The sequence below is a fragment of the Triturus cristatus genome, chromosome 12 (genome assembly GCF_964204655.1).
Source record: "Triturus cristatus chromosome 12, aTriCri1.1, whole genome shotgun sequence".
NCBI lineage: Eukaryota > Metazoa > Chordata > Amphibia > Caudata > Salamandridae > Triturus > Triturus cristatus.
The window spans coordinates 450,326,241-450,398,329 of NC_140595.1; positions in this window are offsets into that span (position 1 = coordinate 450,326,241).

The window sequence follows — 72,089 nt, forward strand, 5'->3', positions numbered from 1 at the left end:
AGAGGGAGGGAGAAAGGGAGACGGACAGAGGGAGGAGGCTGACAGAGGGAGGGAGAAAGGGAGACAGAGGGAGACCAAATCACCCTTGGGTGGTGGGGCCATGTCCGCTCGTCAGCAGGTGGACTGTGTGCATGTAGACAAGGTTTCGCAGTGCATGAACCCCCCCTTCAACCTTTGATGAACACTAGGCCATGTGTCAATCTGTGCACGAGTACATCCGTGCTGCAGGCCCAAACAGAACCTTACACCCAGTATACCCACCCACTGTGTTTGTCAGAACCCTGTCACAAATTGTTAAGTTACCTACCTGCATTCTCAAATAGCATGGAAAAAACAACATTTGGCCACGTACAGTGCAACACGTAAGGCGGCTCTGCATGGCTTGCTACGCCCGCTCACTACACTGCTGACTGCGTTCCTAAAAGATGCATCAACTAAGATTGTGTCACACATAGGTAAAGTGTCGAAAGCTGTGGCCAAGGGAAATACCCATGCACAAGTGCACTGTGAGAGGAATGCTAGCCAAATCCAACCACCCAGAGGAACTGTGCCAAATCAAAAATGAATGAAACATGGATGTCGCATGTAACACAATTAACACTGTCTCTCTCACACACAGGTCAACGTCGTCAATCTCCCCCCAAAACTGGGGGGGAAGACTCACAGGACCAGGCTCTGCATGAAGAGGACCCCACCGGCAGCGACGACTCTCACCACTCCGTGGATGACCCAGACCAACCTGGCCCCTCTGGTGTCCAACCACCTGCAGCACCTGCGTCAGGTACAACTGTGCCAACCACCACCCCCATTCCTGCCACATCCCCGGAGACACCCAGGAGCCCTGCCCACACACAACAACGCAGCCAGTCTTTCCAGGAGGGACAAGGTTCTCCGGGCACCCAGGAGGAGGCAGGCGACACCGCAAATGCCATCCCTCAGGGGTCCCGGAGACCCGATGTGCCCACAACGGCAGGCCAGGCGCAAGTGGGCAGGGGTGGTGGGAGTGGAGGACGGCGGAGGCGCGAGCCTGCCCAGTTGGCTCAGGACCCGGCTATGTCACACGTCAGAAACATCCTGGACGCATACCGGCGTGACTCCAGAGGCATCGACCCGGTAGTGGGGACCCTCAATGAGATGAAGACCATGCAGGTCGAGCATCATGCCAGGATGGAGGCAAGACTGGCAGAGCTCCTGGCGGTGCACAGGGACGTGAGCCAATCACTCCGTCAGATCACCCAAAGCCTGGCAAACCCTCCCTGTGCCACCAGGCGTAGAGCAGCACCAGAAACAGGGAGGGAGGAGGAGGAGGATTCATCTGACGGAGTGTCCCTGGCATCGTCAAGGCCTGCTTCTGAGGGTCCCCGCAGGAAGGTGGGTCGTCCACGAAAAAGACCGTGAGAGTCAGCGGAACATCACCATCTCCCAGGTCACCTGGCCTGGCACCTGGCCCTTTGGCCCAACAGCAGCACAGCAGCAAAGGACATTCTCTGCCACATGGCCTTGCTGGTCACTGTCTGACCAATGTTGACAAAGACTGTGGCACAGACTCTGATGACTTTCAATGGCAAGGACACAAACTCCCCCTGTGAACTTTGGATTCTACACTCCCGCCAAGCACCTCTTGTCACCCCCCCAAACACGTACCCCAGCACTAATAAAATTCATCACAATCACAAGATGATGCCGTCATTTTGCATTATTCCACTACATGTGTGTGTTGTAAAGTCAAACCATGCCTGATTTCTGAAGTAACTCCAAACATCCATACCATGGGGTCTGAGTCTGGCACAGGACACACATGGGTCACAATGTACCATCCAAGACAGACATGGAGCACCATACTCACCCGTGATGGGCCCAACCAGCTGAGGGGGTGCCCGCACAACTGTGCCGACAGACCTATTTAGAAGAGCAAGAGTCATGCGCAGAGGTCAGGGATCATGTGGAGTGTCCTGAGGTGGGAGTCCCAGGTATGTGTAGACACGTGGCAGAACCATGTCCTGCATGCTTGAGTAAGGTGGATGTGGAGAATGGTGGGCCAGCCAAGGTTGGATGCATGGAGATGGCACAATTGGGTGTTGGATCACAGTGCCACAAGGTTGTGTTGTGGTTGTGGGCTGCATCCTGAGTGTGTGCGTAGATTGAGAAGGTCATCCTGCAGCTGGCAGTGATCCACTCCCCCATCTCTGTTTGAAGTTGATGTGGCCTGGTCGCCGGATGTAGTAGCAGAGCTGTGCAGATGCACCCTGGATGTGGACAAGTATCATGGGATTTCTAACGCACATGTCCGTAGAGTGCAGGGTAGGATTAGACACGGATGTCGTAGTTGACCTGGGGGATGGTCTCCCTCTTGCCTTGAGGTGGATGGAACTGGGGATCTTGTGCATAATGCAGAGTGTGCTGCCGCATGAGGCACAGATGCTGCTGATCAGCATAGCACATGTCAGCAAGCAATCCATGATGAACACCAGCTCGTTTGCGTGGACACTGGGTGCCCTTGCTGCAGGGCCTGCAGCAGCATGCGCCATGTCAAGGAAACAATGCCACAAGTAGCACACAAAGGCAAGGATCTCAGGAAGGAACTATGCAAAAGGTGTTTGTCAAGGAAGGAATGTCTGGTTCAACATGGCACACAATCACACAATGGATTCACATGCAGCACAGTGGCCGTCGTGGAGACTGACATGCCACAATACCTACACAGCCATGGACATCATGCACAATACAGAATCTAATCCCTGACAAACAGCTTGCATCTTGCTACTCTACACATAGACTCATATGCACCATCTCTGAGAACAATGCCAGACATGCCGCATGCACAGTGGCAACAGACCACCATTGACAGAGATGAGGCACCCTGGAGGCAGAGGGATACCTTTATTACTCATGTGTGTCGGAATGCTAATGCAACTCTGTCAACACATAGACAGGTCATGTGGATGAACACGTGGGACCAACACTGGCACCCCCCTTACCACCACAGATGCTGGAAATCCATGGCACTGGCACACAAGTGACGGGTTACAGCTAAACACTCCCTGCTGCTCACGGAGAGGCTGCTATACACCATTGAGCCCCTAATGGGGAATTCACACACCATGTCAACCCGGTGCAACCCGTATGTTTCCGAGGGCAGTGTTACACACATTGATGGCTCCATCACAATCCACAATCCCATTACAGATGACTGTCACCAAGTCTGACCATCAATTCAGGTGAATTCTGCTCCATGTCATGTGCCCCATGGTGATTCTACATGTATGTAAAGTATCCAAACATGAACAGGAGCAGTGCACACACATTCAAAACAAATACCACTCCCAAAAAGCCGTGCTGCATCCCTTACCCGAAGGAGATTTTCGAACTTGTCCGTGCATGTAACGCTGATTCAGCACATGTTGCTGTGTTCATGAGGAATAGCAGGAGCACAACAATGCCACCAGCAGACAGCATGCGCAAGTACCTGTGGATGGGAGACACACCAGAAGTCAACCAAAAGAAGCACATCTGCATGCATGTGCATGTACTCGACACGTATTAGGTTGTCAACATGCTAGGTGACAATGATGACTCTGGAAAAACATTCTTCTATTGCACCATCACTCGAGTGACACATCCAAACACACCTCTGACTCACTTGGAAGACATGCAGATGGACACACACATTGCAACACTTGCCACACACAGCCCAATGGGTGCACACTCAGACACTGGAACTCACCACTAAGCAAAGAAGTCGCGTATGAGCCGACTCCACATGTCCTCTACCGCCTCCTCCTCCTCTACATCACTTGCCTCGTGACCAAGCCCTTCATCCTCCACGGGTGGATGGTCCTGCTCATCTGGATCCAGGATGAGTGGCACAGCTTTCTCCACTGCCATGTTGTGCAGCATGCAGCACATGAGGAATATCTTGCAGACCTTCACCGGTGCATATGGGAGTGCGCCACCGGTCTTGTGGAGGCAACGGAATCGGCTCTTCAGGAGGCCAAACGTCCTCTCTATCACTTGCCTGGTCCGCCAATGGGCGTTGTTGTAGCGGTGATCGGCAGCCGTGCTGGGGTTGCGGAGAGGCGTGATCAGCCATGGCATGTTGGGATAGCCAGCATCCCCTACATGGAAACATCATGGACAAGAGTGGGTCAGGAGAAGCAGTAAGACAGGAAGATGATGTTAAATACAGGTCTGCCAGAGTATACCCACCAACAGTACATGCTCGTTCGTTGCGCAGCTGCAGCATCATTTCAGGCACCCTGCTACGCCTCATGATGTACGCATCGTGTGCTGATCCTGGAAAACGAGCACAGACATGTGAAATCACCATGTTGGCAAGACACACCGCAAGGGCATTAATGGAGTGGTAATGCTTGCGGTTACGGAAGGCTACCTCCTGTGCCTGTGGTGGTACCAAAGCCACATGTGTTCCATCTATGGACCCAATGACATGGGGCATCCATCCCAGGGCATAGAACTCACGCTTGACAGCTGTCAACTGCTCAGGAGTTGGGAATTTAATGAACTCATCCAGGTGCTCCAACATGGCCTCTAAAAAATCATGCAGAACACGGCTGAACAAGAAATGTAGGGCTGCCATCACCTTCATCTTGGGTGTCAGTGCAGTAGGATACCTGTGTAGCGGTTGGAGGTGTGGTGCCAGCCGTGTCGTCAGGTCCTCAATCAAGCATTGGGGGAAGCGGTAGCAGCGTATACAGTCATTTTCCTGCATGTCAGCCAAGTCCGGAATTGGTCGAAGGAGAGGCGAAGCCCTGCAGTGAATTAGAAGGGACAACGAAGAGTGAGTACAGTACACCACCAATGTCAACGTACAGAGCACATGCTCAACAGGCAATACACATATGCTACATACAGAGTCAGGTCTGTGCAATATGCCCTGGACACGTATGCCAGGCATGTGACACTCCTACCAAGAGCCAGCTACAAACGTTGATTCTCAACCTCAATATGCCATGCCATGAAACTAGCTGTGGTTTTAGGAGACAAGGGTACCCCGATATGTGAACCTGGGGTGATAATGAAGAGTTAAGAACAATGGTTCAAGGATGGCCCAAAAGGGTCCAATAGAAAAGGTGACCCAGGCAGGGTCACTTGTTTTTTAAGATAAGTGAAATCAATTCCGTAGGGAGCAGGAGACAAAGTACGTAAAGGGTCATGTAGGTCAAAAGATAGCAGGTATTTATTTAAACAAAGTCAATTTTAGAATGCTCACAAAATAAGAAAAGCGTGGTGTGAAATAGTGATAGTAGTTTTAAAAAGACATCGCATTGACAACAATATAGTAGTTGAATTCCATAATTGATCTTTACAGGTTATAAAGAATTCATGTTGTGGGGTGGTCGACGGCGTTTCGAACCCAATTATTGGGGTTCATCTTCAGGACAGTGGTGAGCATGTATTTTGAAGTTAAACTGCCCGTAAAGTTCCTAGAGTCTCCAAAGTGGGAGGCAGGGGCTGGCTGATGAATCCGCATTCATCAGCCAGCCCCAACAGCTGCAGGACGTCTCCGACTGCTCGGCCTCAGGCTCCCATTCACTGCCCTGTCGCCCCTCTAAAGAAAATTACATTCTCCAGGCGGATCTATGTACTGCCAAGCTGCTTGTTTTCAAATAATTAACCTTTGAAGCCCCTGCCTCCCACTTTGGAGACTCTAGGAACTTTACGGGCAGTTTAACTTCAAAATACATGCTCACCACTGTCCTGAAGATGAACCCCAATAATTGGGTTCGAAACGCCGTCGACCACCCCACAACATGAATTCTTTATAACCTGTAAAGATCAATTATGGAATTCAACTACTATATTGTTGTCAATGCGATGTCTTTTTAAAACTACTATCACTATTTCACACCACGCTTTTCTTATTTTGTGAGCATTCTAAAATTGACTTTGTTTAAATAAATACCTGCTATCTTTTGACCTACATGACCCTTTACGTACTTTGTCTCCTGCTCCCTACGGAATTGATTTCACTTATCTTAAAAAACAAGTGACCCTGCCTGGGTCACCTTTTCTATTGGACCCTTTTGGGCCATCCTTGAACCATTGTTCTTAACTCTTCATGAAACTAGCTGTGGGCCAGTGTAAGTGAGCAGGCAGACGCATTACAGGAGTTACAGACATCCAAATATGTGCAGAAGAAGGATGTTTATTGTACAGACAGGTTGCGCAACACTAGAGGCACAGGTCACATGTCATAGAATAAGGACAGACCACACACCTTGCCATGAAGGATTACATGTCAACACTGATCACACATACATTGAGAGTATGCAGATATGTCCTTGTTTTGGAACTCCGTGTCGATGCATACATACACACCTAACGTCGGATTGCACATCTGTGCTGGTGTGCGTAACAGTGTGCCATGCCCATTTACACACAGACACATGTTGGTTGCAGCAACTGCAGATGCATTTGACCAAACACCTACAGCAAACCTATGGGAACACATGACACACACATGACATAGCTACAGCGTGCAACGCGGGCATTCACTTGTCAGGGGTAACATTCCGTGTACCTGGCATCAGGGGACATTTGCGGGTGTCGGTGACTGTGCCATGCCAGTGACGCATGGCCCACCAAGTCAGTACTACATGCACACATGTCAAAGGAGTGAAGGGGATGTGTGGCACATAGGGCACCATCACACGTGACATGTGTACACAGCTCATCATACTGTAATTCGCTTCACACCTCAGGAGTATGGTGCCACATCACAGCCTGACCCACCTGTGCCCGACACATGTAGTACTGCACCGACAATGCCTTGATGTCCAGCCTTGGCCATGTATGAAAGCTCAATTCATTCCTGTGTGCCGCCTGTCACCACTGTCAGGTGTGAATCCCACCGTACATACGCTCCGAGGGCGTGTGTGGGGTCCCTATCACTATGGTGGTGCTGGCGTATGCGTACGCCATAGTGATACGGACCGTACACGCGCGTGTGGGGTCCCTATCACTATGGTGGTGCTGGCGTATGCGTACACCATAGTGATACGGACCGTACACGCGTGTGTACGGTCCGGACTACTATGGCGTACACGTACACGAGCACCCCCATAGTGATAGGGACCCTACACACGCGTGTGTACGGTCCCTATCACTATGGGGGTGCTCGCGTACGTGTACGCCATAGTAGTCCGGACCGTATACACGCGTGTGTAGGGTCGGTCCCTGTCACTATGGGGCTGCTCGCGTACGTGTACGCCATAGTAGTCCGGACCGTACACACGCGTGTGTAGGGTCGGTCCCTGTCACTATGGGGCTGCTCGCGTACGTGTACGCCATAGTAGTCCGGACCGTGCACACGCGTGTGTAGGGTCGGTCCCTATCACTATGGGGGTGCTCGCGTACGTGTACGCCATAGTAGTACGGACCGTACACACGCGTGTGTAGGGTCGGTCCCTATCACTATGGGTCTGCTCGCGTACGTGTACGCCATAGTAGTCCGGACTGTACACACGCGTGTATGGTCCGTATCACTATGGCGTACGCATATGCCAGCATCACCATAGTGATAGGGACCCCACACATGCGTGTACGGTCCGTATCACTATGGCATACGCATACGCCAGCACCACCATAGTGATAGGGACCCCACACACGCATGTGTACAGTCCCTATCACTATGGGGGGGCTCGCGTACGTGTACGCCATAGTAGTCCAGACCGTACACATGCGTGTGTAGGTTCGGTCCCTATCACTATGGGGCTGCTCGCGTACGTGTACGCCATAGTAGTCTGGACCGTACACACGCGTGTGTAGGGTCGGTCCCTATCACTATGGGTCTGCTCGCTTACGTGTACGCCATAGTAGTCCGGACCCTACACACGCGTGTACGGTCCGTATCACTATGGTGTACACATTCGCCAGCACTCCCATAGTGATGGGGACCGTACACACGCGTGTACGGTCCGTTGCAATGCATTTGGGGTGCCCTAGGGCTGTGGAACGCACCGTACCTGTAAGGAAGATATAAGGCAGCCAGGTCCCTTGAGAGAGCACTTGCATGCACATCCTTTCATTCCACAACACTGCTGCTGCTTGTCATTCCTCTGGCACCATGTCCAGGTCTGTGGAGAGGGCCCAGCCATTCACCATGGAGGAGAATATGGCGTTGCTGGATGTGATCCTCCCACAGTACACCATGCTGTATGGTCGACCAGGGGAGCAGGTGAGTGCAGACTCCACTAGCTTAAACTGTGCCCCTTTTTGTGACTGTGACTTCTGGCATTGTGTCCAGGTGTGACAGACATGCAGGGTTCTTCACAGTGGTTCCCAGGGGGGGGAAGGGCTCATGTCTCCCATGCAGAGCATGCTTTAGTTCCTGTGTGCACAACGCACTAGCATGGTGCTTACTGTGACGATCACTGCATGGTGCATGCCGCTTTCGGACTGCCTAATCCTCCTGGAAATGTTGTTTCTACAGTCCTAATGTGAGTCTGTGCTCCCCCCAGGGTGACAGGTGCCAGGGCCCACAGATGTGTGTCTGTTCAGTGTACCTGTGGTGAGAGTGTCCAAATGATGTGGTCGTCCCCTGGACATTGGTGTGTGTGTGTGAGTCCCCTGTCATGTGGGTGTGTACATATGTGGAGTGTTGCACCCCAGCTGCATGTGGGATGGATACACCCTGCCCATCTGATGTGTGCAGGGAGCTGTGCTGGATGTCTGCCGTGCTGAGACAGCCCCACATCTGTGACACCCCCAGTCTAGTGGCACACGTGCAGAGTGAGGTTTGTAGCGGCAGTTGCCAATGCCAGGTGATTGTTCAGTGCCTGTGTGTGTCTGTGTACTCTGCTGAGGTAGCCTAAGTGGGCTGGGGCATGTGACTGCTTAGGGGTACTGTTCAGATTCCTGTTGTAGCTTGGGATGCACAGTGTGAGCCTGCATCATTGCTTGTGTTGCACCCCTCATGCCACCTCTGTACTTTCAATGGCACCTACTGCATTTGCCCATTCCCAGGAGGATGATGTCACTATGACAAAGGTGCAATGAGTTGGCTGCATACTATGGCCAGTTCAAACATGCATGATTTGTAATATGTGTGTCTCTGTATCATTGTTAAGGTGGATTGATGTATTGTCACTTTTGCATCCTCACAGGTAGGCGTCTGTGCCAAGGGGGAGATCTGGAAGCAAGCCGTCAGTGCCGTGAGGAGGACGGATGGTCGGAAGCGGCGCCTAGCCCAGGTGAGGAAACGCTGGCAGGACATCCGGTGCTGGACGCGGAGGATCGCACGGGGGACTCACCTGAGAGCCACAAAAACCGTGGGCGCCGGTGTCTGACCCACATCCATAAGCGTGTGCTGGCGGTGGTCTTCCCCGACTTGGACAGGCGCTTACTGGAGAAGCAGCAGCAGGAAGGGGGTAGGTACATGTGTGTTTGTTGTGTGTGACCAGCTTTTGGAAGTGCGCAGTTGCATGGATACACTGCCAGGCTTTAAATGTGCAGTGCATATCCTGTTCCCCAAAGTAAAGCGGTGCTGTTCTTCCTCCCTTCCCCTCCTTGCCATGTGTTCCCTGGTCTGTGTGTAGTTACTCTTGCACAAGGTCATCTAGGCTGGCAGTTACTCCAAGTGCCCAATGCTTGCAACATCATGTGTGGGGGTGGTGTGTAACAGGTTTTTGGACGTTGCCTGTGCCCTGGCCAGTTCTGTCATTGTGGGGTCCATGTTAGTTGGCACTGATGCTGAGTCCCGACATGGGAGTGTGTGTTTCATGTGTACTGCCTTACTGCCTGCATGTCGAATGTTGTGCCCTCTGACATGATGTGCTTGAGTGTGAGATATGCATAGTGCAGGGATGGTGGCTTGTGTTCCAGTCATATCCATCCAGGGCCATGGAGTAGTGTGGCCACTACAGTCCCCTGGGGCACCTTTTCCTAGGTATCATGTGTGTCATCAGACAATGTGGACATTCTCTGTGTCTTCAGCATAGTTTGGGCCCTGTGGCATAGTACCCTGGCCTCATTTGTATTCACGTATACTGTGCTACATGTGTCCACTGTACAGGGTGACCTAATTTAGCTGGTGCATACTCACAGGGGCCAGTGCTTGTGTGTCTTGGTACAACTATCTGATGATGGTTGTTTGTCAATGATATATGTGGACAGGCACACCAGGGGTAGTTTGTGTGCGATCAGGATTAATTGCAGGCCATGTGTTTTCATCCCAGACTAAGAGGTGTAAGTACTTCCTCTGTCTCAATCACATTGTCTCAGGTAGGGGGGGGGGGTTGGTGCGGGCAAGGCCTACATGTCCAAACCTGAAGTCTCCTTGCTCGGTCTGGTCAGTGTGTGATGTTTGTGTGGCCAAACACTCAAGGTGCAGTGCCCCAGTCATGTTGGCCATGGTTTTCAGTATTACCTTTGCAGCATGTCCCAAGAGTTGATAGACATGGTTCCTGCTCATCCCTTTCTTGGCTACACTGTGTGTCGCTGATGCTGTGCTAGATTGTCCCCAGAGCCTGGCTCCTCTGTACAATTTGATATCAAGTTATTTGCTATTGTGTCATGCTCTCCATATTTTAACAGTGGCATGGTGGGTCAACAAACTGTGTGTTGCAGGGACTACATATGTACCTTGTATTGTAGATGTTACTCTTGTTGCTTTTCAGGCTATTCACTGTGACCTATGTAGAGTTGACTCATGTGACATATGTTTTCAGGTGTCTGATTTCCCCTGTCTCTTCACCTTGCCCACAGCATCGTCGGGGGACTACGAGGGAGACACTGGCACGGACCGTGAGGAGGGAGCGAGCACCAGTGCCAGCAGTGCTGTGTTGGCTGGCACATCGAGTGGCACGGAGGCCGACGGGAGTGCAGCGGAGGACCTGTCCAGTCAAACCACCACCGACTATGACGCAGACGGGTCTGAGGCTGAGCACTCCGAGGGGGCGGAGGCTGCTCCCACAGCTAACACCAGCACTCCATCACTACCCGCCCCCTCCATTCCGATCACCGGCCTCCCACTTGCTTGTGTCCCTTCCCACCGTGCTAGGTCACCACGTGTCTCCTTCTTAGCAGGCACCGCACCCCCTGCCCCTGTCTCCACTGCTGCCACCAATGCCGAGTCTGTGGACATCCTGCGGCAGTTGCAGGTTGGTCAGACTGCGATGCTTAATGTCCTCCATGGCCACAGCCGAGTGCTCAACCAGATGGAGGCATACATGGAGGGCATTTCAGCTGCACAGTCTGACCAACGCAACTTGCTGAGGTCCATAGTCTCGACACTGACTGCAGCAGTGGGTCTCCTGCAGCGCTACGTCCCCCCCCACCCCTGAACCATCCACACTTCCCACGCCTGCCCAAAGCACACCCAGACGTCCCCATGCACGCACACCACCAGACACAGGCACCACACCAACAGGGAAGGCAAAGCGCACACCTCCTGGCACGCACACACAGGGTGAAGTAGGCACACCCACTGGGTCGGGGGGGAAACAGAAGACATGCAGCCAGAGTGGGAGTCCACATTCCTCACGACCACCACCCTCCAAATCCACTCCCCTCAGCTCTCCTGGCCAGGATTCCACCAAAGACTCCTTCATGGCCGCTCTGTCCCTGAGCCCCAAAGTGACACCACCCCGCAAGCGGTCAAAGGAGTCCCCGGTCAGGGTGGTTGAGTCCTCCCCCTGTCCGCACCCTCCCCCGGTAGCGCTGTGACCCATCCCTGCGACCCGCCCCTCCTTGGGGCCTGTGGTTCCTTCGGGTGCAGGGGAGACGCTGGGCGACCTGGCAGTAGTGTGCAGCGCCGTGCTCGAATCCACCTTTGGCGATGCCCCACCCCCTGTGTTGGAGTCGTCCGTCCCTGCACCCACAACACCTACCCTTGCCCCTCCTGTCCCTGCGGTGCCTGGTCCTTCCCCCCCACATGATGCCCCCCCCCCCTGTGGATGACAAGGTAGTCTGAACTGTGCAGGCAAGCTAGGGGACACGCATCCCAATGTGTCCCCCACCTGGATTGGAACTATGGACTGCCCTATGGGCCTTGTGCATATGGAACTCTTCATACAATTCATTTTAGAACATTGCTGAATAAAGCTATTTTATTTTCCTTGGCACACTACTGCTTTTCTGGCATTGCTGTTGGTGGTGCTGCTCCATGATTTGGGGTGGCGATAATGTGTTAGGTGTCTGGGATATGTTGTAGTGTGCTGTTCGTGGGGTGGACCCTGTTATCTGTGTGCCATCACACGGTATTTGCTATCAAACGTTGCTCATGTAAGCTGTTACTGCATGGTGACATTGTCCCAAGGTGTGTACCTTCCTCTGTGGAGCCTGACATCTTCCCTGCAGGGTGTTGTGCAGACATTTGTGCAGTGCTGTGTCTACATTTGCTGGGTGTGTGACGGACCCCTTCAACTTTGGCCATTCATGCTGGCCAAGGTCTCCACCTGCATCATTTGTGTCATCCTTGCGGGTCACTGTACTTGTGACTGGAGTATATTGACAGGACTTCATGTGTACATGTTCCCTTTTCCGCACTATGCATGTGTGTACTCCCAGCCTCGCACACATGTGTTTCGTGTTCTGCTGGGTCTTTGAGCACCTGCCTGACAATTGTGGCCATTGTATCTGTTTGTACTCAACCCCTTTCTTTCCATGGGCACAGCTGGGGGGACTCTGCACCCACCCCTCCTGTGTCTGGGCACTGCTGGGAGGACTCTGTACACACCCCTCCTGTGTCTGGGCACTGCTGGGAGGACTCTGCACCCACCCCTCCTGCATCTGGGCACTGCTGGGAGGACTCTGCACACACCCCTCCTGTGTCTGGGCACTGCTGGGAGGACTCTGCACCCACCCCTCCTGCATCTGGGCACTGCTGGGAGGACTCTGCACCCACCCCTCCTGCATCTGGGCACTGCTGGGAGTGATAGACACCCACCCCTCCTGTGTCTGGGCACTGCTGGGAGGACTCTGTACACACCCCACCTGTGTCTGGGCACTGCTGGGAGGACTCTGCACCCACCCCTCCTGCATCTGGGCACTGCTGGGAGGACTCTGCCCACACCCCTCCTTTGTCTGGGCACTGCTGGGAGGACTCTGTACACACCCCTCCTGTGTCTGGGCACTGCTGGGAGGACTCTGCACCCACCCCTCCTGTGTCTGGGCACTGCTGGGAGGACTCTGCACACACCCCTCCTGTGTCTGGGCACTGCTGGGAGGACTCTGCACCCACCCCTCCTGCGTCTGGGCACTGCTGGGAGTGATAGGCACCCACCCCTCCTGTGTCTGGGCACTGCTGGGAGGACTCTGCACCCACCCCTCCTGCGTCTGGGCACTGCTGGGAGTGATAGGCACCCACCCCTCCTGCGTCTGGGCACTGCTGGGAGTGATAGGCACCCACCCCTCCTGTGTCTGGGCACTGCTGGGAGGACTCTGCACACACCCCTCCTGTGTCTGGGCACTGCTGGGAGGACTCTGCACACACCCCTCCTGTGTCTGGGCATGTACGGTCGGGACATACACGGGTGTGGGTACGCTCCATTCATACACGGGTGTGGGTACGCTCCGTACATACACTGGTGGGGTGTGGGTACGCTCCATTAATACACGGGTGGGGGTACGCTCCATTCATACACGGGTGTGGGTGCGCTCCATTCATACACGGGTGTGGGTACGCTCCGTACATACACTGGTGGGGTGTGGGTACGCTCCATTCATACACGGGTGTGGGTATGCTCCGTACATACGCTGGTGGGGTGTGGGTACGCTCCATTCATACACGGGTGGGGGTACGCTCCATTCATACACTGGTGTGGGTGCGCTCCATTCATACACGGGTGTGGGTACGCTCCGTACATACACTGGTGGGATGTGGGTACGCTCCATTCATACACGGGTGTGGGTATGCTCCGTACATACACTGGTGGGGTGTGGGTACGCTCCATTCATACACGGTGGGGGTACGCTCCATTCATACACGGGTGTGGGTGCGCTCCATTTCATACACGGGTGTGGGTACGCTCCGTACATACACTGGTGGGGTGTGGGTACGCTCCATTCATACACAGGTGTGGGTACGCTCCGTACATACACTGGTGGGGTGTGGGTACGCTCCATTCATACACGGGTGGGGGTACGCTCCGTACATACCCGTACCCACGATTTGCAGCCCTGGGTACGTACCATACCCAGGCCTTAAGAGCGTGGGTACGAGTCGTACCACGCCCACCACTACGTCACCCCAACAATGGCGGTACGGCCCGTACCCACGTTCTAATGGCCTGGGTACGGGCCGTACCAGCATTGTTGGGGTGATGTGGGGGTACGCGTGGTACGACCCGTACCAACGCTCTGAGGGCCTGGGTACGGTGCAGACCCCCAATGGGGTGCCGTAGGGGTACGCACCGTACTCAGCCCTTCAGAGCGTGGGTACAGGTCGTACCACGCATACCCCTACATCACCCCAACAATGCTGGTACGGCCCGTCCCCAGGCCTTTAGTACGTGGGTACAGGCCGTACCGCCATTGTTGGGGTGACGTAGTGGTGGGCGTGGTCCGGCCCGTACCCACGCTCTGAAGGCGTGGGTACGGTACGTACCGGTATTGTTGTGTTGCCGGTTCGCGTCAACATCCACTTCCGTTGTGGCGGACGCTTGCGTTGCTGGACACGCCCCCACCCCCTCGAGGTGACCAGGTCCTGCATGTCAGGTATGTCCAGGGCATGTGTAATTTGTGACTTGTGTGGGGGTTATGTGTCCTGCCCCTGCCCCCCTTTTGCCCCTGAGTGTTATTCTGACCTTCTGCGGCGTCTGCGTCGGTGCCTGTAGATCAGGTGGACTGCTATGAGGGCTGGGATGACACGTAGGTTTGGGTCCATGGCTGTCCGTCGCGTACAGGTGCTCCTTGTGCGTGTCGTCCTGATTTCCCGGCAGTTTTTGGCAGCCGGAAAATATAATCCGTGCGGGGTAACGTCGGTGCGGATCGTACTTCCTGGTTCGTGGACCGCAGCACGAATGCGTCCTGACGTCACGTCAGAGCATTTTCGGATCACATTCGTATGTATATTTTCGTCGGTCGATGTTTTTTACGATTCGTATGGAAATGGTGTTTCCGTGGGAATCGTACTTCCATGTTTGTAATGTTTATTTCCCGGGTACGAGTCGGACGGAGAAAACGCTCCGATCGACGGTTCGTACCCGGTTTCTCCAGGATCCGAATCGGCACCAAAATGTTCGTATTTACATATTCTGCATCAGAAGTTACATGTTATGTATAGAATTAATTCAAATTAATGTCGTTTTTTTTTAAAGAAGATAGTTATCATTATTTTTTTAATTGAAAGGTTATTAAACTATTTCAAAATAACATGATATGTGTTATAATGTGTATATTTTTTAAATATATACTTATTTATACACAAATGATTTAACTTAACATTATTTCCTATAGGGTTTTATTTTAAGTCCTTACCTCCATTATTTTCTATGAGAGGGTGTTGGTTGCAATGCTAGTGGTTGACCATGTGTGGTCATGGACTTAGGGGGAGATTATGAGTACGGCAGTCCTAAGACCGCCATACCCACGGTGGTAGTCTGACCGCTGCCCACTCGGCGGTACAACCGACTGATTACAAGGTAGGGGGTCGGACCACCAAAAGCCCAACAGTAGACTGCCGCCACCATAAGGATCCTGGATCCCGACGGGGGAGTGTTGGGGAAAGTGTCAGGGAATGGAGGTGGTGTCACTGCCTATTCAGACCTGCTTGTCCGCCAACCTTTTCATGGCGGGTACCCCGGCTGGAGTCCATTTACTACTGTTTTGGGTCTTTTATGACTGTAGTTACTTTAGAAGTGCAACTTGTGAGTAGCAATGGACTCACTGTTTTGCGGGTGAGTGTTCGCCCCTTCCCAAACCTCTCTTTAACTGTCCCTGAACTTATCTTGTTTTGTATCCCCATTTCTGAGCTACTCTACTTGGTCCTCCCTCCCCACATTTATTAAATATTAAACTTACAAGTTTGGGGATCTCCCCATAGCAAAGATATGAGTGATGAAGGTGGGGATTTCCACTTGTAGTTTTGGAAATTGCACTTTGGACTAAGTAGTACTCCTGTGGTACTATTTTACATACTATGAAATGCAGTTTATGAATAAGGCCCACAGAGTTATCATGTATAAAAATCACAAAATAATGAAGCAAAAATGCTTCATAATGCAGCCCTTTAAGCCACATAATCTGTCTTTTCTTGCTTCATAATTTAGTCAACCCTACTGCATAATTTGTTCCTCCCCTGCTTCATTATTCCAGTGGCCCTGACTATATGATCATTATCGGTGCCCCAATCCTATTATGTATTTATTGAATGTACATTGGCATCCATGCTTACATTTCTCCGCATACCCTTAGCTATAAATGCAGCCGGAGGTCACATGTAAAAAGGTTATGCATTATTGAAAGTTGATTCTCACATTATATCTAAATGCGCCACCAAGGTGTTCAGTACCTGGACAAGACAGTAGGCCCTCACATATAATAAATATTTGAAGCATTACATTTTATGGACACAGATGATCAGTTGTAATGAGTTGTCATGTCCCTCCGAAAAGGACCGTCCATTTTGTAATTCTAATGAGTCACATATGTTTCGACATTTTTTAACCTGCCTTGTGGGTCTTCATTACCACTGTTATTATGAAGAACATGACAAACCCAATTTCATCACAGAGCCTTTCCCTAGAAGTGCAGCAAAGGAACCTGCTTGAGGCCCCTGTGATGTATGCGCTCCAACGAGATTAATAAAGAGTTCCTTTTCACAAATTATACCTCATTATAAAAGCAATGATGATATCATTGTGCCCCTAAGAGCAACCCAGGGAGGTCCAATTGAGGTTTATGGCGACGAGGCCTGCATGACTGGAAATAGCATGCTAATTAGTGCAGGGTAAATGTTACACGCAAACATATCCTCTCAAATGAAAACAAAACGATTTCATTTTGCTTTTTTAAAGGTGATGTTCTTTACCGGCCTAGGAAGTGTAGTCCGTATAATTGTAATTGGAATGCTCCGCTAGATTTCTCCTCAGCGTTTGCCTTTGTACATTTCTATTAAGATGTAACTTTGTAGTGAAAAGACTGGTTCTCTGTGGCGCTGTAGGAATTAATGCGAGCGAAAAGGCAAGCTTTAATGAGGCAAGGGGAAAAAATCCTTGAGAAATAATGGCTGCCTTAACGACGACTATGAGATGTGATAAGTGCCTGTCACAATGTGATCACAATGTCCCAGCTGAACCCAAAGTAAAGGAATTACACTCCTCGCGGGAGGAGGGAAAGTGCCACATTGTCAACCATAGGGTACATATAGTAAAGCCTAGAGGAATGGCAAAGCTGCTATTTTAATATTGACATATGCTAAGGAGGCCACATCTTTTTGAAACACAGATTTGAATTACCTGCTTAAAAGTTTCGTTTTGTTGTGAATTCTCAATTCTGCTTTGGCGATCCACCTGGAAAAATCAAGTGCCCAAAGCAGAGGCTCAGATCTGAAGGAAACAGTGTGCCATAATGGTTGATAAGAGCTGCACATTTCCAGGCATGAAAAACAACCCAGGGCTTTTCCACTCTGCTCGATTGACAAGGGTGAAACTCTGGAAGGGAGCATAACTCCTTGTGGCCAACTCATGACCCAATTACAATCTTTCCCATGGTGTGTATCTAAAACTTAATTGGCTAATATCCTCTTGCATGTACAGGGTGTTATTTCTGGGCCCCAGCTGTATGACTGGCACCCTGTTGTCATTACTAGCTAATTGTGCTGGTACTTTAACGTGTTGACTGGTTGACTACAAAAAAGTTTATAAGCTGTTCATTATTTTCTCTTTTAAAATGCTCCTTTCTGGATACTGTTTTGTTCAACTGTTGGAAGCACTGTACTGTGTTTGGATTGCATTAGATGAGGGTATTTTCTGTGCACTGTATATAGTAAACAGTCTGCAAGTCCCATAAGAAAGGGGGTTCTTCAGGTAGGATAGAGAGCACAATGGATACTACAAGCCAGGGGCCCCCTTTTAATGTAAAATGCTCCCAAGGTAATTGATTCACTTAAATTCAATATCTGAACTCTGGGTAAATTTGAGTAGATTACATTGCCAAACCACATTTACATACAGCCATTGACATTCCTCATAGGTACAGGACCAGAAATATCAACTGGAATGTCAACTGGCTCAGAATAGGTTGTGGTTAAGAAAAGGAAGCTCTGTGTTTAAGCACAAAATTCATAGAGCCAGTTTAATGTCCTAGCAAAATCAAATAGTTTGATAATATAAATTCATATCCGGATGAGTAAATCCGTCAGTGAACACTAGAATGTGTAATCTCTTCCAAGAAAGAAATTTAGGGCCAGACTGAAAGTTTGGTAGATGGAGTACAGTATACCAGGCTGATGGAGCACATTAGTGATCCATGTGCCTTGATTGGAACCGGTGTCAAAGTGGGTATTTTCAAGGGAAAAAGGTGTGGTGGACGGTGCCATCACTGTTGACAACTGTTCACCAAATATTATCATAGTTTTTATTTTCCCCCCAAAAAGTTTGTTATTGGAAAACAATTAATTAAAGACCTCCACACCCCCTTGGTGTGGTCGAATATTATTTATTTGTTCTGTTCGCTCTGCCAGGTTTTACCTGGTGGTGACTGAAAGAAAATAAGAACATCACATTGTCCCCCCTAAATAGGCTGGGCGGTGTCATTCCCTTCCTTCATCAGGTCTTCGGACAAGCACTCCATTGATGAAGCCAATGAAGGAAAGACGACGGTCCACCGGACTCTGCATGAGGAGGCCGGGCGGAGAGCTAGCCTGGCAGGGTGCTCCATCACATTTGTGAAGGATTAGCCTGGTTGCCAATCTCTAAATGTAGTCCTTGGTCTTTTTTTTTTTTACCACAACCCCATCTAAAGATATGAAGGGGGAAATAGTAATCTTTTTCAAATATTTTTCTCCTATAAGTACTGGAAATACTTTTAACTCTTAGGTTATATGTGTTACAATGTTCATTTTAACACAATGTTCTCCAAATGGACAGATGCAGAAGATACTACCTCTCTACAATCCCATTCTCCAGCACTCTGAAGTGGTTTAAAAATGTACTGTATTATCTGTTTACTCTACTTAGGGAAACTAGTTGCCTAATAACTGAAGACATTTGGAGTCGATTTGTTAGGACAGTTTTCAAAGGTTTCCCTACAGCATACCTTTGCTACAGGAAACAAACCAAAATATATCCCTAGACCTATCAGTCAGGTACAAGAGAGCTTGCATTATTTTTTAAGGATCAGCAATACACACCAGTTCTTAACCTGTTGACTTCTGTGGAGCCCCACTGAATCATTACTAGAATCCGGGGACCCAGCACTTATTAAAAGTTAGAGACTCCCGGCCGAAGGAATTCCTATGGTTTCAACCTCAAAATAATACTCAAGAATACAAAAACAAATATTTACTAAGCAAATGCTTAAATATTAAAATATTGTTCATTCACAATCCAATATAGAACATGTTTTCAAAATTTCAATTTTACTTCTTTGTTAGGATATGCTTTATTAATTTGATTTTATTAATTGTAATATTATTTAATTTTGTAAAAAAGTCATGGACCCCCTGAGTAGGCCTTGTGGACCCACCGAGGTGCTCGGACTACAGAATAAGAACCACTGATTTAGGCAGATAAGTCCTCATTATTCTAAATTCTTGCAGCTATTGGTTCTAGTGGGAGGTTGAAAAACAAGGGCAATAGTGTCAGAATTTCACAACACATCATAACTCCGTTGTGATTGCACATGTTTCTGATCTATTCTACAAATGATACCCTAATCTTATTTCCACAGTTCACCAAGGACAATAAGAAAGTTATTCAATCCTTACGTGATAGACAAGTCTGGTAGGGAGTGGCAGCTTGTTTAATAGGGTGTTTTAACGTACACCTTGATGAGAAATAATACAAATATGGAAACATTTTCTTAGGCACAGAAAGTTTGAGACAAATAGGTGAAGCAAAGAGTAAGATGTATTTAAGATTTTAAATCGTATTGGCCCAGGTTTCAGAGATACTGCATGTGGATGTTGGATGGCCATTGATGCATAGATAGATCTCTAGAATGTGTAATTGGTAGCTACTGGACTTAGCTCTCACTGCCGGGTCACCCCCAAACCTTTTTACTTCAACCCTCCTATTTTTCTGAATTCTTTTTGACTGGCTTTAGGACTCCCTTCACTTTACTACTGCTAATCAGTGCTAAAGTGCTTGTGCTCACTCCTAAAATATCGTCCAATTGTCTCACACCTGATTTACACATTTAATTTACTTGTACGTCTCCAGTAAAGTCGTATTCCTTATACTCAGGTCCTGTAAATTAAATGCTACTAGTTGGCCTGCAGCACTTATTGTGCCACCCAATTAAGTAACCCCTTAAACATGTCCCAGGTTTGCCATTTAAGCCTGTAGGCATTTTTAAACTGCCAATTCGACTTGGCAATATAACTTACTTGCCAAGACATAAACTCCCCTTTTATTGCATGTATGCAAACCCTATAGTAGGCCTTGGGCAGCACATAGGGCAGGGTGCATTGGAATTGAAAGGTTGAACATGTAATTTTAAGTTTTACATGTCCTGGTAGTGAACTCCTAAATTAATTTTTCACTATTGTGAGGCATACCTCTCCCATAGGATAACATTTGTTGCCTTATTGAATTTAATAAGTGCTAACTCTTCATGAGGAACTGGTAGAGATTTAATGTTTGATGTCTAACAAATTGTAATTTAGAATCCTCTTTAATGGTAAAGTTACATTTTAAGTTCCAATTTTCAAAATTCTACTTTTAGAAAGTTGGTCGTTTCCTGGCCTAGCTATTTTGTGCCTGCAGGTGTTACTGGGTCACGTGACTGGTGCAGTTAGCAGTTAGAATTTGTTTATTGCTCCCAGATAGCCACACAATAGAGGAAATATGTGGACCTGGAGGGGCCATCACTGGCAGGATGGGGAGAGGCAGAGCTGGACAAATCTCACTTAAAATTGTTGAGAAATTTGGTAACTGGCTGAGGGGGGTTAAACCTTCTCAAGCAGCAATCTCAATCCTTGTCGGGGTGAGGCACAAGCAACCCCAAATTAACCTCTGCCCAACCTTCTGGTAGCTTGGCGCAGAGCAGTCAGGCTTAACTTAAAGACAATGTGGAAAATATTTATGCAGCATTTCAAACAGTAATAAGGTGAAAACAAACACAAGAAAAATCCCACACCAATTTATAAAAACAGATCAGAATTTGATAAATGAATTAAGACCAAAATTAGAAAAATCCAGTCATTAGAATCGGATATATGCAGTTTTATTGATTTAAGTGAAAATGGTGTCAAAAAGCTCAAATCATTATCTGGTCATGCGAGACCGGCAGAAAGTCATAAGTTCAGGCCGACCGCGATCGAGCACGGGTCAAATACAGGGAACAGGCTAGTCCTGCCAAAAGGTTGCCTTTTCAGTCCATTGTAAAGAGTCCCATTCATGTTGGAGGGGGACTGCGAGGAGAGGAGAAGCATTGCAGATGGTTGCTGTTGTAGCTTGAAGAGCAGGCTGGACGTCACACACTGTTGTCGTTGTAGAACTCTTTTCCTGTGTTCTCTCTGGTTGTCGGGCAGGAACTTCTCGATGGCTCTCCTCACGAGCAGTAAATACTGTAGGCCAAAAGATCAGATTGATGGAACCTTGCATTGGAGGCCAGAGTGAGCAAAATGCGGGCCTGTTGCAGTCTCATAGAGCCTAAAAACTGCCATTAAGCTCCACTGAGGCCACACCCTTGGTCCTGGACCTGAGGGGCACCACTTGGGGGTCAGGAGCTTACTCCAGCTGGATCTGGGTGCTGGTTCAGGTGGTTCGGAGCCTGTTATGTCCCTGTGGCTCTGAACAGGAAGCCAGCAGACTAGCCCGTAGAGTCACTCTTGGAGTCCTGGGTTCAGGTACAAGTCCAATCCCTCTGACTCAGGCTGATGGGCAGCAGGGCTGCAGGGCTGCAGGGCTGCAGGGCAACAAGGCATCAGGGCAACAATACAACCAGGAAGCAGTCCAGCAAGGAAGCAGTCCAGAAGGGCAGCAGTCTACCAGAGTAGCAATGCTTTCAGCAGCATCATAGTCCTTCTTCCTGGCAGAGTATCCAGAGGTTCAGATGTATACTGAACGGTTGGTGTCTGAGGTCCAATATTTATACCTGGTGCCTCCTTTGAAGTGGGAGAAGTTTCTATAGAATTTTCTTTGAAATATTTTGAGTTTCTTGCCTTCTCTACCCTGGCTCCAGCCTACCTGCATGAACAATGAGGTAATGTGAAGTACTTTGTGTGAAGACTGGGCACACTCTATAGACTTATTTTGGACTTGGCCCTTCAGAAATAGAACCTTCAGACCAACTCTTCTGTTTCTGGATCTGTGGAGGAGTTTCAGAGGACTGCCTGCTGCTCTGGACCGCTGTGTACTTCAGTAGACTGATTTGCTGCACCTGAAAGGACTGCTTTGCTGTCTAAAGCCTACCTTGAACCCTCAGAGGCTTTCCCTGCTGCCTGAGCCCTGTTCCACCTCTTAAACCCAGAACTACCAGAGTGACTCCAAGGGCTTGTTGGCTGGCCTCCTTATCAGAGCCTCAGGGACAGAAAAGGTTCCAACGATCATGAACCAGCACCTGGACAAAGCCTGAGTGAGTCCTAACCCTCCAAGTGGTGGCCCTCCAGTCCTAGACCCTTGAAAATTGTGCTAAAGGTGCCCAGATAGCTAAAAGATAAAACTTTAGATTTAGAAACTTTTTGACTAAAAAGTGCTCTGAGAACCGAGAGGAGATCGGGACCTACTGGCTCATCGATCCTCCCAAGGTACATCACTGGTGGGCCTGACTTCGCAGCTGCTCCTTCTACCTTCTTCTCCGCAACAGCAAATCCTGTTCAGCGGTCCCTCCCTGACGGGGTATCCGGACTAGTGGAGCCCTCGCCAGCTACAACTTGCAGCTTTATTCCGCTGGAGGTTTTCAAGTTCCAAAAATGAGATTAAGTCTGAACGTAGAAATCATCAATGCAACTTTGTTCAGCAGCTCCCTGTGGACGAAGCATCCTCCTAGCATATCGCCTGCAGCCTGGCTCTGCTGAACTTTACCTTCTCAGACATTTTTCCATGAAATTTCTTTTAAGTAAGAAGTCAAGCGCTGACTAGGCCCAATACACTTTTTGTATCCCACCCGTGCTCCCTTGCGGTTAGTAATATTTGTTTACTTTGACCCAGACTCTCATGACCAGATGTCCTTGGTTGGTGCTTTGATCTTTTAGGTGCTAGTGTTTATCCTAAACTTTAAAAATTCATAGCTCCAGTTCTAATTATTTGATTTTTATTGCTGTGGTAGCAAATAATTTATAGAAATGTACTCTATTCTTCTAAATTGACATGGAATTGTTCTTGTATTTCGTGTTCAATTCATTACTGTTTGTGTACTGCATACATATTCAACACATTGCCTCTAAGTTAAGCCTGACTGCTTTTGTTCCTAGTTACCAAAGGATTAAGCACAGGTTAATTTAGTGACCTTAGTGGTTCACCCTGATAGCAATTGAGGCTGTTGCTGGAGCAGGTTTAACACCCCACTCAACCATCAATCCAATTTCTCTCAGTAACAGTGATCAACATCAGCAGAGCTGTAAGGGACATTAAATATGTACATCTAACGCACATTAATAGAGCTGGCGCCAGCACTGCAGGTGGGTGAGGCACATTGGTGTAACGGTGTCTGGCAAAGGTTTGAGGTACATCTGATAATCTGTTGAAGTATGCAGAGGTGGACTTGTTTGATATTAGAAGGAATGAGTGAGATTTTGCATGGAAGTGTTTAGCCATAATTGTGCAGGTGAGTGATGTGACAGGTTTAATCACAATGGGTGTGTCTGGCATGACCAAGGAGGGTTTGAATATTCACATCGCAGGGCAGCAACCATTTTCATCATTTTTCTACAATTTCTTCATTGCTGATGTTATAGGGTGTTCAAAATGGAATCTGGTCATAAAAAGATTCTGGGTTCAGCAGTAGAATGTTAGGTTGACAGTTGGTGGTGACGCTTGTATGCAATGGTCTCAGGTGGCTTGCTACATGCTGTAACTGAAGAATAAATCTCTTTTATGAAGAAGATTAGCTCTTGTTTTAACTTCAGCTACCACATCTTTTTTGCGACTATTGAGCGAGTCACCAACACGAACCCACGGAGGCCACTAGTTTAGGAGGTACCGTACATATGCAAACAGACGTGTATTTATAATAAAAGAGTTGGTGAGTCCCTGTGGCTGAAGTCCTGCTGCCGTTTGGAGACTGGATAGAAGAATCCTGGACTCACCGTCTGTATGGAGTTATTGGAATAGGTCTGGAATCTCTTTGGGTGCTGTGGAACGCATTGCCTACATTGTGTTCCAGTTTCTAGACCCGGCGTAATCATGCAGTGAGGAGACGGCCTGTGAATCCATTTCCAGGTGGGGTAGAACGCATGCTTGGTGAGGCATTCCACCGACTGTGTGCAGCAAACGTAAGCAGTGGAGAGTCAGTTGACCACGTTGGGTCAGTGGTCGACTGAAGGGGCCAAGCCTGGTGGAGATCTAGTTGACCACATTGTGTTAGCAGTCAAGTGACGATTGGATGAGGAAGCAGCGTTTGGCAGTTCAACAGGAAGTCAGTGCCGGCAGGTCTTTCCAACGCCGATCTGCACAACGAGACAGTTCTAATTTGCTCATGCAGCAGGTCTAGTCAGTGCTGACCTGCAGTGATTGGAGCATTTGTTGTGGTATTTGGACTGATTTCATTCAGACGGCTCACTCAGTGGGTGAGTACACATTCATACTTTAGTGGGAGTCACATCGGTGCTGATCTGCACAGAGTGCAGGTTATTTGTACTCTCTACACTGAAGAGTATTATGCTGATCTACACAGAAGTAAGCTTCAAAATATTAAATTTTTGAGTCCTATAATTGTTTTTGAAAGTTCTCCAAAGGTGATGTTTTCTTAGTAAATACTGTTATTTTATTTTGAGGTATTGCTTGGGTGTGCAGGAAAAGTTTTTAGGTAAGGTGTCCTTATTGTTCTTCGCACACTATGCTGTCAGTGATTCTGAATTCTGAACTTTACACTGCTGAAGACTTGCAGTCAATAACACATTTGTTTTTCACTTGGTCAGTAGTGGATAAAAGTCAGAGTTATGCAGGCGGTAACACCACGGCCACCTTTTTTGGAAACACCAGGAGAGCCTCCCACACGATGGAGGCAATGGATCGATGCATTTGAAACTTATTTGGGAGCCATTAGTGCGCTTAGTATACCGGCAGAGAGATGGAAATATCTCCTTCTTAACGCTTTGGGGTTTGAGGGTAGAGCTATACTAAAACATCTACCAGAAGCATTTCTTGATGGGGAGGAGGAATTGAGTATCAAGAAACTGTAAAAATAATTCAGCGCTAGATTTCCAACCCAGCCTGGTCATACCACATCATAAATTGTTTTTGAGAACTCAAAATATTGGGGAAGATGTGGACACCTACATTACAGCATTAAAAAGATTGTTTGCCAAATGCCAATTTGAGAACTTTGCAGATCAATTAGTTACGGATCAATTTGTGTGTTTCTGCAGTGGCAAGGTGATTAAACAAAAGTTGTTGTTGATTGTAAATCCAACATTGGAAAAAATGATTAAATTAGCAAAGAGTATTGAAACTTCGCAGTTGGGGGCCAAGGAGCTGGGGAAAGTAATAATGAGCTGGTAGCAGTAGTTAAAACTAAGGTGGGAAGGATGTGAAAGACACCAGACAGGGAGAAAAAAAACAGTCGGTGTATGCTGACAAAGCAAATTTGTGTTTTTCACAGCAGAATATTTGTTTCTGGTGTGGATACCGCAAAAACGTGAAAGGGGGCAAACGATATCCTGCAAAATTTGTCACTTGTATGTTGTGCAAAAGGCAGGGTAATTTTGCTATGGTATGTCAATCATCCAAAGCGAAAAAACTGTCATCTGTCAAATTTGTTTAGGCTAATGAGATGCAAGAAGAGGATGAAATGTCCTTAACTTATGTTCTATGGGATATGGTATTGTGGTACAAAGTGAGGAGGTAAAAACAGGTAACCCAGAGTTGTGTGTTGATCCATACATGGAGATTATGGTGGGTGACAAAAAGTTGAAATCTTTGGTGGGTTCTGGAGCACGGATCACCATGATCACTCAACATTTGCACAACAAAATTTGGCCTGCTTGGCAACTCTTACCACCAGATCAGAGAGCGGTATCTTATGAAGGATGTGATATAAATCTGTGTGGTTACATTGAAGACATACTGGAGTTCAAGGGTAGGAAAATAGCTGGAAAGGTTTATGTAGCTCAAAAAGGATTGAATGTCTTGGGGGTGTTCCACCAGGGCTTATTCGGGATGATTCTCACACCAGGAGCAAGAGAGCAGGTGTTGGCTGTTGAATATAGCATAGAATTAGAAGAAATCATGAATAAGTATCCCCATGTTTTCTCAGGAGAATTAGGGAAAGTTTAGGATTACAAGCACAAAATAATTGTGAAGGAAGGTGCATAGCCAGTGAAACATAAGCTGAGAAATGTGCCTTTCAGTGTACAGAAAGACTTGGAGAAAGAATTAGACTCTTCGGTAAAAAATGAGATAATTGAGCACATTGATTCATCTTTGTGGTTATCTCCTTTGTTTGTTGCCCGCAAGCAAAGTAATGAACTGAGGATTTGTGTAGATTTATGCTGCCTAAATGTAGAAATATGGGTGAATTCCCATCCCTTGCCTAAAATAAACAAATTGTGAGCTAGCCTGAAGGAGGCTAGTGTGTTCACTAAGCTAGACTTGGCTTACGCCTGCCACCATAATGAGATGGAAATCGATACAAGACATTTAACAGGTTTTGTCTTCCATTGTGGCACCTTTCAGTATTGCCACATGCCTTTTGGGCTTGCTTCTGCGGCCTCAGTTTTTCAGCGAGTGATGGAAAACATGTTGAAAGGTATCAAGGGGTTGTATGTATTCCCGAATGATGTACTCATTTTTACACTGTATAGGAAAACACATGACAGGGTGTAGTGTAGTTCCTATTTCCCTAATAGGCTTTGCGCATTGGAATAACATACACTATAGTTTTGGCATAGGACTGAGGTCAGTATGCCCCTATCGAGAATATTAAACTAAATTACTTTGTGTGCCAGCCAACTCAGAGGCCACTAGAAACTCCTTGTGAAACAAGAAGGGAGTAGTTTCTGGCAACTGCATAAACATGACAACTTTCATTCCCTTTAGAATCGAAACGATCTCAGAATCGTGGAAACCATAGATAACAGTTTCACTCAGCTAATTGTGCATGCTTAGTTTCTGCAGAGTTTACACAGAAAGAGTAGACGGGCGTTTCAATAAAAGGATTTATTGAACAGTCTTATTTCTATTGTAAGAGATATGTGCGGTTACAATCATAAGCCTGTATGCAAGATATATTATGTACAGCATGAACAGTAGAAAGAAATAATACTGCGCTAGCATTATCTTTTAGCTTTGACACATATATTCAGATACACAAATAACATAGGCTAAAAATGCGAGCACTCATACGATGCGTTCTCTAACTAATTCTACCCCAGTGTACCTAAGTGTAAGACAAGGTAAGAAGTAAGTGTTGTATGTTATAATTTGATGTACTAAGTCTGATATGCCAAGAGTCCCTCTAGGTTCTAGTCAGCTCCATACCTTAAGAATGAGAGAGGTTGGATCTCTATCCAGTTCTCAAACTCTAACACCCCGCGAAGGGAGTCAGAACACTGGAAGCTGGATTCTCTGCAAGCAGGGATGACAGTATCTTGTCAGCGTGTCAGGCCGGGACACAGGCTCCTCTAAGTCGAGGTCTCCTCCTTGCTTGCCGCCGTGGCGAGCAGTATCAAGTCTTGAAGCCGAGCCGTGGCTTGCTATGGTAAGGGAAGGTATATTGATACCTGGAAGGTGCGAGTAATGTTTGTATTGACGTAAAGTCGGGCAGAGGAAGACGTCATGAATGAACCCGTAGGGTATAGCAGTTCATGCATAATAAATGAGTTCTTGGAGAAATCAATAATCCTGGGCTAGGGAAACTCCCAACAGCTTAAGGGTCTGTTTTATAAGAACTTGTTGTGACGTTGGGGTGGACGGATGTAGGTGACCATGCCTGTATTTCGATAGCATGGCTAATGCCTAAATAAGGACTGGGATCCTATGCCTATATAAGGGCAATGCGAATTGTGCCTACATAAGGACATGTATCAGGAAAACCTATATACTGGCACCTAAAGCGGAATACAACACCCACTCCATTTTCAAATGAATGATTGTACTAAATGCTAAACAATAAAATGCTAAACATCAAAAGTGAGTACCACATGTTGCTAAAAACATTTGTAAAAGCATACTAAAATAAGTCTTTGTTATACAAAAACTTTAGCTAGACATGAAATGCAAAGGTGCTGTTCATAAATAAAGCAGGTGTTCATTTTAAGCATATATTTACAAAAGATGCTAGATGAACAAACATGAATATATACATATGATGAAATGGTTCACATTGAATAAGAACATTTTCAAACTCCATTTCATGTCATGGTACATAAATGAAATTGTGGTGAATAAAGGTGACAATATGTACCTGGAAGTTTTCAAAGAAGTCTGTTCTCTATGAATAGTTCTACTGTAAGCAGATTGAATTACCATGTATTTTCAAATGTAGAAAAAAGTCAATTCTAAGAAGTGTTCCAAGTTGTTTGTCCCGTTTTGAAAATATGGATGCCAAATTCATAGCATCCCTGGTACTCTGTGAGCCTGATCAAAGTCAGCGCAAGGGTCTGGTGAAAACATGAAATCTTCTACTCCTGTAGACAAAAGATCGTGTACCGATGTCGGTGACAGTTGGAATACCTCGTTTAGAAGATTAACTGCACATGGATATGAAGCATCACTAGTAGCAATGTTGGTTTCTGATGTTACTTGTGTGCCTGTTGATCCATCTCGTACCTCAGCAGTAGCATGTTGTGTCTGTGAGATCTCAACAAATGCTGTCATCAGGATTGGTAGCCTCTGGGGACAACACAGAGCATGGGCCGTTATTGGGTCCAGCAGAGCATCGATATCCGTTGGCATGACTGATGGGAGTGTTAGACAGATGTCTAGCACGCATTCTTCACCGCAAAGTGGGCAGCGCAGAAGAGGCAAGATGCAATCTTGCCAGATTGGTCTGAATGACAGAAACCATGTTGTATTTAATTCCCGTAGATGAGGTAAGCCCAAAAGTTGTACTATGCGCTCACGACACTTCCGTTCTACGCGAGCTTTTTCCAAGTTGCTGGGAGTTATGCTGGTGGATTGGCTTGCCATAGCGTAGTAGTAGGAATAAAAATAGGATTCCTGCAACGAGTGCTAGAATTAGTGGCAGACCACCAAACACAGAGTGCACGGATTTTGGAATGATTTCAAGGACTGCCTGAGAAGGTGTTAACAGTCTGGAACATATGCTCTTAAATACATGTACAATGCCGCTCGAATCAGAGATGTTGAAGATACGTTCCATCATTTCTACAAAATGTATAGGGCAGTTTGTACTTATTAAAGCCTCTATCTCAGTCGAAGTCCTTCCAATTTGTAGATCATAGGTTTCTTTTGCCTAGGTCAAAGGCACGGTTTGTTTTAAAAGCATGGATTTCATTCTGCCTAAAGTATCAAATCATATAGAAGAAACTTTCAATGAAGGCCATAAAGGCGACTCCCTGACTGTGTCTATTTGGGGAACAATACTTGCATACAGCAAGTGACCCTGGCACTAACTGTTACCAGATATGGGATTCCTGGCAGCATGCCACAGCAACTCTGATCACTCAGCATGAGGTAACTCCCATTCGAAAGTTGGCCAAACGTTGGATTAATCACAGCAGCTGGTGTACCCTGCAGGTGGCAGGACAGGTTTGCCACAGAACCGTTACAAGCCCCGTGTAAACTAATATCCCGACAAAAGAGTGACCCGCTCAGTGCATTTTCACAGTGTGTACCGCTAATAAACACTTCACAACCCCCACTCCAACATCTGTGTGTGTAAGGTAAATCCCAGGATGGCTTAATGTATTCTTTACCCAACCTTTCATATTTGCTTGCTTGCATTTGTTTAAGGCAATACTGAAAATGGAAAGTTGTAACAGGCAGAGTTTTTTTGCCATGAATTAACCATTCTGTAGCTGGTTTTTCTGCTACCCGTAAATGGCAATTTTTCGAGTTTTTCAAAGCTCAGCACTGTATACTTTGCTCCCCTTTGTGCCAGTTCGATCTGTTTATCAGTGAGATTGTATTCTGTAAACAGAGACGATGTGTTGAAGAAACGCCAAGGCACATAGCCTGCACGCACATTTTGCAGCGTCCAGCCTAATAACATAATATAACGTAATTGAGAGTGGCCTTGTTGCAACATGACTAAATCTTGTTCCAGTATGTCAATAGCAGAGGATACATTAACCCATTGTCGACCACAGCAAGAGATTTCTCTAAATTAATACGATCAATTTCTCGTATTCTTTCTGCAGCTTCTGCTTGTGTAACCTTCCATATTTCATTATAAGCAACATAGATGCTGGCATATATGAAACATTTTTGATGCAGTTTTCTTGGTCCTAGCAAGAAATCCCTAAGGTCTGCGCCTTCTTTGAGTAAAGATAAGTGTTGTTTCACATCCTCAAGTGTAGATTTCTGTAACCATTCGAGGCACATTTTTCCTACACTGTATGTTGTTACTACCCCTGGATGCTGTCTGGCTTAATGATAGCAAAACCATGTATTCTATTCAGTAATCTTTCTTGACAGATGTTTGTGTCTGTGGGCCAGAGCAACCATTTTTCCCATTCAGGATCTGATCTGTTGTGTTGTAGTATTCTACCGCTTCCTGTAAAGTGCTATTACTTGCAGGTGTTGGCACAGAAGGTGTGTTCATGTCCTTGATCTTGGCTAATCCAAGGCAAGATGTTTGTTGCACAGTGTCATTCAAAAACAATATTTGCTGTGGGATGATACAGGTTCCCATCCCCTGCACTTGCCAATCTTTAGTACCCCAGACAGATTTTGTACCAATTGTGTCTTTCCAAAAGTCAAACCCTTGTCTAGACAGTTGGGCAATAAAGGCTTCAGAATAAATCTGTTTAGTATTTGTTAACATACTTTTCTGTCCTGTTTTGTTTACATTTTTATAGAAAAATGTTTCTGGATCAGATGTATTGTATCCTGAAAAATAAGGAAACTTATTTGCACATGTTTTTCGAACTACCCTTTGGTGGTATAGGACAATGTTCCCATTGGTTAAACATAAACACATTTGTAGGTGTTGCAGATTTATGCAAGAAATGATGACCATAGTGGTTATAACAATAAAGATGTTCGTAGTCTGATGAACCCTGTAAGTTTTCATTGTTAGAAAATGCAGCAGACCTTTCTATATCAGACATCATGTTATTACCAGTCTCAATGTCCCAATCATCAGAATAGGTACTGTTGCGATGTCTTAATTGATATATTAATACAATGTTAGTTATGCTTTCTTAAGTGCTATGTAATACTATGTAAGTTATTCAGGATAAGTTAGCTTAGGCGTATATCCACTGTTGGTACATTCCGAGACCTCCCCCTCTGCATTTGGTTTGCCCTGTGTCCCTGAAGGTGGCTTTAGAATGCTGGTGTGACAGAGCATTGATGGAGAGAGGAGTGAGGAATAAAGGACTTGGAACTCACCTGTGTGTTGGTCCTTCTTCATATCACTGGCGACGATCTGCGTAAGGGGGCAGATGTACCTCACTCCTCCCCTTCTGAATCACTCCATCAGCTGTGGTGGCATAACCTGGCTAGCTGTTCATGGACCTGTATCTATCACGCCTGGCAAACGTAAGACTTCCCCGCCTTCACGGTCCTTTTGGCAGTGGTGTGCATACGGACTTCTACTGTCAACGAGCGAAGGATGTCCTCGAATTGACAAGCATCGACCCACGGTGAGGCGGTAACTAGCATTGGAACTCCGTCAGCTGTCTATAGAAGTTACCTGCTGCCGAGCGTGAGCGCCGATTTCCTACCCAGACGATACCCTTATGCCGGGAAGACTGTAGTGAGGCGCAGATTTCACCTCTGTTCCTGTCAGAACAAGTGCGCAGCAGCGGAACAAGTTTCCTGTCAGGACTCGGAAAAGTTGAAGGTGCGCAAGTGCGGCAGGAAGACGCTTCATCGTTAATCGCCGTTGCCAAGCTACCTCACGAAGCCTTCTACGCTGCCGAGGTTTCTGATGAGTCTCTGGAGCTGCCTGGGTCCACACGCCGGTAAGGTGATTCGTCGCATTCGGAGACACGCACTCCTTGGCGTGTCCGATGCATTTTTCGGTGACACGCACACCAATTTACACCACAAGTTTATAAAGGGGGCGCACATTCCAGCGTGCGTCTAATTTCGGTGACACGCACACCACATCAAGGCCTTCACCAAGTAGATTTTTAAGGGTGTCCAAAGCATATCAGGCAAACGTAAGACTTCCCCGCCTTCACGCCAAGACTATCCTTATCCGGCATCCCTGGGCATCCTCTGCGTGTCGAGGCACTTTTCGGTGACACGTACACCAGCACTGCCACATCCTTCGGTCACATTATATTACATCTGACAATTGTGGAAGACGTTTGAACGGTCTCTTATAGTATAATGCTAATAACCTATGAACCTAAAGTATGAATTCTTGTCTATGTGAATGACTATGTAACTGCCAAAGTTCTTTGGAGTTAAATTATTCTAGTAGTCGCTTTAATCTGTAAGCAGAAACAGAACACAATATACGTGATATATTAATGCCAGTACAGGCAGTATTAATGGTACAGGGACTTTCTGGGTAATTTCCTGACTTGGTTCTGGTAACTTTGGCGATTATCACTATTCAGCACTATCCTGATGTACCATTCTCTGCTAGACAAGGTAGAACCGGTAAGCTTGTGTAGGGCTGTAAATCGCAATTCATATGACCCCACGGTGCAAGATTTAGCTTGCACTGTGGTAATTCCATTGTGTAAAGTATTAAGCTTGCATTGTACACTATTCTCGTTTTAGCAATCTGGCTACCATTGTGTCACACTTAGGGAAAATCACCTAGTGCTCATCTAGCCTCCAGTGTCACGCCAGAGTTACACGGTTGTATACCTTGGTCCAACTATGGCGGCTGCCAGCATGCTACAACCTGCACCATTCTTAAACGAGATGGGGGAACCAACTATCCCATGGGAAGATTGGGAGAAGGTCTTCGAGTCTTACCTAGTGGCAATAGGAGGGGAAAAATTCAGCGCTTTCAGGAAACAACATATCTTGCTACACAATTTGGGTTCGAATGGTAGGAAAATCTTCGAATCTCTGCCGGAGCCCGAGGGAGAGGAAGAAGATGACGATGCATATGATACAACGCTAACCAAATTGCGGAATCATTTTGGGGACAAGATAAACGTAGTTTTGGAGAGACACAAATTCTTCAGTCGTACACAAGGCAAGCACGAAAACGTTTCAACATACGTTGCGGTTCTCAGAGGATTAAATAAACTGTGTGTTTTTAATGAGCTCAATGATTCACTGATCAGAGATCAATTGGTACGCTGTACTAACAGCAAAGAAATACAAAGGAAGCTATTGGAAAAACAACCGGACCTAACAGAAGCTATCAAAATCGCAAACTCGATTGAGCACACTGCAATATGCATGAAAGAAATAAATTCAACGGACTCCAGTGGGCAGGTTGCTGAAATAAATAGACAAGAAGAGGAAACAGAAGTGTGCAAAATCAAATATGATTCGGCAAAGAAGAACGAAGGTTGGCGGGGGCAAACGGCAAGCTCAGAGAATGGAAAATTCAAATGCTACCGTTGTGGAAGCAACAACCATTTGGCGAACGATCCTAACTGCCAGGCAAGGCATGCTTGGTGCAGGAAATGCAATAAAAAGGGGCATCTTGCAAGGGTTTGTGGATGCTTCCCGAAGACATTGGGGGGAAGCCCAACCACCACGACGCCGACACAGGTGAAGAAAATAATTCTACAAGTCAAGGAGAATGAAGTTCAAGAGCACCAAAGTAATCCGGTTTGCGAGGTGACCCTCGATGGTAAGAAGATGAAGATGTTCGCTGATTCGTGCTCGCCTTTCACTCTAATAAATTTTGCAGATTGTGAAGCAATCTTAGAGAAAGGACAAGAAAAGCTGGATGAGGCCGACATAGCTCCTAGTGGATATAATAGAGATCCCATACCCATGAAAGGGATGTTTAAGTCACTCATTTCATTCAAAGGAAGACGGACAGTAGGCAAAGTCTACGTAGTAGAGAACGGTTCGAACCTACTGGGATGGCAACACCAAAGGGAACTGGGGATAAAGTTGGACCCGAATAACCCAGAACAAGTGATGATAATAGACCCCCCAGGTCAGAGTGAAGACATTGCTAGCGAGTTCCCGGAGGTGTTTCCTGAGAATCTAGGATTGCTTAAAGACTTACAGCATAAAATTCAGCTAAAAAAGAACGCCAAACCAGTGATCCACAAAACCAGACCCATCCCACATCTTATGTGGGAACCGTTGAAGAAGGAGCTGGAGAGGTTGGAAAAGATGAACATCATCCAGCCAGTAGATTGCTCAGAATGGGTTGCCCCGATTGTAATCGCAAAAAAAGGCCATAGTCAAGACATTCGCATATGCATTGACCTTCGCGATCTAAACAATAGCATATTAGTAGAAAAACATCCTTTACCACGCATACACGAGATGTTAAGCACTATGGGAAGGGCAAGTTACTTCAGCGTCCTGGATCTCTCCATGGCATATCACCAAGTGGAACTACATCCGGAATCCAAGACACTTACCACATTCACCACACCCATGGGCAACTTCATGTTCTGCCGCATGCCGTTCGGATTAGCCTCTGCGGCAGGGGTTTTACAAAGAATTATGCAGCACATTCTGAAAGGGGTACTGAAAACGCTTTGTTTCCAGGACGACGTGCTGATATATGGGGCGAGCAAGGAAGAGCATGACAAAGCGTTAAAACAAGTGCTAGCTAGATTCAGAAATGCGGGACTCACACTGAAACAGAGAAGTGCCAGTTAGGGGTGGAATCAGTGGAGTACTTAGGACATTGCATTTCAAAGGAAGGCTTCAAACCCAAGCACTGCCTGGTGGAGGCGGTAAGAGACGCACCTGCACCTACAAACAAAGACGAATTAAAGTCATTTTTAGGATTGGCCGAGTACATGGCAAAGTATGTAGACCACTTCTCAGATATAACGGCCAACCTGAGGGACCTCACAAAGAACAACACGCAGTTCACGTGGACAGAGGAACATGAAAACTCATTTTCGAAAGTAAAAGAAGGTATTCTATCTGCTCCATTCCTCTGCAACTTCGATCACAGCCGAAAGACCTTCCTCACTACGGATGCCAGTGGGAAAGGGTTAGGTGCAACGCTGTCACAAGTCATTGAAGGAAAGGAGAGAATTGTTGCATTCGCGTCAAGATCACTCACAAAAGCGGAACAGAATTATTCGGTGGTGGAGAGAGAAGCGTTGGCTTGCTTTTGGGGGGTGAAACATTTCAGATTCTTTCTGTGGGGTATCCAATTTAGTATACGCACAGATCATAAGCCTTTGGTTTTCATGTTTAATCCAAAAAACAGTCCATGCAACACTCCCCGCATAGCAAAGTGGTTGTTAGGCTTGGAAGGATTTTGCTTTACACTCAAATATGTACCAGGGGTTCAAAATGTAGCGGCCGACTTCTTATCAAGAAGCCCCATTGACAAGGAAGAACAGTTTGAAACACAGGAATACCCTGTTTTCCAAATCAATTTGGGCACCATCACCACACAAGAATGGCTAGAAGGCATGAACTCTGACACCAACATGACACAAATCGTTAATTACACCATACAGGGTTGGCCCAAATCTTCAGACCACATTAGTGCAGAGTTGAAAGCGTTCTGGGAGGTACGGGTCGAGCTTAGTGTAGACCAAGGCGTCCTATTCAGAAACAAGAAAATAGTCCTACCTGAACCTATGAGGGGTAAGATAATCGATTAGGTACACGAGGGCCACTTGGGCAGAAGGTTAACTAAAGCAAGGTTGCGAGAGAGGTATTGGTTCCCCAAGATGGACTCCCTGGTAGAGGCAAGGGTGAGAAGTTGTACTATATGTTCCAACAGTGACAAGTCCAAACTAACAAGGAAACCACCTTTGTCACCCGTAGCTGTACCGGACAGGCCGTGGGAGAAGGTTGCATTAGATATCATCGGCCCACTCAACTGGAAGGGGGTTGGTAAACCGTTTGCATTGGTGATAATTGATTACCACTCCCACTGGACAGTAGTCAAAATGGTCCATCAGATAACGACCGTATCAGTAGTCCTATTCCTGAAGGACACATTTGCACAGGAGGGCATACCGTCCTCAATAGTGACGGATAACGGGGTCCAATTCACATCCCATATCATGACCGAGTTCTTGAGTAAACTCGGTATCACACACTTAAGAAAAGCGTTGTACTGTCCCAGAGCTAATGGACTGGTAGAGAGAATGAACCGCATGATCAAAGGGGGCATTCAGCTAGCAGTGGTAAACAGAATACCTACCGAACAGGCATTACAGGAGATGTTATGGGCGTATCACACCACTCCCAATTCAGTAACGGGAGTTTCCCCATTTGCTGCGATGAGAGGGAGGAAACCAGGTACCAAATTCTTCCCATACTGGTTAGGAGGGGGATCCCATGTCACAAGGAACAAGCACATTTTCAGGGAAAGAGTAGACACTCATCAAGGCAAATACAAGACCCAATATGACAACAAACACGGGACCAAAGACCCCCAATGGGAAGTGGGAGACTGGGTATGCGTCAAGGTGCCGAAGAGGTACGAAGGTGAGACAAAATGTACAGAACCTATGCGCATAAAGGACGTAAGAAACAACACAGCCATACTAGAGAATGGCCAAATGTGGAGCAAGGACAGATTAGCAAAACCACAAAACACACACAGCCAACCTAGTGCAGAAGTGCAACACAACCGTGACATCGAGGGGCCATCTGTCACACGTAGAGCATGCGGGGCTCCAGGTTGGCACAAAGACTTTATTAGGTACAAGTAGGAAATGTATCTGTCAGATGTTGTTCATTTTCCTCAACGTTAAGGGGGATGATGTGTTGCGATGTCTTAATTGATATATTAATACAATGTTAGTTATGCTTTATTAAGTGCGATGTAATACTATGTAAGTTATTCAGGATAAGTTAGCTTAGGCGTATATCCACTGTTGGTACATTCCGAGACCTCCCCCTCTGCATTTGGTTTGCCCTTGTCCCTGAAGGTGGCTTTAGAATGTTGGTGTGACAGAGCATTGATGGAGAGAGGAGTGAGGAATAAAGGACTTGGAACTCACCTGTGTGTTGGTCCTTCTTCATATCAGGTACTAGAGGTAATAAAGTCACTTAATGAAATTTTAAAAAAGTGTGGAATCTTCAAAGTTCTGATTGGCCGAATATATCATAATCGGTTTTGTCCCAAACTATACCATCTTGTATAGGAACAGCTGTGATGTTCACTGCTGATAAGTCTCTTGCTTCACGATGCGATGATTTGTGTGGCTTTAAAAGTAAGCTCACATGTTTACTTCCAGTGTCCAAATAAATGTATCTGCCATTCACGAGCACACTAATAGTCATTACTAAAGCTAGCCTAAGCAGAAAGAAAAATATTCCAGAAATAATCCATAGTTCAATCCATTGTGAAACCAGATAAGTCTCTTTCAGAAAATGAAAAAATTCTTGTACTTGTTCTTTGAAAGTTTTTGGGCTGGCGTCGTTTCGGGCTCACTTGGATCCTCAGAAAACGTATCAAAGTTAATGAAGTAGCCAGAAGCAGTTCGCTCAATTGTTGGAATTGCATCAGGATTCATTGAAATCGCTGGAACCAGTTGATCACATGTTACATTGGTGTCGACAGGTGTGTCTGGACGAACTGTTATTTGAGTTTCAAGAGGGATGAGTTTCATTGCATGGTTGCATAGTCCTTCATCTGTTACTGCTGAATTCTCGATGGTGATGAGCCTTTCAGTCTGAACCTCTTGTATAGTAGCGAGAGGAGTGCGGTTGATACTAGGTCGGAGTCCACGAGGCCTACTGTTTAGTATTGGCCACATAGTGTGGTTTGATGAGGTCGATTGACACAAATCTTTTCTCCTTTCTTCCAGCAAGGGGTGGCAGAAGTACTGTTCTTGTTCCGTGGATAGCTAGGACAGGTACTGGTTGTCTGTAAGAAGGCCCAAATTCCTTCTTGTCCGCAATCTTCTCTCTGACTAGATCCCCAAGCTTTTTTATCCAGACAGGCCTTGCTGGGATGGCTGTTTTTTCCCCAGTGGTGGCTGACTTCAGGAACACGTTGCTTTGTTTCGCTCTTAGTTCATTTAGATCCTGTAAAACAGCCAAACGATCTTTGATATCAAAGGGCTTATTTTCCACCACTGTGCCTTTACATTCGAGATCAGGAACCCACATTCTTCCCCCAAATAGGACCTCATATTGAGTGACCCCACCCTAGAGAACTTCTTGGCAAATTGTTTAATGAGCGTTGGGCCCCATGAAGATGTTTGACCCACCCATCACCCGAACCTAATACTCTATTGGCTATAGACTGCTTTATGTCCCGGTTTTTCCTTCCCACAACAAAATTTCCCTCAGGATGAAATGGAGAGGAGTACCGAAATACTACGCCCAAACTGGCCATGGCTTCTTTGTAAGCCCGAGAGCTAAACGCAGGGCCCTGGTCAGATTGTAGTGTGCCAATTGCGTATGTGCCGATAAAGACTCGCAAATCTTTTATAACAGTTCGAGCATCAGCCGAGCGCTGAGGCCACATCAATAGAAACCTTGAGTTAGTATATTTGGGATTGCATTTGTCCAAATGGGCGCCTGCACGTAGATAGTCTAATGCTGTCTAACAATGGTGTCTGTACTAAGCAGGCTACTTCGTAGTCCTGTGTCTGGTGGCCTTCTGCACTACGCTGTCTATTGCAGTCTATGCAGTTATTGATGAAGATGTGAATAAGTGTATTCATTCCAGGCCTCCAGTACATCTCTTTAAATGTTCATATTGTTTTAGAGATCCCCTGATGTGACAGACCCTCCCCAAGATGTGCTTCATAAATCAAAGCTGCTCTACGTTCCTTGTTTGGAATTATCCTATCCCCCACTCCAGGTATTCGAGCAAAGGGAATGTTGTTCGCATCAATTACATAAGAGTACTTGAGTGGAAATTTTTTCGGTAATGCTGCACCACTGCCTTTGCTTGCAGCATTGACAGCCAACAATATCTCACTGTCTATTTTCGTTTTTCAACAAATGATCGCAGCTACGGAAGCCGTTTGCACAGCCCCCTTCGCAGCTTCATCAGCCAATGAATTCCCTGCAACATGAAGGCCATCACGTTGATGACTCAGCGTGTGTATCACGTGAGTATTTTGTAGTCCGTTTCGCAACTGAACTACTTGTTCCCAAAGCGTTTTATGCTTTATTGTGCCACCTTTCGCATCTTTGAATCCGTTTTGAAGCCAATTCTGTAAATATTCATTATATGACTGAACACAGTAAAAGGAGTCGCACACTATAAGTGTGGGGAATTCGCGATCCATATTTTCGAGTGCCAGTTTGAATGCTTGTAGTTCAGCTCGCTGAGCTGTACAATCTCCTAGAGATTGAGTTTTAGTGACCGTAGGTCTGAAGATACCATCTTGAATGCATCCTTTAACAATTGCACTGCTGCACTGTAAGCTTGCTTACACCCTGTAGCGGTTTCGCTGATCCGTCAGTATAAATTATAAATTTGTACTGATCAACAGGAAGAATCTCAGTGGGCTGAGGACATTCATGTTCATATTGTAGGATTGCTTGTGTTTTTAAATCAGGATCAAAATCATAATCATCATCTGATGCAGCAAGAGAATTAGCCCATTGTATCCATCTTGATGTAAAGCTTTTGCATTTGAAATGCTCGCTTTTGTAACCACCTCTAAGGCTGGTACTGGAGTCACAGCAATAATGCATTTCCCCTGAGCTAGAGCTCTTTCTTTTGCTACAGCGGTTTGAACTGCTGTCAGAATTTTTTTCTGTTGAAGTGAAACGCATTTCTGCTTGTGTATATGTTGGACTTGGCCCTTCTGGCAGGTTCACCCCTGAACTTTTTGCCTTAAGCTCTGACATATTGGTAGTGATTTTTGGCCTCTGCTCACTTTAGCATGGTGGCCCAGTGTAAAGTGCGTGCGCTCTCTGAGTGCATGTGGTGAGAGTGGCCTGCCCTCCCATAGGAATGCATGGGGGATATGTGTGTCCATGGTAATTCCTGATGTGAGAGGAGTGCAGGGTCGAATTTAGTATGTGCGAACTCGTGAGAATAAATGCTGCGTAATGGTGTGCGCAGATTTATGGTGACTAGTCGAAAAGTGCCACTTCTAGAAGTTGGCCTTTCTGTGTACTGTGTGTCTGCCTGCCTGATGTGGAGTGCATGTCTGGCTTGTGATTGACAGGAGCTGAGAGGGATGGGGAATTCCAGGAGCCAGGGTGAGTCTGCCCGGTGGTGAATGGAGAGATCTGCATGTAGATGGGAGGGAGGAGTTGCACCTGGGACCTGAATAGGACTGTGCCTTCCCTCCACAATGCTGGCTCCGCCCCCTGTGGTGCGTCTGAGAACCTAGCCCCCACCTAACAAAGGAGAGAGGAACTGAGCAAAACAAAGTGCTCCAAAGCTCCCCAAACCAGTTGCATCTGGTTTTCCCCCAGCCATGTGCTGTGTCACAAAGGAAATAGTGGTATAAATATAGGGGCTGTGTCCCCATGAAATGGTTCAGTGTTCCTGTTCCTGACGGAGGAGGGGGCTTGCTGCTGCTGGGGTCCAGGAGGGACCGCCATGGGGGCTGCCTCCCTGCTGGAGGACCCTGTGTACTGGCCCCTGGGCCCAGCTCTACCCCTGAAAACTCTCCTGTACTGGTTCTCCTTTGCTACAGGAGAGTTGCCTGCACCTAGCGCCTGGTGAGCGCTTTATTGCTTTATTAGGAGCCACAGGAGCGCTCCTGTTCTCCCCTCTGCAGCGCTGGGCTGCGATCGTGTTGAGAGGGAATCCCCAGTGTAGGGGATTCCCCCTTGGTGCCTAGAGCGGCAGGTGCCCACCATGGCCGCTTAATGCTTATTTCGTAGCGGGAGCCCACCCCGTTTTATCTTTATTTTAAGTTGCGGGTGCCCACCCGGCTTTGATGCCGTGGTTACTCTTAATTAGCGGCGGGTGCCCACCCCGCATTTTTCATTGTTTCACGGGTGCCCACCCCGCTGTTATGCCGCTGATACTTTGGTTCTAAATGCGGGTGCCCACCCCGCGTTTCACCGCCATGGCCCGGGAAGAGGAGCGCCGGAAGCCGAAGTCAGGCCATCGCCTGGTTGTGGGCGAGGCCGGCGACACAATCCAGAGCCTCGCGGGCTTCACTTCCGCTTCCCCAGGCCGGGGAGAAGCCGCTCAGAGCCTCGCGTGCTCTTGTCTGCAGGATCCGGTCCCCAGTGTTGCCGGTGTGCGGGGCTCTCATAGTAAGGAGAGAGCCCCGCAAATTCCCTGCACCAGCCTGAGAGAAGTCCCGGGTCCCGCGAGGGGACCTGGGTGAAGAGAAGACAGAGAGAGGCTCCAGTGAGCTGTGGGGAGCCCCGGTAACCAAGCAGCGAGGGAGAGGAGTCCCCAATCCCAACCCCGGTGAGTGGGGCTGAGGCCGGTTGTTTCTTTTTTGTTGTTGTAGGTGCTCACGGGGCACCAGGGCAGTGGCTGATTATCCTGAGCGGCCCCGCCGTTGCGGGCCGCTCCAACATGGGCATGTTTATTTTAAGAGCCAGCGCGCTCCAACGAAGGGGGCATATTTTTTTCCAGGGCCGGAGGGGCCTGTGGTTACCCCAGTTGTGGCATATTGTGCCTCAAGAGCCAGCACGCTCCAACGTTGGCCATATTGTTTCAGGGGCCCGGAGGGGCCCGTGCCCCCTTGTAAAGTTTTGGCCATTATTCTACAGCTGCCCCGCTTATGAGAGGGCAGCTGCAGCATTTTTGGGGGCATATATGTTCAAGAGCCCCAGAGATAAGCCTCAGGAGGGCACAGTGGTGCCAGGCTTCATTTGGAGATACACAGCTGCCCCACCAGACAGAGGGCAGCTGCAACGTTTTGCGCATAATTGTTCCAAGGGCACCAGCGGTGACCAGGCCATATTTGGTTTTTACAGCTGCCCAGCAAGTAGTGGCAGCAGCACCGTTTAGGCGCACAGTTCTTTGGGGGGCATGTTTTGAGTAAGGAGTGAGATGCACTCCTTTGCCCCATACTTTCCCAGCTGCCCAGCAAGTAGTGGGCAGCTGCCACGTTTAGGTATGCGCAGTGGCGCACCCTTGACTTTCGCTGCCTAGACAGCAGCCCTGACTCTTTGGACATAGGGCATTTGAGCCCCTTTTTGAGTAGGCCAGTTGGCCAGGGGGACTGTTAGGATTTTAGGGCACCAGGTCCTACTGTGATTTTGGGTGCTAGGAAATGTGATTCTTGTAGAATGATTTACGCACCTGTGTTGATACCTCTAAATGTGTTTTATGATTATGAGGTTGTTCTGCATATCATGGTTTAGGCTGGAGATTATTCTCTACTGTGTTTCATGCCCCTAATGTGAGTTATATTTAGGAGGTTATTGTCAAATGCGTTTAGACTTATGAGAGAATTGCATAATGTGTTTATACTGGTGAGGTTGGCGCAGAATGTAATTCGCGCCTGATGTGATGCTGTGCATAATGTAGTTATGTCACAGGCTGATGCTAAGTACAGTGATTACCACTAGTCACTGGTTGTGTTCTATGTTTATGATAAGTTCTACATTTACTAAGTTCACTTTGTGATGGTACTGACAGTGGTCCAGTTGGCCCTGTCAGGTGTAAATAATCCCTTGTAAATATTACCCAGTGCCAGTTGGCGCAGTGTATAATATGTGCTTACTATTCTAATGGGTTATGATAATACAAAGGCTATTTTTATATATAACCTTGTTTGGAGTTCCTTTTGTGGTGTGCCTGGGATGTTGTTGCTGTGTCCGTGCGCAAATGCTTTACACATTGCCTCCGGGATAAGCCTGACTGCTCGTGCCAAGCTACCAAGGGGGTGAGCAGGGGTTATCTTTGGCGTGTAACTTCCTTGCCCTGACTAGAGTGGTGGTTTCTGCCTGGCTTCGGCGCAAGCCTTAGCCAACCAGAAATCCCATTTCTAACAGTATACAAATGTGATTTGTATGCAATTGGTACTTTTTCACCCTCGTTAAATGTTAAATAGGTGAATCCGCATTGACCCAAAAATATTTGGATCACTAAATTACGTGTATTTAGGAGTGTTTGTAAGTGATGTCTTGCTAACATGTTAGCTTGGAGTGAACGCAATATTTCTGTGTGTTCTTGTGTCCAATCTTTGATTGAAAAATCAGGTTTGATTAATTTGTAGAGAGGTTTAATCCATTCTTTGTAATTTAGAATGTATGTTCTTCCAAAATTTTGGAAACCTAGAACCGACTGTAAATTTTTCAGCATTTTTGAAGGATGGAGCAGCGCACATTTTTCGAAAAAGTTAGCTGCCAGGCTTTTGCCTTCACTTGTAAGCTCATATCCTAGGAAAAGGACATTGAGATGGGCAATTCTAGATTTTGTAAAGTTGAATTTATATCCCTCAGAGGCGAAGCCCAGTATAATGGTACTCACCCTGTTCAAGTGCCTATCTAGGTCATCATCTGTCAGATAGATGTCAACGAAATATGACAATGCCTCATCATCATAAATTTGTAGTAACTCTGTTACTCTTGCTGAGAATAACCCGGGCTGTTCCTAAACCCTTGTGGGAGTCGACAAAAGTGACACTGGGTTCCCATTATTGAGAAAGCTGTTAAGTACCTGCTTTCAGGTGCCATGTTTTGACAAAATAAACCATTTGAAATGTCTAATGTGGTTTTATATTTTTTACGCATGATGTTATTCATTAATGCTGTACTATGTGCATTTTTTACTGCAAATGTTTTAGAACAAGTGTTCAAGTGTCTTTAATCCAAAACTAGACAATATGTATTGTCTGGTTTGGATACAGGAAACAAAGGATTGTTCATTGAGGAGGTGCATGTTTTAATCACCCCTTGGTATTCAAGTTGATCTAAGATCTCCCTGACCTGTTTTTTAGCTTCTTGCTTTATTGGGTACTGCCTTTGTGCAGTAGGTTGATTGTTTAACTGTATATTGTGGTGAGGTGAGTCCTCATCCCATTCTACATGATTTTTGTATAATGCTGGGGCCTGAGCAACTGCCCATTTCCTGGCATAACTGTATTTTAAGTGAATTGGAAAATGTTTGGAGAAGGCTGACATAATGATGTCCTCGCCATCTGGGCACTCCCTGACAAATTCTGGTGGCCACTCCTATTCTGCTAGAAGTATATCATAACCCCTTGTAAGTTTCTCCCAAAAGAGTGCTTTCACTTTTCTTGGTATGTCTTCCTCCATCCGGAGTGTTATTTCATATAACCTTTGTGGAGTACTAACCCTGGTGTCTTCAGTCTCTACTGTTATGTACTCATTTAAGTCCACTATCTCCAGAACTTCCTTCAGGTTCTGGCGAGCTATTGTTACTTCTGCTGCACTGTCCAGCATTGTTTGAGCCCATTCTCCGTTCTTGAGCTGTGTTCTCAGTATTCTCGGCATGTCTGATCTTCAGAGCTGCTACCTTTTTCTTGGTGAATTGAGGTTTTGATTTATTTTTCTGAACGTGTTGATCGTCTTTGGACTTCACGCGTTCTTTTTTTAGATCTGACCGTCCTCTTCTTTCGGATGTCTGTGACGATATTTGAAAGGTACGAGAGGAACGTGTATCAGTATCCTGATACCTGTCAGGTTTTCTCAAATTATCCCTATTCCTGAAGTTATACCTCCTTTCAGAGGGCTCCTTTTGAGGAGACCTACCTCGGGATTGAGAACGTTTCTCCTTTGAAATTTGTTCATTAGTTTCCCACTTCTTTTTAGAAGATGTAGGATTTTGTTTAATAGAGTCCTTTTTAGGGCGTTCAGACAGTTGTTGTTTAACTGTGTAACTCTATTAATTCTTGTTTGACATCTCTTCGATGACAGGATGAGGTGTGTAGCCGGCTAAAATTAGCCATGTTGCTCCTGGTCTACCTAGTGGACTGGGCCTGGTAATGTTTTTGTGATGTTTTAGGGCGCCTTTAAACCAGAGATCATGCGCCTGTTATGTGAGTGGAATTTCAATATCCTCAAAGGGAATATATTCCTCAGGTGGATCATCTTCTTTAAAGCAGTGAAACAATTTTGTTATTGGATTTGATTCTGGGAATACTATCCATGAATAGAATACCTCTGTCTGAAAAGATTTATGTGCCTCTATCACGAAAACTGCTCTACCACCTCTTGGTGTTAGGCCATGTTGTATAAGTTTGAGTGATGGCTCTTCTTATATTCGGATGGATATGTATCGCATCCTCATCGGTTTCATTAAAACCGGTAGAATTTACAACAATATGTAATGCTTCGTCGGCTGGAACAGCCTCAGCATTATCCCTGAAATTGGACATTGTTTTTTTGAAAAATGTAGAACAAGTTTCAAGGAAACAAATATAAGGTGCACAATATTTTGGAACACTGTATCCTTCAACGTTGAACAAACCAAACAGATAATATAGGATTTTTTGGCCTATTCAGTTTTTGGTGGATACTTAACCTTACCCACTCCAAACGTCTTTGGAGTATGTGAGTAGGGGTCTCTGAGAAAAGCACGACTGAGGTACTTCAGTATCTAGCGTTAAATTACTGCCTTACCAAAGGTTGGCCGCCATGTTGTGTAGTTCCTATTTCCCTAATAGGCTCTGTGTATTGGAATAATATACACTATAGTTTTGGCATCGGACTGAGGTCAGTATGCCCCTATCGCGTATATTAAACTTAATTACTTTGTGTGCCAGCTAACTCAGAGGCCACTAGAAACTCCTTGTGAAACAAGAAGGGAGTAGTTTCTGGCAACCGCATAAACATGACAACTTTGTTTCCCTTTAGAATCGGAACACTCTCAGAATCGTAAAAACAATAGATAACAGTTTTATTCAGATAATGGTGCATGCTTAGTTTCTGCAGAGTTTACACAGAAAGAGTAGACGGGCGTTTCAATAAAAGGATTTTTTGAACAGTCTTATTTCTCGTGTAAGAGATATGTGCTGTTACAATCATAAGACAGTATGCAAGATATATTATGTACAGCGTAAACAGTAGAAAGAAATAATACTGCGCTAGCATTATCTTTTAGCTATGACACATATATTCATGTACACAAATAATATAGGCTAAAAATGCAAGTACTCATACGATGGGTTCCCTGACTAATTCTACCCCAGTGTACCTAAGTGTAGGACAAGGTAAGAAGTAAGTGCTCTATGTTATAGTCTGGTATACTAAGTCTGATATGCCAAGAGTCCCTCTAGGTTCTAGTCAGCTCCATACCTTAAGAATGAGAGAGGTTGGAATCTCTATCCTGTTCTCGAACTCTAACACCCCGTGAAGGGAGTCAGAACACTGGAAGCTGGATTTTCTGCGAGCAGGGATGACAGCGTCTTGTAAGTGCATCAGGCCTGGACACGGGCTCCTCTATGTCGAGGTCTCCTCCTTGCTTGCCGCTATTGCAAGCAGTATCAAGTCTTGCAGCCGAGCCGTGGCTTGCCAAGGTAAGGGAAGGTATATTTATACCTGGAAGGTGCTTAGGAATGTTTGCATTGACGTAAAGTCGGGCAGAGGAAGAGGTCATGAATGAACCCGTAGGGTATAGCAGTTCATGCATAATGAGTTATTGGAGAAATCAATAATCCTGGGCTAGAGAAACTCCCAATAGCTTAAGGGTCTGTTTTCTACGAACTCGTTGTGACATTAGGGTGCACGGATGTAGGTGACCATGCCTGTATTTGGATAGCATGGCTAATGCCTAAATAAGGACTGGGATCCTATGCCTATATAAGGGCAATGCGAATTGTGCCTATATAAGGACATGTATCAGGAAAACCTATATACGGACACCTAAAGCGGAATACAACAAGGGTTCTTGAAAAGCTGTTGGATAGATTCCAGAAAAGGGTGTGGTGCTAAGGAGGGATAAGTGTGCATTTCTTACTGATAAAGTTGAGTATCTGGGGCATTTGGTTACCAGCAATGGCATTACACCGAAATCTAGTTTAATCAACAGTATTACCCAAACAAAACCACCTGTGCACTATGCTGGCCTTAAATCATTTTTAGGGTTGCATGTGTTTTTCTCATGTTTAATTCACAACGTTGCCACTAAGATGAGACTGTTGTCACACATGCTCATGATGGGCGTTACCTTGTTGTGGGATGCAGAGTGCAAAGAAGTGTTTGAGTGAGTGAAGTGGCAACTTGTTTTACCAGGGTTTTGAAGCACTATGATCCTGAGTTGCAGTGTATCCTGACTGTTGATGCCAGCAATGTTGGCATGGGGAGGTGCTCAGCCAAGTGGGCGGTGGTGAAGTTAGAACTATTGGGTATGCTTCATCTGTGTTGCCAGGGTCTGAAAAACAGTATTCAGTGAACAAAAGGAAGTGGTAGACTGTTGGTGGGCAGTTCTGAAGTTCAGGAATTATGTGTGGGGCAGGAGGTTTAGATTGCAAATGGATCATAAACTTTTGATTTATATTTTAGTTTGAAGGAATCCTAGAAGATTCACTCTGCGCATTGCACAGTTGCCATCTAAGTTGCTGCAATTTGATTTTGTTCCGGAGTACATCATGGGAACTAAGAATGGTTGTGCAGACTATTTGTCGTGGTCTTCTGAGTGTATCGAGAAGGATGATGGTGGAATGGATGAAGACAAGGTGGATTGTCTGGTAGCAGAGGTTGACCTACTGGAGTTGTGTGCTATTTCTGAATGTGAATGGTGGAGGGCAGTTGAGGAGGATCCTTCTATGAAGATGGCCATGAAATATGTGGAATCAGGGTTGCCTTGTGAGAGAAATCTTAATTTTGATCTCAAGACATATAAAAGTGGCAGATCTGTCAGTTGAAGATGGGTTGTTGAGTAGAGCTGACAAGTTGGTAGCGCCTGAAGGACACTTAGGGGCTGCTATGAAGAAAAAACGGGTGATGTTGTGTTTTTGGTGACCTTCCATGGACAGGGAAATTGACAAAACAGTCAAGGAATGTGTGGTTTGTGCTGGTTGTGACAAAAGCATAAAGTTGCATATTCCTCTGTTGAGTCCCACTGATTTACCTGCTGCTTAGAAGGGAAATAAATGTAATTGACATTGTGGGACCGTTTAATGAATTGGCGCCTTCATCCAAGTTTTTATTGGGCATGATGGATTACTACACTAAATGGGCAGAGGTTAGGTTTGTAAAGGAAGTTACATCAGGAGTGGTTATTGAATTTTTGAAGGATGTTTTTCTAAGGGAAGGTTTTCCGGGCACTCTTGTGTGTGATAATAGCCTGCAATTAATTTCAGGATAAGTGGAAGGTTTCTTGTAAACTGGTGGTGTGAAACATTCGAAACGCTCGCTGTATCACCCTCGAACTATAGGCTTGGTTGAAAGGATGAACCGGGTGTTGGGAAAGTGTATACAGTGGGCTGTGACTAATAAATGTGTTGTAGCTAATGCGGTTAGGGCTATGTTGTGGTTCTACCATACGATTCCCCATATATCCACTGTGGTGTCACCTTTTGAGCTGTTGCGTTTTCGCAGGGCTACCATTAGTTTTTGCCCAGTTTGGATGAATAAGTGGATCTAGCAGGGCAAGTGGGGATGAGAGTGTGAGGAAGCTCGTTGAAGTGGTACAGAGTAAACAAAGCGATATTTTGATGAGAGAAATAAGGTCAAGGATTTTGAAATTAAGGTTGGTGACAAGGTGCATGTAAATAAACCTGTGCATGTGAGAAAAGGAGGGTTCAAGTTTGGGCCTCATGTGGGGGTGCTGAACGTGTAAGGCAAGTCTGCAAGTAGAGGGTGGTCAGTGGTGGAATAGCTATAACTTATCGAATGTTTGGTGGAAAATTAAAGGGTCAAGCTGATGGAGTTGAGTGTGCTGAAAGTGTGAAATTAAAGAATGAAGGGTTAGTGTGAGGTGAAGTAGTTGGATCAAAATTGTTCTTTTATGCTTCAGAGTGTGATGTTTTTTTATTGTTCAATTTAATGATATTGTGTTCTATGTAATTTATTGACTAAGTCAGTGTTTGTTATCCTATATTTTAGTAAATCCTGTGTTTATATTTATCTTTATAATGCTTTTTCTCTTTCCTATTAGTTTTAAGATGTTTCCTTCAACATTAAGGGGCCGATTCTGATCTCGGTCGGAAGGCCACCGAATCGGGTTTGGCTGTACCGGATCCAATTCCGATGCTTCTTTTCCGACCGATCCGTACACGGGTCCGGGAGATGAAGTACGATGCGAAGATATGCAAATTCTCCGACCACCGACTCGTTCCCGGCTCCGACCCGATCCGTCCGACTCGCACACAAACTGACGTGCGCAATGGAGACAATTCTCGACAAAACGAGTATGATGCTCGAATCAGATAGCTCAACCGAGTCAGAGCGTCCGGCTTGCAAAAGCTCTCGGAGTCGGACTTCGGGGATCCGTGTTGGAACCCCCGACACCCGCAGCCATACGACTCGCACATAGGGGGAGACACATGGGTCTCCCCCACACAGGTATGTATGGCACAGATGGGACCGATGCGTACCCATTGTAGGGGGCGCATTTGTTCGAGACGTACCCGTTCAGTCAATGGGCGCGCATGTACGCGTCGTACAACTGGCTCCCATTGACTTCAATGGGAGTCTGACTGAACCGAGTCTGACAGCATACGTGCGCATTGTACTTGCTCGGTCGGACTGTAGGGGTCCGGCTCGGTTTGAAAACACTCCGGATCCGACTCGGTCGGAGTGCTTTCCGACCCGGATCGGATTCGGCACCTAAATGTGGTTCATGCAGGAATACTCTTTATTATATTTTTCTGCATGGAATGTTCTTTATTAGATTTTTCTTTTCCTTAGGCTCAGTTGGGTTATCTGGGGTTTCTTGGGGTAGCGCTATATTTTATTGTTTGATTGTATGTACAGTTTTGTTTTACCAGCAATGTATTATGTTTAATCTTTTGCTGTTTATTATTATAAAGTGGAAACCCATGTAGTGCTTCATTACTGATGTAATAGGGTATTCAGAATGGAATTCTTGTCATGAAAAGATTCCAGGCTCAGCAGTAGAATGTTGGGTTGACAGTTGGTGGGGATTCTTGCCTGCGACGGTCTCTGGTGGCTGCCTACCTGCAGTAACTGAAGAATAAATCTCCTTTATGAATTAGCTCTTGTCTTACCTTCAGCTGCCACAGGACACTTAAAAAATATTTTTAGACATTGGTCCTATTCCCTAAGCTTGCACGTGTCCCAGCTAACTCACATTATAATGATTGACCCATTGACTTTAATTACTACGTGACTTTATAAATGATTTATTCGTTCTACGTTTTCTAACTATTAAGCGGTAAGTATTTAACCTTGAACTGAACATTAATGTCACTATTTTCTTAACAATTTTGCTTATGCAATTATGTATTACAGCACCTGTAGCCCTTACCTAAGAAAAAGTCCTGTGCTCAGCTCATGTTACTAAAGGTTTATCCAATTACAATTCAAATTGGCCTCTGAATTGTCATTGTTACTGTGCAGTTTTTGAAAAAGGTGTGTCAGCTGATGTACATGTAAAAGTGCCTACAAACTTTACAATCCATACCCATCTAGACCAGTTCTATACCTAGTTCTGCACTTGTCTTTGTGTAATGGATGTTTGCACTGCTGCTGAATACGCACTGCAAGTTATATATGATGGACATTTAACTGCTGCTGTCTGTACTGTCCCTGTTGTCCGTGCACATCGTGTGAAGGAATCTTGCACTGCTGATGACCAGATCATACCTGTTCTGTGTAATCGAAGCTTTTGCAGCTTTTGCTGTTTCTGCAGGTGGTTACTTTTTACGTTTGTTAGTAAAGAAAGATTTCTTTTTTGGTGACCATCTCTGTATATGCGAGGGACATCTACATGACTATTGTGCCTTTTTTGTACTTTTTGTGAGAGATACTTGTGCTTCTGCAACCTGTGCTATAAATATTTTTTGCTGGAATTGAAGCGTACACTGCCACCATCCATGCTACTCTTGTGCTGTGTGCATCAGAGAAAGTTGCACTACCACAGTCTGAAGTGACTAAGTTGTATGTGAGGGATGCTTTTGTATATCCTCCCTAGTAGTGATGGCTCTGTCCCAAACAAAGTACATTGAGTAATCTTGCTCAGAAGTCCTGGCCAACAAATATGTAACAGCCCTGTTTCAAAGTCTTACTAATGTACCATTAAAATTATCTTAATCATTCTGAGAAGTACCTTTATTAATTAGTTACATATTTAGCAGACCTGGTGAATGTAATTAGTGTACTGGAAAACACAATACAGCCCCCCTGAGTAGTAGAGCTACTGCTCTTATACAGATGTAGGAGCCCTACTAGTACGGTGTTGTTAAAAATTCTGCAGCTTTGCTTTGAAGTTCTAATACTGTTAAATTAAATATATGTAAATGTACTGAAATGCTTTTGGGTATCCAGTAAAAAACATGACCAAAGATTTAACACAGACATTTCGAAAAAGATTGGTATAATTTCTTTTTATTGTGTTGCAGTGCCAGATGAAGATGTACGATCATCAATTGGCCATGAGGGACAGGCTGGATAGAGTAACCTCAAAAGAAGGGCAACGTCAAAAGACGATCAAACCTAGTCCCTTGATGAAATTTCCATTACACAAGCATATTCTCTAGGCCTGGATGAAATTTCAATTAGGCCAGAGTGTTAGACCTGTCAGCCCTAGGGTGGTCTTCCCCTACAGTTTTTTGCCCTCTTTGCCTCCCACTGAACCCCACATTTTTGTTGGACTTAGGACTCTGGGCCCCTTACCACTGCTAAATAGTGCTGAGGTGCAGGAGCTCTCCCTTAAAAGCATGGTGACACTAGTGTATCAGCCATAGGCCCTGCTACTGCAGTGATACCTACCCTCCATCTGCATGCTGAAAGTCTGAACGGTCTGCGACTTTTTGCAACTGTAGCTTTTTGTCCCTGTTGACAGACAGGTAGGAAAGAAAGGGAACACCCCAGAGCCTCCTGGATTTTCCAGAGATTTCCAACCCCCTGGATTCTTCCAGAAGGTGTCGCCCCTCCCGGTCACCTGCACCTTAGGGTATAATAGGGAGGTTTCTGGCCACACATCTCTGTTACACTACTGGACCAGGAAGACTCTCTGCTGGAGTAAAGACTGCTGCATTAGGAGGATTGCTACAGTACTGAGGCTGACTGCTCCCAGGAACTGCTGCCCCAAGTTAGCTGAGTTGTCCTGCCTGCCAGCTGATCTTGCCCAGCCAGAGGGGACCCAGGAATACCATCTCCAGTGTGTCGCCACTCTTATTTTCCCTCTTTGACTGATCCCCCTCCTAGTTACTGAGGGGACCCCAAGAACTACCAAGACTGCCTGGACTGTCCCTGTAACACGGTGGGTAAGGATATCTGCCTCTCATTGGGAGACCTGTGCAGAGGACTGCATTATCTAAAAGTACTGCAGGGAAGGAGCTGTGCATGCCAAGATCACCGGTGCTGGCACGAGGTTCATACATCACGCGGTGTCTGCCAATTTTGCTAGCTCGGAAGCCTGCAGGCGCTGTGTGCCCGTGACCTGAAAGCGCTGAAAGGAAGCGCTGGTTGCCAAGAGATCACAGCTGCCGCCTGGGTCCCCAATGGACAGTGGATTATAAGCAGAGGGCTTTGACTCTGGTGACGTCAGTGCCGAGGAGAGCGCGCATGACGCCGGAAGGGTTGTCCCACTTCCCTATGCAGCACCATTGAGGAGCCAGCATCCCGAGGATCCCAGGAGCAGGTCTCCTCTTCCCCAGGTAAAACGCTCGGCATTGCACGCAGAGTTGCCGGGCTTGGTGACGCCTCTGGTGATCGTGGCTAGCCGGCTGTGTGAGACTCGATTGAAGTACCAGGGCCGGTGACTGTACTTCCCTTGGTAACGGGCCGGTGGGGGGGGCCTTATCTGATCACAGGGACTGCCCTCATTCATAGCGGGGACTGCCTCAAGTGCTAAATAGACTGCTGGGGCTATTTATGTATAAATGCGGACCTCGCCCTGATAAGTCGAACACCAGCTACCCGTGCGAGGGAGGCTCGTATTTCAAATCCGGCATCCTGGCCACACCGCCTACCTCTGTTGAGGGTCTGTTTTACCCCGCGCTTTCTGCCCGAACCTAGTGGCCCAAAGGGTAGAGACTTCAGGAACCAGTGACCCCCGTAACAGTAACGCAACTGCGAATGGCGCAGGACAGCTGCGGCACCGTCCTCTGGCACCAAGGTGACCTCTGTTCCTAAAAACGACGATTGGTGCTTCATCTACGCCACTTAAGGAACTGCTTTGGTTTGAGGACAAAGGATCATTCTCCTAAAGAGGTACATGCTCACAAAGACTGCGAGCAGCGCATAATCTCCGGCCCTTGAGGAACTGTTCTTGCCTTAATGTTCTCCCACTGAAAGACAGTCCCTATTAGACACCCGGTAACAGCCATCCCAAAAGACCTTTGACTGACTCCTTTTGGTTACATATGGTGACTTCTTACTACTTTGGATCTTGCATGATTTTTGGATAAAGATACCTTTCTTTTTGTATAAAATTGGTGTAGTGTCCTTTTGTGAGTGCTTTTACTGCGTTACTGTTGAAGTGTGTTGCACAATTACTTTACACATTGCCTCTCAAGTTACGCCTTCCTTCTCTGTGCCAAGCTACGCTGTCAGAAGTGGTGGTCCCTACTTGGACTAGGGTACCTACCCTGGCCAACTAGAGACTCCGGTTCTAACACAGAGAGGCGGATTCCGAGTCGGAAAGCACTCCGACCGAGCTAGATCCGGAGTGTTTTCCGACCGAGCCGGAGTCCTACAGTCCGACAGAGTGAGTACGATGCGGCCGTATGCTGCCGAACTTGGTTCGGTTGGACTCCCATAGAAGTCAATGGGAGCCGGGCGTATTGACTGAATGGGTATGTCGCGGACAACTGCGCCCCCTACAGTGGGTATGCGTCGGTGCCATCCGCACCGTACATGCCTGTGATGGGGAGACCCATGGGTCTCCCCCTGTGTCCGAGTCGTAGGGCTGCTGGTGACAGGGACCCTCAAAGGCAACCACCTGGACGATTTGTGAGCTGGACACTCCGGCTCGCACAGGCTGTCTGATGCGGGCATTGTACTGGCTTGGTCGTGAATCGCATCCATTGCACGCCACGGTTAGCTTACGACTGAGACGTACGGAGCGGTTCGGACCCGGTCGGTGAATTTCATGTAGCTCGCATCGTACTTGCTCACTCATACAGCAGTACGAGTCGGCTGGAAAACACGCGTACGGCTCATAGTTTTTCCGGCCGAATCGCGTTCGGTGCCCTTCCGACCCGGATCGGAATCGGCCCCAGAGTGATTAGAGTAATTTCAGTATTTACGCATTACTCTTGTGATGCATAATTACCGAAATCATGCAATTATGCCAACTTTAGTAATTAAAAGTAATTGAAGGCAGAAATCCTACTACAGGAGCACAGGAAGAATGATCTACAAAAGAGCGAGCAGATGTTGGCTTTTGCTGTTCACATCTTATAACATTTACTGCTATTTTCTTAGCGCAAAATACATCCTTGGACCAATTTGGTAAGAAAATAGCATGAAATTTTGGATTACACTTCTCTTGTAATTACGCATAATGTGGGACAGTCCTCCCTAACTGTAAAGTTCACCCTAAAGAGCTTGTGCCTACAAAACGTGAAAGGAGGGCAGAGCAGTGCTTTACATAGCTATCAACCACTTACTTCGAAATTATCAGATGCAAGAGATGTCCACATGCTCAGAATAATTCATGATTTGATGCATTTCCCAGTGATGGTTTGAGAATAGGTAACAAAAGTTCACAAACCACTGTGCATTCTAGACTACAACAAGCACATTGGGGTGCAGCTAGAGCAGATGAATGGTTGGAGCCTTATATTGCTGCTGAAAGCCATACATCTGGTACAAGAAGTTGTCTGTGTAATTGTTTAATTTGGTGTCCTTAATGCTTATGTTGTTTTCAAATTAGGTTCTTTAGATACCAAGTTGACATTTGTACAGTTTGGGCAGTCTTTATTAAGCAGCCTTGTTGCAGTAAAGCAAGCAAGTATTGCAAAAATAAGAGTGGCCAAGGGTGTGGCTAGAATGAAAGATCATCACTTTCTTGAATTCATTACTCTAACTAGGGATGGACGGAGAATTTTTACTTCCGATGGCAGAATTAGAGGAATTTAGTAATTCTGTGTTACTCTTGTAATGCGAAATTACTAAATAAATTCCACCACTACGCCAGTGGAATTTTTCAGTAAAAGTGCAAAATCGGCATAATTCGTTTTTCAAAATAGCACCCATAATGCTTAGTACACTACCTTTTCGCTGTGTGGGTCGGGACTGCTTTGGTCCCCTTTCCATGGCGGAAACTTTAGAGAGGGAGGAGGTGGATCTCTTGTGCATGGTTTGAGTGGGGTGATTAGAGGAAGTGTTAGTATTTTCTGTTTGTTTGGATTTAGAGAGGGATGTAGTTCTTGTGAGGGAGATGTGTGTGGAAGGTGTTCAGGGAGGGCAAGTGTGACCTGTGTCTTTCGGGTTTAGTAAGGGGTGTGTGTCTATTGCAGGTGTTTAGGTGAGATTAGTTGGGGAAAGGGTAGTTTACATTTGTGAATTGTGGCAGGGTAGGTTTAGGCTTGTTTATTTTTTGTCAGATGCTTCCCCTGGGAAAGGCACTGTGCTTGTCATGGGACAACCCCCCGCACCACTGATTCTAAAAACAAAGGTATAGTATATATGAGGCTAGGAGAGGGGAAGTTGATTAGGGAAGGAGAAAAGAAATGAGTAACAGTAATGAGCAAAATATAAGGAACTTCCCACCTGCTAGTGACCCTGATTATGCCTCAGGTAATACCTTACAAGATTAACCCAGTCCTCTAAGGGGAAGGAGAGAGAACCACCGGAAATCTCAAGACAAGTTGTGAACAAGGGAGGAAATCTTGTTTAGGAATAATGAATGAGCAAACAATATATCTCATGGACTATTCCTGGTGTTGGGACTTTCATTGCACAGCAATTTACTTCATCCTGCAAAGTCTAATAAGGCAGTGATCCAAAACATCCTTCAAAGCCTTGTAGTGAAGTAGTAAACTAACACTCTGCAAAGGTTCTAGTACTGCAGTGATTCAAAGGTCCCTTACTGGTATCCTGCCGTGCGGTCAGTCAAATGTGTATTTAGCTGAGGCAGTAGTTATAACCTTAATGATTAACCAAACTATAGATACCTCAGAAGTCTGCAAATACTGCAAAAGGCACCTTGAATTTTGCATATGCATTCAGAAAACAAATATGTCCAACATTTCCCGAAGCCAAATAGAACATGTGAAATCCAAAAGATCAACAAGATCCCAAAATACATTTCTTAGTAACATTAAAGTTGTGCCTGATGCACCAGAAGAAATAGGAACTGTGCATCCATAAGCACTCCTGCTACTAGAAACAATCCTGGTTTTATCTTATTTCTGTAAGATGATCAGGTGGTAAAGCTGGGGTCCTTAGTTTCTTATAGTGGTCAGGATCTCAAGAGTGTGTAACTGAGAAGGGCTCTGTTTTATACCAGGAGCCACCCAAGGTGGGCACTATTCCAGGATTTCTGAAACGGTGCAGAGACAGAATATCAAGTACAAAATATCGAGGTGCACAAATATCGTGGTCAAGAATATCGACTTAAGGTAAGAAATATTGTTTTAAAAAATATCGAAGTGGCTAATATCATTTGGAAAATATATTTGTTAAAAATATCGTTTTTTTATTATTGTTATGTATTTTAGTATATATTTTTTATATATGTGATGTATGTTTTGTTGTATAAGATTTGTTTGTATTTTTAATATATGTGTTACATTTTTAGTAGTCATTACATTTTTTTATTTGAATTTTGCACTTTTAGTACCATAGCAGGTTGTGGGTTTATAGGGGAATAGGGTGGGAAGAAATTAAATTATATTACATTATTTATTTATTTTTATTTGAGTTTTGTGTTTTTAGTTCCGTAGCGGGTTGTGGGTTTATAAGGGAATAGGATGGCATGTAATTTAATTATATTTAATTTATTGATTACTTTTTTTTAATTCATATGTGTTTAATTGAGATGTTATAGTGTTAAACATGTAAATTAGTTTATTATTAATTAATTAATAAGTGGTTGTTAATTAATTTTAATTAATTCTTTGGTAATTAATTATGTTAATTGTGTAATACATTTTAGGTATGTTTGGTGGTGTTTATAGGTGTAAATGTAGGGAAGAAATTTATTTTTAATTTATGAATTAATAATTGGTTTTTAATTAATTCTAATTAATTAATTTGTGATTAATTTGGGTAATTGTGTAATTATATGTGTGGTTATTTTTATAGGTGTAAAGGGGGGAAGGGTGGGAATTACATTATTTGTAACTGATGAATTAATAATTAGTTGTTAAATAATTTCAATTAATTAATTGGTAATTAATTATGGTAATTGTTCAATTAAGTTTATGTGTGTGCTGTGGTGTTTATAGGAGTAAAGGGTGGGAAGTAATTTGTATTTAATTAATTAAAATATAGTTGTTAATTAATGTTAATTATTTGATATTTAATTTAGGTAATTGTTTATTGTGTGTTTTGTTTTTACTTTTAAAGGGGTAAAGCGTGGGTGTTGAATATAATTGTGCTATGTAATTATTAGTTGTTAATTGTAATAGTTTTCAATAAAAATAATATACTATTGTGTTTTATTATTTTATAGTTTAATTTAGTTGTGTGTGGTGGATATTAGAGTGTTAAAGCTTGTGTACTGAATCAAAGTTTTTTTTTTTTCATTAATAAGATGTTTTTTAAATGATTATTAATTATGTTAATAATAGAAATAAATGTAATTAAAAATGTTGAAGTGTTTTGTTATTGGTGTGGTGTTAAAGGATATGAAATAAATAATTGTTTTTTTGTTAATATTTGCGACTTATTGTTTATAAATGTATTTATCAATTTATTTTATATAATATATGTAGTTTTTTTTTATATGTAATTAATATTATAATACTAGTGCCTCCTCCTTCGTCCCTTCAGCCCCCTTCAATTGGAAATTACGTGTCACTATTATTAAGGTCCCCATTATGAGTGGTCCACAAATTCAAGTGGTTCCATTAACAGATGTTGCTGGGCGCATTGGAATTCTGAGTTATGTGTGCTTCGCACAGGGATTTGAGCTGCTAAAAGCAGTTGAAATCTCCATGTCAAACTACAGAGAAAAACAAGTGTGGGCTGACAATGTAAAACTTATTCCCAAATGTTATTCCACAAAGTCTCATTGTCCCTGTCTATCCCTGTCTCCGGATTCACAGGGACCTCTGGTAACAGTTGTTCTGGAGCAGTGATTTAAGGCAGATTTGAACTGGCAAATCATAAGGAGGGTCTAAGTAGTACACATGGAATAGATGCCCCATTATCCCGTCATTCCAAATCCAAGTCCATGATTGATAATGGGTGACACTCAACTCCAGCAATACCTGTGAGTAGATGGAGCTGCAGGGGTTTTGCTTAAAGCACAAACAGGCCTAAACTGGGCAGACACAGCAGGAAACAAGGCTTCTTATTTCGAGTAGTGTAACCAGCAAAAATATTTTGCAATGTGAAAGACACTCTTCTTTCACAGAAATTAAGTGTAAATCAATACAGTAATCGCAAGACACATTTGGTAATTTACTAAATCAAGCATCCTATATTTTTCTAATACAAATGTAGTGCAAATATTATATAAAACAAAGTTATATGTTATATGCAAAGCATATCATAGACTCGCATGCAAGTCAGGAGGTTTCTTTGGCTATGAGATTCTCAGTGAGGTGTAGATTAGAAAAAGAAAAGTGCACCCTACCTAGTCTAAGCCTACTATTGAGTAGCATATATGTTTAGCACCAGAATGTCCCATGGGCACGGTAGAGGAGGTGGTTTGTGATTTTGCATTTTTTTACCCTCCTGCTATAGTGGTTTATAATTGCTGCCCTGCCACGTGTGTGATCTGTAGATGGGCGAAATAGATTGCAGTACAAGAGAAAAAATCTCACAATTAGGAGGGGGAGGATTAGGGATTCAATCAATGGATGGTGGGTAGAGGGAGTTAGGAAAAAGTAGAGAGTGGTAGACAGGCAGACAAAGGGTAAGAAACTGGGTGACTAGTTGAGGGGTGGTGAAACCCTGCTCAAGCAGAAACCACAATCCTTGTCAAACCCTAACTCAAACTTAGCTCAACTCCCTGGAAGCTTGGTACAGAGTTAACTTAGAGGCAATATGTAAAGCTTTTATGCAGCACTTCAAACAGTAATAAAGTGAAAGCACAACACTAGAATATCCCACCATAATAAACAAATAGGGCACATTTTAATAAAAATGTTAACACCAAAATTACAAAAAATCCAATATGTAGAACTGGAGATATGTAATATTGAAGATTTAAGTGGAAAAAATGGACAAAGCATCAACTGTTTGTGCTGGACTGGAACAAAGTCACAAAATCAGGCTGACTGCAATGGATCGTGTACCAGCTATAAGGACCCAGTTATGCCTGCTGAACAAGAGTACCTTAAATCCTGGGTGCGAAGAGTTGCAAAGTCCTGTGTCGAAGATGCTTCACGCACCCGAGGCAATGCAAGGTCCTCGTCAGAAATGTGTCCCACTCTGTCTGTTCCAAGATGCTTGGAGCTGTAATCAGAGGCTGCATCTTCGTTGAGGAGCCCTACGAAAAGTTGTATCACACACAGGCTAGTTCAGAAGAAGCTGTGGGGCTTGTAATGCAGAGACCTGTGTCATCGTCGAGGCTGCCATCGATGAGGGGTTTGTGATGTGAGGGCATGCGTCAGGACGGTAATGCATCAGCTGTTCCAATGAGGTTTTGGGCTGCGAGGAGGATGCGTAGTCCTGACACCATGAAAGTCCAGTACTTTTTACCCAGATAGAAAAGCGGTAGGGCAGCAGGCCAGCACAACAAGGCAGCAGTCCTTAAGAGCAGCAGTCCAGCTGAATGGTAGTCCACTCATCAGCACAGCAGTCCTTCTTCCTGGCAGAGTCCACAGGTCCAGAAGTATTCTGAAAAGTTGGTGTCTGAGGTCCAATATTTCTACCTGGTGCCCACTTTGAAGTTGAATAAACTTCCAGAAAATTCCACCACCCCAGAGGCATTTGGAGCTTCCTGCCTCCCTGCCCCCAGATTGTCTGGAGTCACAATAGATTAGTGTCAAACCCTCTGTGAGAGTGCCCAGGCAGGGACTTTGTGATGCGCAAGTGTGGTAGGTGACAGCCCCTGCTAACTCAGAGAGGCCCATCCTGGCAACACATAACTTCCCTTTGTCTCACTGTCTGGAAACAATACATAAAGGCCACCTGAGAACTATCCCGCTTCGTATCTGGGGACATTTGGACGCTTGAAGAAGTCACCTGCATCGGATGTGCTTGGAAGGTTGAGGGGGTGCCTCAGTGTTGACACAGCGTGAGGAGGTCGTAGCACGGGACTCCAGAGCCCAGGAGTCCGTGCGAGGTACCAGCTGTGTTCCCGCCCGCCCACCCGCCCACTACCTCGTTATTACAGCTCGCGGAACCCGCTGGCGTGGGTCCCGCTTCGTATCTGGGGACATTTGGACGCTTGAAGCAGGTACCTGCATCGGATGTGCTTGGAAGGTTGAGGGGGCACCTCAGTGTTGACACAGCGCGAGGAGGTCGTAGCACGGGACTCCAGAGCCCAGGAGTCCGTGCGAGGTACCAGCTGTGTTCCCGCCCGCCCACCCGCCCACTACCTCGTTATTACAGCTCGTGGAACCCGCTGGCGTTGGTCCCGCTTCGTATCTGGGGACATTTGGACGCTTGAAGCAGTCACCTGCATCGGATGTGCTTGGAAGGTTGAGGGGGCGCCTCAGTGTTGACACAGCGCGAGGAGGTCGTAGCACGGGACTCCAGAGCCCAGGAGTCCGTGCGAGGTACCAGCTGTGTTCCCGCTCGCCCACCCGCCCACTACCTCGTTATTACAGCTCGCGGAACCCGCTGGCGCGGGTCCCGCTTCGTATCTGGGGACATTTGGACGCTTGAAGCAGTCACCTGCATCAGATGGGCTTGGAAGGTTGAGGGGGCGCCTCAGTGTTGACACAGCGCAAGGAGGTCGTAGCACGGGACTCCAGAGCCCAGGAGTCCGTGCGAGGTACCAGCTGTGTTCCCGCCCGCCCACCCGCCCACTACCTCTTTATTACAGCTCGCGGAACCCGCTGGCGCGGGTCCCGCTTCGTATCTGAGGACATTTGGACGCTTGAAGCAGTCACCTGCATCGGATGTGCTTGGAAGGTTGAGGGGGCGCCTCAGTGTTGACACAGCGCGAGGAGGTTGTAGCACGGGACTCCAGAGCCCAGGAGTCCGTGCGAGGTACCAGCTGTGTTCCCGCCCGCCCACACGCCCACTACCTCATTATTACAGCTCGCGGAACCCGCTGGCGCGGGTCCCGCTTCGTATCTGGGGACATTTGGACGCTTGAAGCAGTCACCTGCATCGGATGTGCTTGGAAGGTTGAGGGGGCACCTAAATGTTGACAAAGCGTGAGGAGGTCGTAGCACGGGACTCCAGAGCCCAGGAGTCCGTGCGAGGTACCAGCTGTGTTCCCGCCCGCCCATTCACCTATTGGTCTTCGCCCCTATTTCATCTCGTGTCTGCCGCTACGCGGGACGCACCGGACAAAGCCCGGACAAAGGGCGGGCCGTCTGTGGCCGTCCAGGGCCAGAGGAGGCCGGGTCGGGCCACCCCCGTTGCTGTGATACTCACATCACGTGAAAGAGAGGTACGTTATACCCCTGGGACTAAGCCCACTGCCACCTCACAGGCACACATGGACTGGCTGAGACCAACGCTTGGAAAAGATACATTCCCTGCTAACATAACCCGAGTCGTACTGTGTAATCTGCTTATTCTGTTTTGCACCCAATCTCACGCCTCAAAAATGGAAACTCGTAAAAGCACAGTGGGTACATTAGATGCTTATTTATTAAGAGCAGAATCCTTAATTAATCAGGAAATACAAACCACTGCAAGGAGGCTGTCACTAGAACCTTCCACAAGATTAACCAGAATTTCCGATGTTTCAAATCCACCCCCACCGATTAAATCACTCACCCTGATATCTGTCCCGGATCCCTTGGCTCATTCCCCTTCAAATTCATCGGGGTGTAAAGGAACACCACAAAAACACACCCCTCAACAACCGAAAGGACCCCTAACTCGAGGGAAAGCCAAAATTAAATCGAATACTGGAAGGGGGGTACACAGAAAAGGCCAAGCTCCCAAAGCGGGGAAGACTTTAATTCACTCAGTCACTTGCGACATAGGCACACAGACCGAGGACAGTAACCAAGCACCCTCCGTCCAATTAGACACCCTTGGCGAAATGATTGAGTTGACAGCTCAAAATAGCGTAAAGGCAATTCAATTAGCAGTAACTCAAGGCATAGAAGAGAAATTGGGTGAAATGATTTCCATACTCTCTGCTGTCTTCGAAGACAAATTCGTCCAACTCAAAAATACGTTACTGGATGGCATAATACGACTAAATTCTCCCAGAATACAGTCTGTAAATAGCCAACCCACCCCTCAAGAGGAACAGAATATACCTCCCATAATAGAACACTCCAACAATCCCACTGCAAACACCCTTATTACCCCCTCTATAACCACACAGTTAAATAACAAGGGTACAAAGGGGGTGATTAGACCAAACGTAACAGCGGAACTACCCGCAAGAGCCCCAGCAAGTTCAAACCACAAAAAAACAGCTGTTCCCATAACCTCACCAACTCCTAATAAAGATCGTTTAAACTTACCACTGGCCGCTCGCCCATACGTCCTAGTCTTAACAGGCGTTCCGCCCTTACAAAAAGACTCAATAGAAACATGGGTTTCACTTAGGAATAAGGTTACTAATTGGCTTACCACAAACACCTATTTTCACCCTAACCACATAAACCAGATCCTGATGGTCAGAAGAGTGGGTTGGATCGGGGACTCCTACAAAAAATGCCCTGGAGACTGTGTAGTCATAAATTTTTAATCTCCAGGTCTAGTGCGTTCCCTCCTCAGGTTCAACAGGGGAATAACACACGGAACCATGAATATCAATTTGGTGTCACTCGATTTTTTCTACCTTACTGAGCAAATAAATGACCACAGTAGGAAGGGGTGTATTCTTACACAAAATAGATTTGAACAACTTGCCACATTAGAAGAGGTGGACTGACAATCAACACCTCCCGATAATCTTGCACCCTTAAGTGTCACCCTGACCCTTTCCACACCAAACGGACACTCTAATTTCAATTATGATAACGACAAGAACACGGCCCTTTCTTTTCTCACCTCTCCTGCGCTCATAGACCAATCAGGGAATTTTCCTAATTCTAAATTTACTAGCGCGTCCGAAAACATATCCCCCTTGAAAGATAGACCTTGCGGGGAGGGTGACATCAGTCCATTCGTGGACCCTCTCGAGGTTAATTTAAACATTCCCAGGACTCCTACCAACCGTAAGAAAAGTCCTTCAAAGAACTCTGACTTAAACATAACATTCTGGAACATATCGGGCCTTCGACTAAAGACCCACAATGAAGAATGGTTAAATTTCATCAAAGAGAGTGAAATTATCGCTTTCCAGGAGACATGGGCAACCACCCCCACTCACATAAACGGCTTTAAGACTTTCTTTAGCCCAGCATTACCTTCAACATCAGGCAGAGCAAAGGGCGGATTAGCCATTTATGTCTCAAATCTAATTCCAACCTTGGAAGCTCACCCTCTTAAAAATGAGTTACAATATCAGATAATACGTGCAACCGTAAGTAGAATGCCACCAATTCTAATAGTCAATATCTATAACAACGTTACAGATCCCAGTTTTATGGAGGTCATAAAAGAAATCCGTGACTCTCTACAAAAACAAATTATTCTCAGCAAAGGGAAAGAACCAATAATAATTTGGGGGGGGGATTTTAACCTGACACTCTGCAAGAGCAGCCTAAATGGCAATTGTGGCTAAATCGACCACTTAAATAATAACATCTCTCATTTTTCGCATTCTCATAAGGGGTCTTTTTTGAACGAGACCATGACCCTCCTTCAATTAGCCTTTGCAAACGAACTTACTGTTCCTCCAACCGCCTTTGCTCCAACTTTTAACGGTAGAGGACTATCTTCTTGTATTGATTTTATCCTGGCAGGAAATATTTCCCCAAACTTGACTACTGCTGTCATTACTCATGACTGTGTACTCAGCGATCATTTCCCACTGTCCATTATCATTCAAACTACTGCTGCACAAAAAAAGGCCCAAACAATATACCACGATGACAACATCTCAATGTCCCGTTCAAATGGTTACGCACTCAAATGGTCAAATACGGATCCTACCGCCATTTTAGAAACCATAATTAACGCTGCCCGCTCAGCCTTCGTAGTTTGCCTAACGGAGACGTCATCTCCCGGTGAGATTGTGGCCAACTATGAGAAAATAATTCTAGAAGTAAAGAACGCTTTGACAGTGCCCCCCAAAGGGAAAAAAACCTACGTTTCGGTGGTTCAACCTAGCATGTTCCAGAGCTTATAAAACCCTTAAAAAAACTTTAAAAAAATCCCCTAGAAAAATCCTCGAGGTTTCTCAAGCCAGGAAAACATATAACAAAGTAATTGCATCCAGGAAAAAAGAATTAAAAGAGGTGCACTGGATTGCCTTACACGATAGCTGCTATAATAAAGATTCGGTCACCTTTTGGGAGATTGTTAACTCCTCTTTTCTGGCGGGCCCAAAAGATAGTGGCACACTTGAAACGACCATCTCTGAACAAGAGTGGGTCACCCACTTCTCAAAAAAAAATTCTATCCCAGCAGGGAAAAATAGACAGAATGACAGCCCCCAAATGGACCGAACCAACCCATTAGTCATGGACTTCAACCTCGCTGAGGTGAAGATGGCCCTGAACGTAAGCAGATCAGGAAAGGCCCCGGGACCGGATGCCGTTCCTATGGATCTTTACAAATCGAACATCGATCTCTGGGCTCCCCTGCTACTTAACGTTTTAGAGGCATTGGGACAGGTAGGATTACCAACTTCCTGGTCAGATTCGATCCTAGTTCCCATTTTTAAAAAGGGAAATAGGAACAGCCCTGCGTGCTACCGACCCATATCCCCACTGGATTCTTTAGGCAAAACAGTAGGTAGAATCCTTTTAGCACGCTTACAAAATTGGGCAGAGGCAAACAATATTTTATCTGACCTACAGTTCGGTTTCAGGGAAGGAAGAGGCACTATAGAACAGGTCTTGAACCTCACACTCTTGAGAGGGAAGTACGCCTATGCAAAGGGTGGCAGCCTCTGCATGGCGTACGTCGACCTATCCGCAGCTTTCGACTGCGTAGCCCACAATAAGCTTTGGACCATAATGACACAAATGGGAATCGACACTAACATGGTGAATTACATTAGGGAAATTTACTCTAATACGACCACTTGAGTAAGATATGGCTTAGGGGGGCAGTTAACGTCATCTTTTGGAATTGAGCGGGGAGTCAGGCAAGGCTGTGTCCTGGCTCCCTTTCTTTTCAATCTCTACACCAATGGCCTAGAAGCAGCCTTGCTAAAGGGTAGCCAGGACCAACCATATGTTCAATCACGCCCGATCCCCGCCCTTCTCTACGCGGACGACGCAGTTATAGTCGCCCATACCCCCCTGGAGCTACAAAGGGCTCTGGACAGATACAATAACTTTATAAATCAATTGGATTTAAACATCAACGCCAAAAAGACCTTTATAATGGCATCAGGTAAACAATTCCGAAAAACGAAAAACATCTACCTAAATGACACCAAAATAGAATATACTACTACTTACCCTTATCTGGGAGTTGTAATAGATAACAAAGGCAGTTGGAAAAGTGCAACAGAAAACAGAAAATTACAATTTCTAAAAGCAACAACGGCCCTGAGAGTATTTGCTCGGAGATTGGGCAAAAGAGCCTCTAAAGAAATGCTTGATATTTATAACTCAAAATGCCTTAGCACGGCAATTTACGGGGCTGGGATTTGGGGTAACGTACGAGTTGATTCAATTCAAAAGATAGAGAACTCCTTCCTGAAATTTCTGTTGGCAGTCCCGTCATCGACTCCGATTTTTAATATCCATAGTGAATTGGGCCTCCCATATATCACAGACGTGATACGAATGCAGCCAATTCTTTTATGGCATCGCGTCTGGTCCACACCAGAATTAAAATTCACACAGGCACTCATCTTTGACTGCTTGAAACTGGAGTACTGGCCACACATCACCTGGCTATACTATGTTAAAAATTTCCTATCTGATTTAGGACTCGATCATTTTTTCTCCAATCCTCTTAAAATAAATCTAATCCCCAGAAAGAGATTACGAGACATGTGCACAACCCATCTAGCAGACCTGCGTATGGTCCTTGAATCAAATAAAAGCTCAGTACAGCTCTTTTTCCCTATCCAGACTACAGACCAAATAGAGCCTTACCTGAATTCCAGCTTAAGTAACTATGAGAAATTTTTACTGACGAGACTGCGACTAAACATATTTCATCGGCTAATTTCCTTCCCTGCGATAAATGACTGGACACCTCTACTGACTCCATGTCCCTGCGATGACCTTTCTGCCCAATCGACCCTGCACGTAATTATGTTCTGTAAATACTACACTGAACCAAGAAAGTTATACCTGATTCCTTTTTTGAAACAGCTGGGCCTAAATCAATGTCGGTTCTTCAAATGCTAGAAACAGAAACATAGGCAAAAAACATTACAAAGTTCTTAAAATTCTGTGTACGACACAGAACAAACCTATAAACGGAATTTTGTCTCCTTTTTAAACACCCAATAAAACGGTTCCTACGATTCACTTAAACATACCCTATGATGAACTGGGATTACCCTCCTACGCATCTTAAATCTGCTACTGGGGGGTTTGTTTTCGTTCCGTCTTTATAGTTTTTAGCACTTTTACTATTTTAGTCATTGTTAAATAGTCATGAAAGCTATATGAATATTTTTTCCTCGCCAATTTGTACATATTGCTATTCAGCCAGGTAAAAAACTATTTACAATTTTTTTAATCGATGTTAAATGTATAAATCTAAATGCTTTCTTCTTTTATGTAAATGCTTTTATGGTATGTAAATGCCTTACCGAATAAAGCTTTTCATTCATTCCATTCGACTCAGGATACAGGCAGCAGACACCAAATAATTGGGACTTGAAAATGCCATCTTTCTAAAAGTCATATAAAGAGGGTAGGCCCAAAGATCAATAGCTAGATAGGGCCTTATTAAAGTAACAGAGCGAAAGACCCAGCTACCATTTTGTGTGCTGCTATCTACTTAGACAGACAAGGGGCCAACATTTGATTTCATTGGTCCTGGTTATTTATTCAACCATTACTTCATCATATCATTATATCATTTTCTTCATTTCATAAAAGTCTGAAATGGGAAAGACATTATTCGTTGCAGACAAGTGCAACACAATGAATTATAAACATCAAAAACAACGTGCTCCACATTTGACAAATAAAATGATACAACGTTAATACAACTGAAGACAATGATAAACCAGCAACGTTTCAAAAATGTAGCAATCCCTTTGTATGTGGTTCATGTAATCCTAAACACTGACCAAATTACACCAAGTCAGAAGCCCTGAAGAGAGCCCTACGAGAATCACTGGGACTCGAAATGCGTCTGCATTTTGGCAATCTTATTATCATTGAGGAACAAACAATTCATGAATACAAACAGCTTGGAGGGAAATGTAGCATTGACTTAACCCCAGCTGTAGTTATGCTTGTTCCCAATGTCTAGCATCCCCGTTTAGGATTACATGAACCACATGCAAAGGGAAGAAAATGCCAGACCCATTGTAGACTTAGAGGCTGTTATTAATTGCAAAGTCTTTGGTTGCTCTTAAGGTTAAATTATTTATCTTTGTTTGTTGCTCCACTACTCCCCAGGGTACCATTGATCTGCAAAGCAAATTATGCAAATTTCACCCCCCCTACTTGTTTATTGTCATAGGTAACACTGTCTGCTCCTGTGTTTCTTGCATCTGTGCCCTTGATGTGTGTCTTTGAACTTATAAAAACCAACCCAGATGATAATTCTAGTAATTCTGCTGGTTTTTGGTTTTGTAGCTGAAGTTATAACTTGGAATGGTGATTGTTTCAACAGTGCTGGATGCTGCTGTTGTGATAGCTGCTGGAGCCATCATTGTGCTCTTGTGGTTAGTGAAGGATGCACTTCAATTCTTTTTTACTCTGGAAGTCGCAATCTTTCATGTTTAAGTTCAGATATTTTCTTGATCAATCAATTCTTATAAATGGGGACATTGACTGCTGAAATCGGAATGTAAGTAGATAGCCCATATTTCTACCATGAAGCCATGTTTGTACCATACCCATGTTTGTACCATGAAGATAGTAAAGTGGCACAGATATACTCTTGAGAGAACACAATATCTGGCAACAGCCTGATCTTTGTATATAGATGGATGATTATGCTGTTAACCAAACCAGGTGCTTCTTCATTAACATTGGTAAATGTGCCTTCCACTTTACACAAATGGGCATGCAGCATGTGTGGTAATGGTCTAACATGGCCCATGGTGCTATCAACCTTGCTGATACCCTGTGTCGAAATCTCAAAAGACACTCTTGATCAGCTACTCTATTAGCACCCATTTATCAACATCCATTGACATGGCTTTAGCAGGATAATCTCCTATCCTTTGTAGTACTTAATCATTTATAGAGTTGGCCTGCTTAAACAGGTGTTGAAGCATCTATAAAATTGAGTTCCAATCGATCGGAACCTCCCGTCCCGCATGATGGTTTTTACAGGGAATTTCATCAGACTATTGAATGATCCTCAAGCACTTCCTGGCTTTAAATAAACGGCTAAATATATACAAATTGTATGTGAGATGACCAGTAAGTTATGGACTGCTTTTAGTTTTTTCAGAAAATCCTGCACAATCCAAGTTGATCCAAAGGGCTAAAGAGAGCACTCACAACTATCCTTCATCTACTGTCAGCAGTGGAAACAAATTGAATTTTGGGAAACCCCTTGGTTGAAGCCACTGATGGGCTTTGGAATTGACCTCTTCCATGTTGTTGGCAGCTGTGTGTTTTTTCTCCATGAAAAACATTACAGCTATTTCAAGTCATGTCAAGGAAAGCTTTACTCGACTGTTATTTTTTAACAATCATAAAAGCATTAAAAATAGTCAATTTTCCAATACGATCCATAGATTAAAAACAAAAACGATCACAAAAAACAGTACAGTTTTGTCATTTAAAATACACACACATTTCATTAATTGAAAAACTAAATAAATGAAAAAGGGTTCGTTTATAGTTAGAGTACATCAATATTAAAACTTTTTCTTAAGCAAAGCACTCTCTTTAAAAACATGGCTAGCATCCATGCTACATGTTCATCCTCCAGAAACTGAAGTTTTATCAAAGTAGGATGACATTGCCTCAACCCCCTGAGATTTTAAAAGTGGAATTAACCACGCTTTCCTTAACTCTGAATAGAATTTACAAAAAAGGACTGAATGAATAGTTGATTGTCGCAAGGACACAATGGCAACTGTTGTGACCAATCATTCATTTTACTCAAGGTCACTAGTCTGCGGACAGTATTAAGCCTAAACCTGGTCAATAATAATCTATCATAGGTACCTGGCACAAATGACAGATATGGCTCCATTCTTAATGTAGTTATAATAATTGGTGTTGATGAACACTAGGCTTTAAAAGTTCTCCTGACAATCTAACGGTTTCCAACAAGCATACGCCCTCCTTTTTAAAGACTTGTCTAGGGATTGCATGCAGGGACCTTGGGTCGGTAAAGTATTCTGAGTGACCTAAATCATTCATAAAGTCACGCACAAACCTGTCCCAAAGAATCTTTGAAGCCCCATCTAATTTAAGACAGTCCTGCAGAATCTCACTATTTAACTGTGTCTGCTCCTTTGACCAGATTCTGTGCCACAATAGTATTGGTTCTATTTTAATAAGTTCAGAGATAAAAGGGAGACCCAGCTCCTCGTGACAAACATAAGAAGAGGTACTTGGTGGAACAGATAAAATAAATCTTAAGAAGGAATTTTCAACTTGTTGCAGCAACATAGTGTTAGCTAGGCCCCACACCCCAGCTCCGTACATAACAGAAGTAATGCACTTTGCTTTTTAAATTTGTAGGAGCTGCCCCGGGGATTTTCTACCTAATTTCTGACCGAATGAATAACAATTTTTTATAGATATGTTTTGAGCCCATGAGTCATTGTGATTAAATTGTACTCAGAGGTATGAGAAACTCTTAGTTGAAACTAACTTCTGACCATCCACAAAAATATCTTTTGGTCTTGTGGTCCCTTGGCCGCATCTCATTACGAACATCTTAGATATATTGATACTAAGACCAAGATCCCTCATAAAAACTGAGAAACAGTCAAGGACCCTTTGGAGACCAATTTGGGTTCTTGCCATTAAGACTGCATCGTCCACATAAAGAAGTACTGGAATGGGTCGACCAGCAACTTGAGGGAAATCCTTGCCAATGCTTCACCCAATCCATTAATGTACAAGTTAAAAAGGAATGTGACCAGCACGATGCCCTGCCTGACCCTCCTCCTTACGCAAAGGCAGCCGTGCGCTTACGCCCTACACCAAAACGCACACTGGCTGATGCACCATTATAAAGGTTTCTTAAAAAGACAATAATGTGTGGGTCAACCCTCAAAGCCCTATCATAATCTATTGTGTCTAACTGAATCAAAAGCCATCGTTAGGTCCATGAAGACCAGGAACAGTCTTCCCATTTTCACCCTTGTGAATTTCCCTATTAGCATTGGCCAAATTTAAACACTGCTCCGTTGTACCCAACCCCTCGCGAAAACCATATTGTAAATCTGATAAGACCTGAGTTTCTTCTGCCCAGTCGTGCAAACGCTCCAGAATCACATGCCCGCCACTTTATCCATAGAGTCAAGCAAGGAGATTGGCCTGTAACAACCCGGGTTTTGGCGGTAGCCTTTTTTTAAAACGGGGACAATTATTGACTCCCCCAGGTCTTATGAAGTCGAGTTTGGCAACTAGCATTGATAACCTGTGTTATAATCGGCCCCCATAGGATGGTTTTAGATTTAAACAGGTCCACAGGAACACCATCTAGACCAGGGGCTTTACCCGCCTGGCTTAATGCTAGTGCTCTGTTTACTTCCTCTAGAGTGAATTTGAAATCAACATTAACATGATTACTCACTACGCTAACACTGGGTGAGGGAGAGGAATTATCTGGGCCATCGTATACCTGTGAAAAGTGCCTGATCCAGTCCTCTTCCGAGATGGCAATTTCTATCGATGGGCCATCTTGAGAAGTTAGAAATGGTGCCCTCACTGCCCGCCAAAATGCTGCACTATCTTTCAACAGTGCTGCTGAGTGAAGGGATTCCCATGCTTCATCTCTGATGACGCTCTTTCTTTCCTTATTAGCCTACCTATATTCCAATCTTGCCTTCTTGACATTATTCAAAATTCTAGGTTGCCTATGTAATTCAAGCTTCAGGTTGGAATACGCTTGTATGCACCTTGTATTGAACCAGTCCGTGTCTTTAGCTTTGTTACGGTGTTGGGCTGA